Here is a 72,089-nt window from a genome sequence, read left to right on the forward strand (position 1 = left end):
TCCTGCACCAAAAAGCTTCCTTTTCCATTCTAAGACCAAAATATTACTTATCTTTAAGTTACAGGCTCTGCTTTCTCTCTGTCTTTATTTACTGATTTTGTGTAGGAAAGAAGTTGTTTTTCTCTATGTATGTATTTTTGAATTATAAACTATGTATTATTTATAAATACAAGGGCTGCTCCAAAGGAAATGCCTCCAATTTTACTTTGTTACTTTTATTTTATTAAGTTTATCTAATATCCACCATTTGGACTCTATAAATGTTCAACAACTGCCAATGAATGTCAGAGGATGCCATTTTCTCCACATGGAAGAGTTGGATTCCACACCTTTGCTTTATAGGCACTTCCATGTCAGGTGTCATTTTGTCAGACCTGCTACCATCTGTCTCACAGCAACAACATGTAACAGAACACTGGTGGGAAGGTTCAACTTCAACTGCCATACCGCCTACATCTACCTCTGAACTCATGGGCAAATAAAATAAGAGGCATTACTTTCAGAGCATCCCTCTTAAAACACACAGGTGGCTCAAGGCTTTAGGAAGTACCCAGAAAATAGAGAACTACATATGCATCCTAATTCTTCAGATTTGAACTCCAAACCTATCTTCATATTCAAATAATGCACTTAGTAATACACCTCCCTGCTTTCCTGTGCATGTCTTTCACCAGTACACACACTGACAGAAAATGTATCTTAATCATAAAAGAGATCAGTTCAGAAATTGATGTGGTTAAACAAATCTGTTTGTTTAAAATGACTAGAATTTGCCCAGCACTACTGAGGTAAATGAAATTTTGCCTTAGAATCTCCTGGGAACTATTCTGTAGACTGATTTTATTTTCTGTGTCAGTTAGTAATTGGGGGAAAATGAATAGCATTTGAGTTACATTTCAGAACAGACTGAAGATTTCAATGAGACTGGGATGAAATAATAAATAATGCTTTTTAGCACATCAGTCATGGCGGTAACTTAATTCAGAACATATTCATAAAAATAGGGTACCCCACAACCTCACAAGTATTGATCTCACAGTTTTGGAGAAATAGAAGTGTGAATTATATTTATTGTCCAAGGCAGGTAGATTATTTGAAATTTACTGCTAATATTCCAGGAGAAAGCTGTGATTGATAATTACATGCTGGTAGGGCTGACTTGAATAAAAGTTTAGTTATAAAACTATATGCAGTAAAATATCATGTAAATTAATTCTGAGCAGCCATACTAATAGCTGTTGTATCTGGATTGGAAAGGAGCTTCAAGAACAGTGAAAAGCAGATAGCCTTGGCTATACACAGGCTGCTCCAAACGTAACACCTCCGATTTTATTGTATTGGCCCATGACATCAGAGGCCGATGTTGAATGGTGGGTAGTAGAGACTGAGCCTTCCTGCCAATATTCTGTTACGTTTTGTTGCTGTGAGACAGATGGCAGCAGAGGGGCAGTCTGACACAATGACAGATGACATGTAAGTGCATATGAAGCAAACATGAATCACTGGATTCCTCCATGTGGAAAAAATTACACCCCCCAACACTTGCTGAACATTTATAGAGATCAAACAGTGGATGTGAGCTGCTACATGAGGTGACTGCTACATGAAAGACGCCACAGTTTGGATGGCGATGCACATTTTTAAGAGTGCAACATGCAGGCTCTTGTTTATTACTGGCAAAAATGCATAGGTAATGGTAGTGACTATATTGAAAAACAGTGTTTTTGTAGAAAAGAATTTGATGTATCAAATAGTGTTATTTTTCTTTTATTTGTTGTCATTTTCAGATAAATAAATAGGAGGCATTACTTTCAGAGTAACCTACATAGAACACATTAAAGCACAACCAGCAACATTTAATTTTAAAGGGTGAGTGCTTTCTTTCTCTTTTGGTTACCCTTTGGCATTCTTAAATAATGTGCTTAACTCCCCACATGCCTCTTTCACTGCTGAAGACTTTTTCTCTTGATGCAGACTGGAAATTGCAAGGCTCTTTGAGTAGTTATGTGAGTCTATTTCACAAGTCTAAAACCATTTTCAATAATCCACACTATAAAGAAATCTTATTTTTACCAGTTTAGAAAGATGTATGTTTCTATGTTCTGAAATTTTATGCAAGAAACAGACTTTACTAGGCGTTGTGTCTAGTTACAGGAATTCAGTTATAATCCAGAATTAAACCCTGTCTTACCTGTGGAGGTCTGCTTCTCTGTCTTATCTCCTCTCTCCTTTATCAGAACATGTTTACCAATGCAATTTCAGAATGGTAATAGACAAGCACAGTTCAGATGTTGTGGGCTTTTACACCACTTTGATAGTGTTGTCAGTCGTTCCACAAGATGTAATACAATGAGAGCAATTGTGATAATTGTGTTTGTGTTATACTATGTCTGATTCAATAAAAAGAGAATAAAGAACATGATATGCTGTAATTATTGTTTTTGCTACTTACAGAAATCCTAGTGGCCTCGTGTTTTGAGGCTTAAACTAGTTCCTAATTGAGATATGGATAAAAGTCCAACTTGAGGGAAGCACATATTTAGCAAAGAATGAGAGCTTTTAAATAATGTGGCATGGGGTACAAAAGGAGGCAAAATATTGTAGTAGATAGATGAGACATCTTCTATAGAACAGTAATTCCTGTTTCAGTTGAAAGTGCTTGAAGAGCTGCAAAGGTCATTTTTACAGATTGTTACTTTTATGAATGGATAGCTCAGATGAGTAAAGAATATAAATGTGAATCAAATAAAGAATATACATGTGTATCAAAGATGAAGGATCAGACCTTAATTAAAAAATGCACAGAATTAACTGAAGCTGGGAAGGAATTCATTAGTTTGGAGTTAAAATCCACACATAGCAAGAAAACTGTAAGATTTAAAGGTGATAAAGGAAGCGTATTTTTTCCAGTTGGAATTAAAAAAGCAATCTAAACAGGTGTTACATATATGTAAATTGTCTAAGGCATTTACACTAATTCCATAAAACTCAGCTTGTGTTGAATCACTTTCTGGTTATTTCTTTGCTTGTTTTTGCTAACCTCATTAGCTAGACACTTGAGAAAATTTGTACTCAATAATTAAGTGCTCAGTAAATTGCTCAGTCCCTGTGATGTTTTATGGCCCAAAACCATAGTTGAAAAGGAAATAGGATTTTGATGTTCTTGAACAAATCCAAGTATGCTCATGAATTCTTTAATAATATTGTTAGCAATTCATAGAACTTGCTGGAACCAAAGTTTTCAGTCAGGTGCACACAGATGTTAGACTTACTCTCTATACTTCATAACTCAGAAGGGACCAAGCCTTAGTATTCAGCACTAAGAAATCTCCAACACGAGTAACTTCATCCCTGCTGGCAGCCACAGAAAGCTGATTTCAGAATCCAAATGGATAAGAATGTGAATGTTAGAATTTGCAAGACCTGACTCTTGACCTGAATAAATAAACGAGTTCATTTGCTATTTATTTCTACAGAAACCAGCACAGCCCTAGGTAAAGTTTCTTCTTTGGATACTTCTTAGGTTTCTTCTCTCCATTAAATTAACACAATAAAAGAAAACAAAATTATTTGAAATTAAATAGTGCAAAGGAGACTTTATTGCACAAAAAAAAAAAAAAAAAAAAAAGAATAGGTACTGAAACTATTGTACATGCAAGAATTATTTTATTTAAAGTTCCATATTTTTGTCACATTTTACATTTGAATAACATTGCTTAAATCAAACACTACCTCAAGCACTAAAACCACTGTATCCTTATGCATGTTCATAGAGGACTACATTTTATTCTGTAAAACATTTCCTCAAAACAAAAATCAATGACCACTCGGGCCACCGTATATACATGAAATACTATACCTGTATGGGAGCACATTTTTACTTTAGGGATCAATGCATTTAGAAATAAATTCATTGATATCTTTTCTAGGATCTGATAAAATTTTATATAATTTTATTCCTAAAACTTGAATACTGTATCACGTTGTCTTTCTGTGCTGTATTCATGTTTCTAGTTTTTGTCATACAGAAGGAGTTGGCCTCAGTGATCTTTGTGGCTCTCTTCCAACACACGGTGAGAATACTCTAGCAGAATAAATTCATATAGCTGTTTTTCACTGTTGTTCCTTCAGTAATAATTGCTCTTCATCAGTCCCACGTTTTGCATTTTTTCTGTACCATTGGGTTCATTCATTAGCGTACACTGTCTCCATTTTGCTAGTTAGTTCTTCGGTGCAGAGCTTAGTGGACATTTTGTCTGCACACGTATTGGTACCTCAACCTCTTTCGTGTTGTTATTTCAGCCTCAAGTTCTTTTTTCCTTTTCTCCTATGGCTCTTTCCTTCGTGTTCTGCATATACATCTGTCAAAAAATAGCTACAGATATCCTAGCCTTTCCTTCTGAATAGCTTATTCACTTCTGATAAATCATTTATCTACTTAAATGCATTTTTATCCATTTAAGTAGAAAACATCAAAATAAATAATCCTTAGTTGAGTTTATTCCACCCTGCATTATCAAAGATGCAACAAGAGTTTGATTCTGTTGTGAAGGGAAATTCTTTAGTTCTATTGTTCCATCCTTCCACTCTCATTTCTTATTCTCATATATATTATGTTACATACAGATAGAAATTGCGTGTTTACTTCAGATAAAGATCATCGTCTCAGCACAAATATTTTGTATTTATAAATCATACTCATAATTAAATTACAATACCAATTAGATTGTATCAGCTTGCAAAGACAAAAAAGTATATTTTCCCTACATTTGTCTAATATAATTATAAATAAGTTGTTAAATATGTATTTTTAAATACTTTTTTACACATTAAATAGTTAAATAATATTTTCAAGGCATCATATTCAATACTTGAAAGTAGCATCCACTGTTTTCAGTCTAGAGAATATACAATACAGAAATACAAAAAAATGTTACTCACACTTTAAGCCACATAAAAAGAATTAGAAAATGTTATATTAACAGATTATAGATCTATAGAAGAGAAATACTTTCTGTTAATGGTGTGACTAATGTGCACGGAGGTAATTACTGAAATAAATCAATAGAAAGGGGTGATCATATAAAGTTGTAGTCAATATAAATGGTAAAAAATGTTGTTCAGGATAAAACTTTGTTTAGGATTATTAGCATGATCCTAAGAACTGAAGAAAAAAAGAAAAGTAACTTAAGAAAATGAAAGGTATAATTACAAGATCATCTGTGTGGAGTTGGTGATATAATAGCTTTTTATCTGAGAAATAAATGCGAAGCAATGTAACAAATGAAGACACCTATTGCAGCATTTCGGAGAACACAGCTGGAATGTTAGCTTCTAACTCCAAGAATCTGATTCAGAATTTACAAGTGTTTTCCAAGCACTGCTTCATCTCATAGAATTATTTCCCTTTTGGGATCATGAAATTCTAATTAAAATTTTTCTCCCAGCACATAGTCCAAAATACATCAGGAATGCAATTTTAAGAGATAATTTCCTTTTTAATTAGGTGTGTTTTGAGTCACACGCAAATGAACATGCTCTTTCTATCTGCCCAGTGTTTATTAGTAGTGACTGCCAGTAGCGTGGCCCTTGGAGAATCCCTCTCAATCAGTAGAACAAGACCTGTCCTTTCTCCCTTGCAATGTTAAAAGTACTACATGTACTCTCTGTCATCCCTAGTGACTATGAGAGAAGAAATACATGGAAATAAAAGGCAAATGAGGGGCTTTAGAACTTAAAAACAAGAGCAATCTATTTGATTAAGGACTGCTGCACACGGCAGTTCTTTGCAAACACTTCTGTGGAGTTATGCTGTGTTTCTCCACTCTGAGCTGCAACATCCTAATTATTCTGTGCATTCCATGCTTTAAAAACTTTCTGTCCATTCTATTATCCCCATTCATTTAATTCACTTTTATAACCAAACTACATTCCTGCTGTGAAATTTTGGTACCACATAACCTACATGATGTACTTGTAATGGGCAGTATTTGTTTCTTTGAGATCCTTGCTTCCAATTTGTTTAAATTTTGTTGAAGCATAGTCCCAAAATCTCTTGTGAAATCTGCCTAAAGTAACTCACCAAATCTAGAAGTTTATGCTATACCTATGCCAGTAGGGTATAGCCTATTCAGTCCATCTGGTAACAGTGAGGATTCATTTTTTTTTCCTTAACATCAAACTTAAAAGAGGACACTTCATGCTGTAGAAGTTTAGCAGGTCACTGTACTAAAAAATAATTGCTTTGACACACAAATCATGAATGACGATTTATGTATACTATGACACCTGGTTTTCCTCATATGTGTTCTATTTTTATCAGAAAATATTTCTGCTAATCACATATAAATTATGTAATTACTCATGAAAAGCATTTTTTCCTTTTCATCCACCAGCAAAAATCAATTTTTCCCATCTTGAATAAATGCTAATCCATTTTTACATTTTGAAAACAAAATATCCTCATTATTTATGAGGTTGGCCATCTTCTTATCTTTAATTGCTTGATGGATTTTTTTAAAAACCCAAGGTATATAGCTTGAAAGTACCCAACTTAATTTCAATTAATGAAAAGCAGTACTTTTCTTCATTTTACAGAGCAGGTGATTTTGTAAATAACTGTTTACTCGGGAAACTTAAATATTATATGGTTTATCTCTTCTGGTAAAAAGTATACACCTTTGTATTTTAATAGAATTTCAGAAGATATTCATGTCTCTATTATGACCTCTGAATGTAGTTGTAATAAATATTTTCATGGTTTTTATTATGTATAACAGATACTCAATTACAGTGCTTTGTTCTTAGAATGAAAGTCAAGCAGTAGTTTACTTTCAGGTTTCATATTACAAGGGATTGAATTCCATAATTAGAACTTCTTTTAACATCTTTCACAGATAATTTAATTTGTACATTGCTCATTATTTTAGGATAGTACATGACAGTCCCATAATTATTCAGCTTGTGGTGAATGCATGTAGTTGATGACTGAAACACAGTGTTTAAAAAGAGATCAATTCTGATATCAAAATATCAGAGAATTAGAGATTTTCTTGTTCTGAAACCAGAAACACAAAAAGAAAGGAAATATAATAGCAATAATGACATATATACCAGAAACGCAAATAAAGGAAACATAATAGCAGTGATGGCATGAAGACATATTCAGTAATGTTTTTATTCTGTTATGATATTATGTTCTCCCTGTTTGTCCCTGTTTGACCATCACAACTTCCACTCTGCTGCTGTTTCATCGCACACTGCTCATTAAAATGTCACTACACTATGAGTCTTCTGGTGTTGAAGGTATAGTGAGGGCTCTCTGAATGTTCTCAGCTCAGCCATCCTCCTCTACTGAATTCTTCTCCATTCCTCTTTTCAATACCTCGTGTGCTTCTTCTTCTCCATGCTGTTATTTCTCTTGAGATGTTACAGAGTGGCATCCATTCCAAGAGTAGCAAACTTTAACCCAGGGTTTGGAATAAAAACAAGATCCGCCTGTATATCAAAGAAGAAGGGAAGGAGAGAGTTAGAGCATAAGTTGAAGAGTGTAGTTCCAAGGCAGGGATAATTGGATCACTTCCAAAATGTAATAAGAGGGAAAGAGAAAGCACACAATAATGGAAGAATAAGGGAGTTAAAAGAAAAATTAATAGACAAAAGGATAATTTTAAACTGTATTCACTGAAAGTACAAAGATTCTCAACTCAGCAAACATAAATGAAAATCTGAGTCCACCATTACTTTAATTAGTTAACAAATTTGCTTTTGTTGTCATTTTTTTATAATAACTTTGTATGTTTATATAGTTAGCTTGTACAGACTTTACATGTAGATTTTCCAGTTATGCTGTGAGTATTGTTCATTTCAAATGTCTGTGGCAATAGAGAAAATTAATGTTGTTGGCAGTACCTAAGTATAAAACTGGCAACTTTGACAAAGGCAATTACAGGATAAATTAGATGACCTTGTATTTAAAATATTTTTTGATTGGCAGATCAAGAAAAAAGCTTATTTTAATATTATTTTTTGTTTGTTCATTTTCTTTCTGAAGTATATTCAGTTTCTTACATACAGACTAATTTTAAAGTAGAAAAGACCACTTTATGTGCTGTATTGCTATGTTTGTTAGAGTAAATAAATTAGATTAAAAATGAAGTCTGGGGAAAGTGCTGCTGCATTGTAAGTCACTTGAGCATCACTAACTTGCCTTTCAAAATGGCTTGGTAACATAACAAGAAGTCTGTACTGTTTGTTTAAATAATAAGTAGAATTAATGGGAAGAATCTTGTTCTGGGCTATAATCCTTTTCTCACTTTTCTGTAGAATATACTGAATCATTATGGATCAGGCTCTGGGCAACCTGATTTGAGCTTTGGCGTCCCTGTTCATTTCAGAGGAGTTGGACTAAACGACCTTTAAAGGTCCCTTCCAATTCTAAGGATTCTGTGATACATTTGCTACTGTTCTAGGCAGTAAGCTTACATCTCGTTGTATATGCAAAAGTATGGAAAAGAAACCACTTAAGTCAGCATATCTGTAAGCAGAAATTAACTTACTTCTGTTCTGAATAAAGTGGAACTGAAGTCCTGCTGAGATTATTTATAAAGTCTGTGATACACTTCAGTAGATTTGGCTTTAAATCTAGTGCTCTAGTGAAATAGGTAAAATCCTCTCTGATTTTATTTCAGTGTAATTACACTCATTTAAATGCTCCTGGACATCCCAGTTTCCTGTACCCGGTCATTTTGTTTGAATCTTCAGATAATATTTTTTTAATCTCTTTCCTGATATACTTAATTGCAGACATTGTTTTTTCAGCACCATAAATCCTGGAGCCAGACTCGTTACTAGCAGACAGGTCACTCTTACGTATGCTGTATTTTTCCTCTGGTAGAGAATCCAAGGATTTTCACCTCTTCCAAAAGAGAAAGAAGTGAACATCTTCCTCTTGGCATTTTTTTTTAATTTTTATTTTTTGCCTTACAAATGTTCCTGCCAAGCTCTGTAATTCATACAATAAATTCAGGAGTGCCCTTTTGCTGTTTGGTACCAAGACATTTCCATCAACTCACACACCAGATAATTTCTTCAGTACTTCAATCTAGGTCAACAAAATGTATTTTTTGTCCAAGTGGATGGTGTTAGATTTGTAGTCACTAGACTGAGAGGTTATTCGTCTGTCCTCTTATGAATGACTGATTATGGCTGATGAATTCAGATAGTCAGCCACTAATTAAAAAAACTTCAGTTCTTTCCACAACCCTATGACTGAACCCCACAACTGAATTCTGAAATACTGAAGGTTTTGCATCCGTCCTGCCTCACAAGAAACTTAGCATCATAGGTATACAACATTCTTACATTTCCTTGCCCAGTATGATAAAGTTGATAGCTAAAAAAAGGCAAATGATGTAAGTTCAGGCCAGCTACAGTAGCAGCCAGCACTGCTTTTTCCAGCTACTAAGTCTGAATTTAAAAATCTAGTTATGTTCTTTCTGCCATCTGCTTAAAATGAGTAATATCTTTTCTCACATTGTTTTCCAAGAAGTTAGTCAGATTACTTCGCTCCTTTACCTGCTCCTTCTGGAATTACTTCATAGGACCATAATTCCCCAAAACTCTGGTATTATTCCAGTATCACTTCCCTGTGTGTCTATAAAGCATGCTGGCTTCTACTGCTCTCTCTTATCCTTAATCAATGCTTAGCTATAGATTTGTTTTACTTTTTTGATCTTCCTCATAAATCAGTTCCTTCAGAGCTCTTTATCACTTTGCTTCTGTTTCATCTGTTTTCATCAATATTCTCTAAATCCTTGATGTTTAGGAACATGTCCTCCCCTGAGTGGTAGAAAGATATATGGCCTTTTTATTTATTTCTCATGACGCATCTTCAAAACAGCTTTGTTACCTTTTAATTTATTTGATTTTTTTCTTCAAATCTTAACATAAAAAAGTATTGTAACTAAAAACCTGCTAAATATATTTTCTTAGTTTTCTGGTAACCATGAAAATTCTAGTAGCTTGTATTCTCTTCATCATGGAACATAGCCTTGTTCTTTGTTTTTCAAAATAAACACTGTGTTTCTTGGCTGGTCAAAACATGCTAAAAGCAATAGAGGAGGATGTTTCCAGAGCAAGTAGTTTTATACTGATGAAAAAGTGAGACAGAAGTGTTGACTATGCATGACCATTTTAACTTGAGTGTTGGACGAGCTCTATTTCACAACATAGAAGCACTAACCAAATATCTAATAGCAGCTCACAAAAATCAACCACAAATGAACAGAAAAAGAAAATGACCTTTTTCCATTTAGGTTTTGAGGAGTAGCTGGTTTTTGTTTGTTGGTTTGTTGGTTGGTTGGTTTTTGTTTCTTTCTTTTTTTTTTTTTTTATTATTTTCTTGTCATTTTATAAGATGAAATCCAAGAATTAAAAATATGTATTAAAAGTTGAAATGAAAAAGATTCCAGCTGACGGTGTCATCCTTAGATCAAGGAATTTCAAATTTTAGATCAAGGAAACTCTTCGATTTCTTTCAGACCTTCCAGGCTCCTATATAAGTCTTCTCCATGATCAGATATGATGGCTCTGAATAGAAATCAGAACAGCTGGTTTCCATTTTGTTCAAAACACCATTCCTCCTAATCTGTATCTACTGGCCAGAACAATGGTTTTCTAAGTCTGCTTGTACTTAGTTATTTTTTTATTTATGGAAGCTACTATACTGGATAGTCTGAAACTGTTCCTGCTGCATCTTTGAACAGATTACAGCAAGAGCACTGGATAACTTCAGACAAGTGAATGCAGCAAAGCTGAAAATCATGCAGTGTTTCACCAAACGAGACAAAAATAATGTTATGGGTTAAACTGTTGTGAATTCTTCTTCCATACCTAACGTTTTTACAATAATTTCATACCAATTTGAAGTGATATCCAAATATTCCACCCCCTTCTGTTTTATGCTGTTTGCTGCTATCTACTTGACACTATTACCTTGGATTCCTTGCCACAAGCTCCAAAAATCAGTGTTATCTGTGCAGATTCTCCTAAGGGAATCAGAGACCTGCCCACAGTTGGTCAAGAGTTCATCAACAGCACATTTTCGGGCTTTTAAAGTTTGAAATTGCAACCTTTATCGTGGCCTTTTTTTACGCATTCAGCTTCATTACTTTTCAGCAGAAATGGAAAAAAATACATCAAGTATCATTTATGTCCAAAAGCATTTATTTTCTTCTGCTTGGTGCTCTATTTTTTTCCTTCTTGTTTCCCTGCTGCTTCATGCTTTATAGCACATCACACACAATAATTGTCGTATGCCTTGCACCTGATTATGCTCAAATTTCCTGGAACATTTGCTGGAAATTTTCCAGTATTACAAAGACAACAAATAATCTTCATAAAATAGAACAGATGGCAGGCACCTTTGACTTTTTTATGAGATTGCTTCTTTAGAAATCTGCAGGTCCAAATGCTAAGAAAAAAATAGAGCTTTGCTCACTGAATCCAGTATCTGCTGCTTGTTTCACACTGAGTTAAAAATTATGGTAAATATATCATGTTTTTATGACCCAGAAGCTTACGTTTATATCTGCAATTGCCTATGTGTTTTTATTTTCCCACTTAGTTTAATAAGAAAATTGCAGACTCAAAGTAATCTCAAAATGGTGACAGTGAGAAAATCCCATCCTGCTGGTATATGATCACAAGTAATAAACTCAGATTCAGTTAGCATCCATCAGACTGCTAGGATGAGCAATGAGAACTGAGCAAGTCTTTCTTACCAGAGAATGTCTCAGTTCTTGCAAGACTAGATAGACCAATAGTACAGCTTAGAGAGTAATGGGAGAGAGAAACAGTTCATAGGATCTAGCTTCCATAGACACTTCTGTAATCTTTTTCTTTATACTTCAGAATGCAGCAAATTGCTCCATACAGGTTCTCATCCACAAAAATTAGCATAACTGAGTAATAACATAAAAAAATTTCCTCCAAAATTTTTCTTTGTTTTTAAATTATTAAGTTCAAACACTGATCTGTAGACTGAATTATAAATTCAGACAAGTCCCTTCTTTAACCTGCAACATGAATATATATAGCCATAAAATAAACAACTTCCCACTACGAGGACTTGATCATAGGCACAAAAAAGTATGAAATAGTATCATGACATCAAGCCAAGGTATTCTGAGAATTAAATAGGAACAGTTAATCAATGTGATCCACAATACAAACATTTTTTGGGGGAAATGGTGCAACATTCAAATTTAGTCCAGAGAATTCCTTTCTTGATTTGAATCACACTTTGTACAAACCTTATCCTACGTAAATCAGTTCTTCACTCACCAATAAAAAATAAATAAATAAAATAAAATAAAATAAAATAAAATAAAATAAAATATTGAATAATTTCACTTGAGTTGAAAAGACAAAGCACTGTGTGTCTGAATCAAGGCTGTCTGTCAGTCCTCAGTCTAGCCTTGTGTGAATGTTAAATCTTTAATTATATGATTATACACTACTTTTTCCAGAGGACATCAGACACAATCAGCACAAAATTTGGAAAGTGCTCAGTGAATGAGGAAAGAAAAGAATCAACTGTCAAAAAGGCATTATTATCCTGAAGGAAAGCTAAAGATTTTTTTGGTCATTAGTACAAAACTGATACGAGAGAAATTGATTTTCTCATGAGAGAAGTGAAGTGGATGAATACTTATGAGTAGCCTTAAGGTACCTAAATAAAGATAAGTATTTGAAATGGAATTCACTTTGATTGGAAGTGTTCTGTTTTCCTAAACATTTTTTATTATTATTTTTCAGTTCTTAAATTCCAGCCAGAAAAGATCAAGCTGTGCAATTTCTATTAATTTCTATAGTAGTTGCTTAACTAAATTTGTCTGTACAACCACAAATTTTGTTTCTTACTGTATTTGATAATAAAGATTATCATGCAGTGTTTGAAAAAATAATGGTAAAACAACCTAGTTATATACACAAATTATAAACTGAGTAATTGTAGGTGTATTTAATTGCTAGGCAGCAGAGCAGCTGGAGAAACAAAACTGCTGTTAATCTTAGTACTAGGCAATAGTAGGAGAAATATATCATGTATGTATAGGTAGTTCCAAAGTATGGAGCATAGCTAGATCATTGGACATAGGAAAACACAGTGCTCCCATTTAGCCTTAAAATGAAATACATTTCTTTGATTACGAGTTAGCATTTTATGAAGAGAATTCACCATCTGGAATAATCCATGGATCACCTAAGAACAGCATACAGAAGGCAGGATCTGAAAAAGACTGCTATCTAACTAAGTACTCAGATTTTTAGAAGAAATCTTAAATAAACCAAATGTAATCAATGTCAACTCCCATGAATCTTGATAATGTTTTCTGAAGAAAAAAAAAAATGATGTGAAACAATGGCTTAGAAGTCCAATTCTAATCTCTTATAGCCATATCATGTATGATAGGGATAGAAAATATCTGATATATTGAGGTAAAAAATCCTTTTTTTTCGGTTCTGTGACTGTTTATAAGATTTCAATCAATTGACTTGGATTTTTCTGTATTGGGAGTTTGATTTATGATGATTTTGAGACCAGATCTGGATAGCTTTTTCCAAGAATGGAAATAGAAGAGCTGGGAATGTGCACTTGCAGCCTAGAATACCAGCCATATCTTGGGCAGCATCAGGGAAAGCGTGACCAGCAGGTTGAGGGAGGTGATTCTGCCCCTCTACTCTGCTCTCATGAGACTCCCCCCTGGAGTACTGCTTCCAGTTCTAGGGTTGCCAACACAAAAAGCACATGGAGTTGTTGGGCAGGTCCAGAGGAGGGCCATGAAGATGATCAGAGGGCTGGAGTACCTCCCCTGTGAGGACAGGTCAAGAGAGGTGGGGCTGTTCAGCCTGGAGAAGGCTCCAATGAGACCATATAGCGGCCTTCCAGTACCTGAAGGGATTCTACAGGAAAGCTGGGAAGGGACTTTTTATAAGGGCAGGTAGACGCAAGATGAGGGGAAATGGCTTTAAACAGGAAGCGGGTAGATTTAGGCTAGGTGTTACAATGAAATTCTCTACTGTGAAAGTGGTGAGACACTGTAACAGGTTGCCCAGAGAGGTTGTGGATGCCCCCTTCGTGGAAGCATTCAAGGCCAGGTTGGATGGGACTTTGAGCAACCTGGTCTTGTAGGGAGGAATTAACAGTGTGGAATTCATGTGGTAGATTTACTCCAAATGTTTAAAAAACTGGGTGCATAAATCTCATTGGGTTGTCTGTACTTTGGACTCCATTAGAGGGAACTAAGGAAACATTCTCACTTTGCATTAGTCTATTACTTATGTCCAGTTGTAGAGCTATTTCAGGCATTGAAAAGAAAAAAAACAAACAAAAAAAAACCCTGAAACAGCTGGGTAATATTTGCATTATGCAATTTATAAGCACTAATTTTGGGGGGAAAAGAATATTCTAATTTCATTCTATGATTTCTTATGAACATCTTAAGTTTCAGGTTTTCTGCATTGCTCCCTAGCCTGTTTTCCTTTTATTTTGCCTGCAAAACTTTTTCTCTATTTTACTCATTCTGTGTTTTTCTTTCAAAACCAGTTACATAGCATGCTTAGCTTCAGTTTTTTTTTTTTGAAAAAATAAGCATGAGATTGAACTACAAGTAGTTGAGGGTGGTTAGGCACTGGAATAGGTTGCCCCTGTTTGGAAGTGTTGGATGGGGCTTTGAGCAACTTGATGTGAGAAGTGCCACAGCCCATGGCAGGACAGTTGGCATTAGATATGCATATTATGGTGCTAATAAGACTAAAGTAGCTTTTGTCTTTTGTTTTACTTTTTCTACCTTACTTCTGCAGAAATGTTATGTGATAATTTTGGTTTATGAAAGTAATTAAACTTGAACAGTATGACTGCAAAGAGATCCAAAACAGCATTTCATGAAACTTCCAAACATAATCCAAAGATTATTTATATGCAGGTTAGTAATGTATCATGAACACTGTCACGTTTTAATCTGTCAGGAGATGATCTAAGAGGTAAGGTGATTTTTTTATTATTTGTTTCATAATTTCATTTGTAACTTAAAATCTTAAATGTGAAGTGTTTTATTTATTCTCTCTTACTACTCCTCTTTCCTTTTCCTATTCTTCTCGTCTAGACCATAATGAAAATTCGTCCCCAAAAGGTTACAGAAGTCATTTTTTTTTATTATGGATAAGTTCCCTCACCCATTTCGTTCACAGATTTCACTATGAATTTTTATATGTGGCCTACACAAAGTATTTTGACAGTTTTAATAGTGGTGGAATACTCTAATTCCTTTGTAATACAAAGGAAAAAAATATACGTTTTGTCAATGCAACTGTTTTATCTGGTTAAGCATTACAGACTGCACTAGCTTCATCATTCTTTTGGTATCATAAATACCATGTGTGAAAAACACTAATAAAAGCACAGATATCTGGTGGTTGGCACTACACATTTGCAATATTAAGAGCATTCCACTTCAGAGAAAAGTTTCATACAAGTGGATTTAAGCATTTTAGGATTCTCTGCAAGAAATGTCTTCTGCATATAAAATCTCTGCTACATCAATTAATCTGAGGTGGATAAGAGAGAAACACAGCAAGACGTCACTTATCTTACTGGGTCTAACACTGGCAACTCACTTGTGTCTTATTTTATTTTTTTAAGGAATAGTAAGAGGAAACAGTGAGCAAGCAAAAGCTATGAGGTAAATAGTTCATCCTTAAACATAAAGATGAAAATTCTCAGAACAGCACAGATCAGGCTTGCAGTGTATAGCACCTGCAGAAACATAGCAAAAATATAATCTTGCTATATATCCCTCAAACAACAGTTCTCAAATTACAATGATTTTAATTCTAAATTCTAACAAACTCACTGTTCGTGCAGAATGCTTTTTTCTCCATGAAAAGCCTTGGGTAGTTTCCAACCTGCTAGTAAATAGCCTGATCATGCATTCCTTATTCAAACAAATCTGTAGCTGATCTTTTTAATTTATTTACCTCATCATAGCTGCAGTTTCTTCAAAGGATTCAGGATACAAGGCTTATATTCTTATAAACCTTGACATGGGAATTGATCGTGAATTCTTTGTTCAAGAAGAACTTCCAGAATGAAGCCACATATATATATTTTTTTCCACCAAATCACAGAATGCTTTAGGCTGGAAGGGACTTCTAAAGGTCATCTGGTCCGATCCCTCTTCTTGACCATCAAATCATAATGATTCATTGCCTTTTTTTCTAGAAGCTGTAATATGACTAAGGAAATGTCTAAGTAAAAACAGTCATATTTAGCTTACTTATCTGAACTGAAAATTTAAAAATTTTACACTGAAAAATAAGGAGGGTATGTTGTTATAATTCTATATTAAATGTCTGTTTTTCTTTTCAGAAACTTTTGTTATTTATCTGAAGTCCATTGGATATTCAGCTCATTCATATCATTTTTTGTTCCACTGTATATTTAATAAAACATAATACATGCATATAATTGTGTTATAATTATGTAACTTATATAATCAATATATAGTATTTTAATAACTATATTATATATTTTAATATATAATATAGAAAGCAAATGGATTTTCCACATAGCATCTATTTAAGCTGATGTTTATTTTATATACAGAAAGGTGCCAAAAATTTTAGTACTGATAAGCACATGTGAAAAATATGCAACTTTACCTTTGTCAAACTGAAAATCTGACACTGGACTCCAAACTTTTCCTTAACAATATTCCAGACCAATATTCTATGAATATATAGGAAATATGATTGTAGTCTTGAAACTATTCATGTGCTTCACACTACACATGTGAGTCACAGCTCAGTAGAATTGCCAACAGGCATTTAATTAAATATTTCTTACGTTTTCTTTAGAAGACTTAGTACATTAGTAAACAGTAAAAGCTTTTCAGCATTTTGAATTGTGAAGATTCACAAACTGATTCTGGTCTTTCACATATAAAATGTTTGTCTTACAAACCCCATTACAGTTTATTTTGTGTCTTGAAGTAGGTAAAAGGAGAACGTGTTGTTAAACCTTTTAATAGTCATAATTAATGAAATAAAATCACATGAAAGAACAAAAGGAAAAATAAATTACAGACTAGGAGAAGTAGAAAAATTGAAAAGAAAATTTAGAAAGAAAATCGTAGATATGGTTAATTCTATTTCAGATAGAAGGGTGAAAGTTATTATTTGATATTTTAAAAGTAACAGAGAATAATCTGTTCTGGAAACAGGTCCTTCAGCTTTTCTGATGAGCAATGTGCTTTTGCTGTCTATCAGCCTCTTAAGGATGCTGAAAGATAAACTACCTGAATTTTGGGCAGCATATTTATGTAAAAAAAAATACTAGAAGTGCATTTCAGTCATATTTTTTTTAAGACATCATTTTATGAGTTAGCTGAATTTATAGGAAGCAAAAGTAGAAAGAATGTTATATAGAAAGTGAAATACATTTAGTTCTTAATAATACCAACTATATGGTTTAGCGTAATCTTTTGTAATAAAATATTTGTAAGTCTTGAACAGTTTTTTTAATTATATTCAGACCTATCACTGAAATTTACAGAAATGCTCACTGATATTTTTGTCCCTATACAAAAGACATACATAGCTTCATCTTGCAAAGATTTTTCCAAAAGAGAGGGGATTTTTCCAGAGAATCAGAAGCAGCCAACAAGCTTGTCATTTGGAGCCAAAACAACCATACCAGTTACTAGGATGTTTTATGAGAGACAAGCCTATACTAACCTAGATAGGTGTTCTTGAAAATCTTATCTCCACTAGTAAGCATTTAGGTGACTTCATATATCTGATATTGGTGCCATGCTCTTCCAAATAATTTGCGTGTGCTCATTGGTAAGTTCATAAGTAATTCTGATGACTTTAGTGTCAAAACTCAGAAGGTTCAAACGGAAGATGAAATAACCCAAAACAAATATTTCTAGGTCTAAATTCAGGGTAGCATCCAAGCTTCAAGGAAGGTTCCTTCTGCTCTGAAGGTGTCTTAAGGGAATGTAACCAGGATGGCACTGTGAATCCTCTATGCAGGGAGAATTCACTTCTTATCTTTGCAATTATCTCCAGCTCACATAATATATTTACCAAGTACCTAAAATAAAGCACATTGCCAGGAGACTTCCAGCACATTCTTTCCAGGTGTGTCTTGTAAACAGAGATTTCTGAGCTCACAAGATATGCAAGGTAAGCGCCTTTTTGGGTTTGGTCTTGCCCTTATTCCACTTACTCTGTGGTTGTTTGTTTGTTTGTTTGTTTTGTTTTTGTTTTGTTTTTCTGTCAAACTACAAAAGAGAAAAAAGAGAGAGTTACCCCAGCAACCTAAAATTATAGAATCACAGAATATCTCAAGTTGGAATGTCCTTCTTATATGATGGCACTCAGATTCACATCCAGTGCTGGAGGCGAGGCCACAGCAGTACAGAGCAGAACAGGACAATCGTTTTTCTTGCCCTTCTGGCAGTGCTGGGCCTGATGCATCCCAGGGTATATGTGACTAGGGCATACTGCAGACTCTGATTCAACTTGCCATCAGCTAGAATCTCCAGATTCTTTTTTGCAAGGCAGTTCTCCAGCCACTCATCCCACAGTCTGTACATATATCCAGTGTTGCCGTGTCCCAAGTAAAGAATCCGGCACTTGCTCTTGTTAAACTTTATGTATCTGTTTATAGTCCAGCCCTCTATTTGTCAAGACATCTCAGACATCTCTGCAAGTTCTTTCTACTCTTGAGGTAGTTAACAGATCCTACCAATTTAGTTTTATCTGTAAACTTACTTCAAGTCTCGTACCAAAATCATTTGTGAAAACATTAAAAAGAATTGGCTATAAAATGGAGTTCTGAGGAACTCTACTAGTGATTGGTCACCTGCTTGATATAATCCCACTTACTATCACCCTTTGAGCCTTGTCAGCCAACTGTTCATCCACTGAATTATGTATTTGTCTATCTAGTATCCTAAGATACTGTGAGAAATAGTATTGAAAGCTTTGCTGAAATCCAATAATATTACATCAGCTATCTTCTTCTGGTCAAATAGGCGGGTAACACTGTTGTAAGGGAAAATTAAATTCATTAAACTGGAATTCCTTCTCACAGACCCATATCAGCTGTGCCCACAGAAGGGCACAGTCTTTCTGTGTTTTTCAGTTAACTCCTAGAATAAATTTCTCCATAGTTTTGCCAGACACAGAAGTAAGACTTATAGGTTGGGATAAATCTGTTCAGGCTCCCAGCTAGACATCTTACTGTTTGTTGGCTTGAACACTTTTCTGAGTCCACGCACTCCAGCTGAGAGCTGTTGAACAGCCATGCTCTTTTCCCATTACAGGAAGCAAAGATCAGCCAACATGCAGTAGCCAGTTCAGGAGCTGGGCTTTGGGGGTCTATAGTCTAGTTTAAGAGAGATGACTAATGACCACCTGCCAGCTTGTAACAGAAACACAGCTGCAGATTCACCCTACTATAGAGTGGTTTGAATATAAAACTGTTTTATTTGCTCACAGGAGCTAAATGCTCTTGTAGGCTTCCAGGCATTCAAGAGAACGTGGACGTCTAACTTCATATTACAAACTCTTAGTTTTCAGTGCAAATGTTATACTGTTTTGAGTGTGTAGGATTTGGTCACTGCAGCAGCCTTCACTCTTTCTAGCTCTTAAAACAGGTAACTGAGCACTGTATTATCCTGTTCTCCTTTTTTTCCTTCCACTAGAAAATAAAAATACCCCCGTGAGTTGCATTAAAATCAACCTGCTACTGAAAGAAAAAGCATAATTGTACTGAGAAAAGCCAGAAAGAAGTGGCCACTTGGCTGCCTGCAGAAATGGACAGAAGATGTATATGAGTTCTGAGAAGAAGAAATTGCCATTAACTCCTGTACAGGATTTATTTCAAAAAGGATTTAAGATGATTTCACCTCAGAGATTAATGCTTAAAGTGAAGAAAAGTGAGAAGCTGCAGCATGGAAAGCTGATCTGTGAAATGTAATCTAGGATGGAAACTTTCCATTTGGGAAAGGATTGTAGTATGCTAGGGTAATTTTAGAGCTATTTTACATCTAGATAATGCATCTGTGATTTGATGGAGAAAACTGATGGAAAATGGCTAAGAAAATAATTTAGCTCAGGAGCAATGCAATTATTGAGAAGTAATTCATACAAGCAGCATCCCTGGGATTGGCAAAATGTGCCTTTTAACTTCTACCTATTGAGCATAAATACATTTTATAAAGCTGCCTCCTAACTTGTGCTCAAAGGGGACATACCCTGTAGAGAAAATTCCTTCATTCAAAGGGGCAAGGTTAGAACACTTTCATTGTGGTGCCCACTCTGCAGGAGAGAAAAAGGAAGATGAAGCATTGGCAGCTAGTAAAATATCCTCACAAATTCTTATATCTCAGAGTCAATATGAAAAGTTAGTTGTAGCCAATATATATATATATACAACAATTATAAAAATAATATTAAAAAAACAAAAACCTAAGCTAAGAAATAATGCATTTATATTTAAAGTATTTGGATTTTTTATGGGATTCAGCAAACAGTGAGTGAAGCGAAATTGGCATGGGAAAACTTGGATCATGCTGGGAAATTCCTGTTAAATAGCACAATTTCAGTGCACACAAGAAAAGGAATGAATTGATAAGTAGTGAATAGTTTAGTATGTGGGTACACAGGGATGCTCTGTGTTTCAATTACCCAGATGGCCGCCCCTTCCCACCTTCAGACTGAACTGCCATGAGGTAGTACTTGCAGACTACTCAGACAATTCAAACAGAAAGAGTGACATCTTAACAAAAGACAGTTTTCATTCCTTTCTTTTACTTTGCCTTTGTTGCCTTAATAAGGCCATCTCTTGCCATTTGTTCCTCCTAAGTGGTTTACATTCTATTTTCCTGCCACTGGTGTTAAAGCCATCATCTGTGTTTCATTATCTACTCTGCTGGGTTTTTAGCCACTCTTCAGCTTATAAAAAAACACAGCTGCTAAAATAATCAAGTCAGTTATTATGGCATTCCTGCCTCTATTTTGAAGCTCTACTTTCTTGTGCTGTTTCCTGCCAAATCAGGGTCAACTGTTACAGTTTTGACATGGCCCATCACTTTGGAACATGTCTATCTCTGTTCACTCTTCTGTTTATGGGAGCAAACATCTTACTTTTTCCTAGGTAGCCTCTTGTCAACGGTTTATAGGCCGATTCCACCCAGTTCTGTGATGAATGGGGTGGGGGGACCCACGGGCCCACACCCTGGGAAAGGGGAAGGGGGAAAGGGAGAAGGGAGTTGGGCCTAAAAATAAAACAGCAGTGATGATCTGAGGAGGAAAGATAATTTACTAAATAAGATATTGGAATGCAAAATAACACAATATAATACAATATAATTGGAATTGAAGGTAATAAATAAAATGAGAGTGTATGAAAACTGAAGGCCTTACACTAATGCTGAAGGCAAGACAGCTAGCGAGCACCCGCTGCTGGGTTGATCCGAAAGGGGAAAAAGCCTGTGCCTCTTGACATGTGAGCAGTTTTTACCTTTCCCTCTGAGCGGAAAATGGAAAAACGCAAAGCAACGCAAAGTCCTCTGTATGTAGATCTTCTCTTCTGAGACAGGTATACCTGGAACTATCGATGATCCACAGAATTGTAGAATTAACTCTTTCACTCCCAATGCACAGAGTGATGTTATGATATGGAATACCGATAACAAAAAAAACAAAGTCACTACGCCTCTTAATTCTACCATACATTTCTACAGTTGAGCTCTATACTGATCCTAGTGTCTTTCCATTAAGACCTAAGGATTACAGTGTTTGGAAAGAAGAACTCTGATCTAATAGGAATTCAAGAGCAAATTCAGATGGCTGATACAAATTTATTTTGAGCATTCTAAAGCAGTTTGGACATGCATACTTAAGCACATGATCTTATTTCTTCTATCTCTGTTTTTCTTCTTGTCTTTCTTCTTATCTTTTGCTGTCATTTGTTGTGCCTTGGCTAAGACAAGATATTCTTTCTGGCAAATTTTCATTGTACATGTGAATGCTCATAAAGCAAATACAAATTTCTGTTCTGATGGAGTATTGCTGGAACATACCAAGATATATGTTATTTCTATATTATTATAGAAAGTATAACTAGGTGGTATATCAGCTAGCCAAGACTATATGCCTCTGAGATTTTTTTGTAAAATGTTAAAAGATACGCTACAGCCATCCTCATCACTCACAACTCCAGTTATGAAGCAGTTTCTGTCCATCATGTAAGCAAGTCGCCACTCTTAACACATAAAAGTAAGGCAGATTTCATTGAAGTAGTGGAATTCACATTCAGGATATGCAAAATTATTTAAAATTTCTGGGAGGCCTAATATTTCTGTGCATAGTATTTGCACGACAATTTTTCTGGTGATATATAAAACTAGAGATTATAATGACGGTGCACTCATTACATCTCATTAGGAGATCAGAAGTACTTTTTGCAGTCTCAACCTTACTCTTACTCTACATGTGACTTATAGTATAGACACCACTTACATATATTTCAGTGTATCTCAGATAATGCCGTGCTCCTTAGCACTGCCTTATCTCTACATAGTAGCTAATGTTTTCTGAAGAAAGTTAAGTTTCTAAAACTACAAAAGAACATAGAATCAAAGAATCATCAAGGTTGGAAAAGACCACCAAGATCATCTAGTTCAACTGTCCACCTATCACCAGTATTTCCTGCTAAACCGTGTCCCTCAGTACAACATCTAAACATTTCTTGAACTCCTCCAAGGATGGTGATTCAACCACCTCACTGGGCAGTGAGTGAGTTCCAGTGCCTGACCTGTCTATCAAAGAAGTATTTCCTAACATTCAACCTTAATCTCCCCCTGGTGCAACTTGAGGCCATTCCTTCTAGTCCTGTTTCCAATTACATGGGAGAAGAGGCCTATCCCCACCCCACCACAATCTCCCTTCAGATAATAAGGTCACCCCAGAACTCCTCTTTTTCAGACTAAACAATCCTAAGTCCCGCAGCTGCTCCTCCATAAGGCTCGTGCTCCAGACCCCTTGTTACTTTCATTGCCCTTCTCTGGACACACTCCAGGGCCTCAATGTCTTTCTCATAGTGAGTGGCCCAGAACTGAACACAATACTCAAGGTGTGACCTCACCAAGGCTGAGTACAGAGAGATGAACACTTATGTTCTCTTACTGACTTCACCATTTCTGATTCAAGCCATCGCCCTTTTTGACCACCTGGGCTCACTACTGGATCATGCTCAGTTCAGCGTCAACAAGCACCCCCAGGTCTGTTTTCTGTACACAGAAAGTCCACAGGAAACTCCAGCCACTGCCCCAAGCCTGTAGCATTGCCTGGGGTCACTGTGCTCAGAGTGCAGGACCCAGCATTTAGTCTTGTTAAAAATCTAGTCTGAGAACACAGTTTCATGAATGCAGTTGAAGAAACTTACCTCTGCTTATTTCATTTCCAGTCTCTGAGAGCATCCAGCTTGCTGGGCCAGTCCACAAGCTCACTTTTGCAGGGAAGAAAAAAAAAAAAAAACAAACCCAGAAAAAATAACAACGAAAACACCTGGGCAAACACATATGTTAGGCAGTCTAACTTTGGCTGCATTCTACATGCATTATACCTGTGATATCTTTAAATAATGTTGTTTAAGCTAATGTTTAATGTTGTTTAAGTTAATGATTCCTAGACAAAATCAGACTGAGAGCTTGTGAGAATGCAGGTGATTGAATGCTGATGTGATATGAGGTGGAGCAAAAGTACATACTCTCCTTTGATTTCCCTGATGACGTAAACAGAGGCACTGTGAGAAAGAGTCTATTGGAGGAGAGTGGGTGGAAATGAATGCCCTTGGTAAGAACAGAATGTTGATAGGTTTTGTGTTGCTATCTATTCTCAATATTTTCTGTCAGAAATTGCCCAGGGTATTCATGGGAGCCCCTAACTGGGAAATTTCACTGTAGCATAATGTAGCTGAACAGGCTTATCCTTATCTGCATGTATTTAACAAATCCTCTAAGCCACAGGTTCTTTGACTGCTAGAAGGTAATGCTATGCATCACCATCATTACCAGTAGGAGTTATGCTCCAAAGCCTCCTGTGTGTTCTGTGCAGGAATAACTGCATCTTCAGCAGACCAAACAATTTTAATGCAAGCAACAAAGGCCACTTGAAATCCTTGCCTTACACAGCTGAGAACTGGAAGTACTCAAAATGCTTTGGCTTTGACCTCAGAGTTGCTGGGGAATTAGGCATAATCCAGAGAAAACCAGAGGCTAACCAAGAGCAACACTGAGGCATTCACTGATAAAGTCAGTGAAAGCAGATCTCTTAGTGTATATGAAACATATAAAATCAAACTTTTCTAACATTTTTAACCTTTACAAAACAAGAACTTATGCTTAAGTATGGAAAAATCTTTGCAATGACTGAAATATCTGGAAGACTCAAAATTTCTAGGAAATGAGAGAAAGGCTTTAAGTATGTAACATAAGATACCTTATGTTTTGTATATTTGTTTTTTTCCCTAAAGTCTAGAACAGAGAGCTGTGGCAAACATAGTGAAGTTGGATAGAACAGAAGGCAGAAAAGAGCTAAACATGTTGTGCCTTTTTGGTATTCTAACTGCATTGCCTCCTTCTGTTGCTTCAAATCACATCTGACACTTATTTAGTTAGATTAATCTGATAGATTTCAAATGTGTATTCAAGGCTTTAAATATAATTGACATGCATTAAAAATATAAACATACAAATCTGAAGTATCTACGTCTTGTCCTTCTAAGGACATTCCTAATTTTTTGATCTGCTAAGTCAGAAATAACATTGTTTCTTTGTATTCTTGGTTTACTCATCACATTTGGATTTTTAATTATTTATTACGTGGTTCAGATTTGGTAGTTTAACTTGCAAGGGTCAGTAGCTGTGGTGCAAATAGATATCATTAGATAATATGGCCATATATATGGTCCATAATATAAAATTGTACTTTTTTTCTCCTCTATATCATGTTTTTCTCAATTTAAGAATGTTCATGAAAAGCTTGATAGAAGAGTTTATGATTCTGTTCCAAAAATCAGTTTTTCTCTATTACTACAACTTTACGCATAATTTTACATGTTACTAATGTCACTTTAAATAACAAATTTTCTATTTTAACCAAAAAAGTAAACTGTCATACTTGTTTCCTGCCTTCTAAACTATTTTACTCATGTTTTCCTTTGCAATAAGATTTTCCTAACCTGTGCTTCTGGGTATTTTTTTTGTTTATCTGGTAGTTTTTTTCTCATTTTCTGTTTGCAGTGGCTTATTTCCTTGACAGAAGTTAAGTCCTGAGTTCATGTTGGCAGTTGACTGATAATGAGCTTCCCATAGCCTTTAACATACTAGCTAGTGACACTGTCCTTTAGATCCTGATTCTGAAAGAAGTTAGAGAAGACACATGTAGACAAGATGTGCATATTGTCTGCCCTACACTCCGCTTTTACCAGTTCAAATTACATAGTTCAGCTTAGTCTGTTAATGGGGTGTAGAACATTTCTGATTTAATCATGTTTCATACTTACTTACCATGACAATATATCTATGCAAAGTCCACAGAGCAGATTAAACAGAGACAGATGTGACAATGTACTTCCTCAACATGTCCATTTTACTGAATCCTTGCTCAAGCAATAGCCAGTGGCAATTGTGATGGCTGCATTTGGTTACACAATAACCAAGGGCTAAAAGAGCATGCGTGAACCAAACACAGCTGGTATGCAATATGAGTCAATCATCTTACACCATAAATAGCAAGGAGCCAAGAGCCAGTTGAACTCCCCTGCATGACAGTGGACTGCATGTGAGGATCTTCCCTTGAGTAGGGACGCCTCTCGAGATTACTTCTCAAGACTGAGTGATTCCTTACCCCTGACAGATTCTCAGTAAGTCACTAATAGCTTTGCAAACTTTGCTAAATTGCAATTTGGATTGATTGTGTATATAATCTGTTAAGCATAAACTGTTGATCAAGTCTAGAGAACTTGGATCCAGCTGTGCCCATGTTCCTCTGAGTAGGAGTTTAGAAAGCAAGTGTACTGACTCAAGGGGAGGGTTTCCTTGTCAGTTTTGTCTGACATTGTACTTTTCCATTGAATCTTGTTAAACAGCAGTCTTATTTATGATTCAGTGTCGTTTAATCGGTGTTATATCAATAAACATATTGCTGCTTTACTCTTGCAAGTGTATCTCTGCTCTGTGACAACAGGAAACTGTCCTAATCTCCTACTTTTGTTTATTATTAGATATTTTATCTTATAGCATTAGATTTTTCTCTGTGCTAAAGATTTTTTTTAATTAGATTTTTATGCACACTAAAGCATGAACTTGTGATTTATTTATTTATTTATTCTCTTTACTGGTCAAAAAGACCTTAGCCCTAGAATGAAAGAATCTCATTGGAGAATTACCATTTCTGGGTTCTTGTTCTTAGGAATTTATCCGAGAGTTTTTGATAATTGGACTTCTCTGCCTTTTGTATACCCTGTCAGGTCATAGTAAGCTTTTTTTAAAGTGATCAACCAATACTGACAGCCTTAAGGAAAACTTGGTTCTGCCCTTCAAAAATTTCTGAAATAGTTACGTTCATTATATAGGGTTCAGTAGTCTTCTTTATTCAAACACTTCCTTGGCAATACTGGCTGTGCTGTGGGGATTATCGTTTTGAACTGGACAAAGGTCGTCATCTCCTTTAAATATCTGATACAGCTATTAAGTTGAACTTCCTACCTGTTTGAATTACCAGCTAGAAGAGAGTGGTGTGTATCATTCCTGGAATTAAAAGGAATAGAGGTACTAGGTGGATGACTGTTACCCCTGTGACCATATCCTAAGATGAGTCCTGCAAGCCAATGTCTGCCCCTTTTCATAGGCAGGGCACATAGCAAATCCCAGGTTTGCTCATAGCTCAGCATATGTTCAAGGAAACGTGTTTTTAACCATAGTGCTGAAGGACAGCTTGGAGAACAGAAAAGTCTTATAAACACTTCGGGGAGAGGGAAAAAAAAAAAAGAAAGCCGACGTCATTCTATCTTAGCAAAGGCACATAAGAGATTTAGTATATATGATAGAGAAATGCTATGATTTTAACTACTCTCCTCTTCCATCTGAGGATCACATTAAAGAAAACTACAACAAGCCTATAGCTTAATATGAAATGTGTACAAAAGCACTTGGTCCACTACAAAAAATAAAAAAGAAGCCTCTGGTGAAAGAAGGATTACTTGCATAAGCTATGGGAGACCATCCACCGCTGTTTTTTACTTGGGAGTAAAAGGCATGAATTGCCTGTGATCTTGCAGTGATGCTACAAGCAAATCATACACCAGGTAGAAGAAGCAGTCTGTAAAGATTCTTGTTGTTTGATGCCCAACAAAATCCTAATAGAATAAACTGTCCATGAATGGATGCATGAAGAATGAACTGAATTTTGTCAGTTTCTGTGCACTCTGTGGCAGTACAAGCACAGCTTTCATTTTAAATACTCCAACTAACATAAATGCCACATTGGGGAAAGATTTTTCACTTCTGGCTTGAATCTCTCCTGATAATTCTCTTACCTGTATAGCTCTTGGAGCTGGAATTATTTTTTCTGAATAACCACATATCCTACCTTGCTATAAACAAGATTATCACCCCGTTTGCCTCGAGAAGCTTGTATTTCTTAGTCTTGATGAGGAAATGTGAGCCCCACCTGTTCTACAACACAAGAAAATAAAACCAGGAGCACTTGGTTTCTTGTGTGACTGCTGCTCAAAGACAGAATCATACGTTAGGCAGGCAGACAAATTCACACAAAATTTCACTGTGTTATTCCCACAGAATAAAAATGAATGATTTGAGGGAAGCTGAATCCTCCACAGAGCCTGATTCTAAATTATAAGCTCAAGAGAAACCTGATCTATCAATCAAAAAGAAAACAAAAAAAACCCCCTACCAGTCTCCCCCCAAAAAACTGTTTTGAAGAAATCAGGTGGTAAAATTACTTGTTGATTCAAAATGGCAGTACTTGTATGTCATGAATATTACTGTGTAATTTCTCCCAGCAGTGTATCAGCATAAGGTAGAGCGCATTTGGTACACCTTTGGGACATGCAGCCTTTTCCTTGAAACTGTTGCCTGAGAGGTTTGTGTAACATACTATCTATCTGAGGTAGACAAATTCAGCAGCTGTGTAGTCCAGATCAAGGGCCCATCAGCTTTGAAACTATTCCTGTATGTGCCTGCAAGCATACTTAGCTGCTGTGGCCAGAAGCAGGAAGTATTTTATTCTTTTATTCTTTTTTTTTTTTTTTAATTATTTATTTTATTTTTTGGTCTCCATTCTAAGCCTGCATTCCATATGCGGTGTATTGAGGGTTTGTGGGTTTTTTTCAGTTTCTGTTTGTTTGGTTGATGTTGTTAAATTATTAGATTGTGGTGCATGTATATTATCTAGAAGGTACCCTTTACTCTTTTTTTTTTTTTTTTTTTTTTTTTTTGTGAACTAGCAAGTGGAAACAACAAAACTAGACTCTTACATTATTGTTTTCTGTCTCTTCTGGAAGTAATTTAAGCATTAATTAGATTTAAGAGCCAACAGAAGGACTTTGTACTTGTTTCTTTTTTTTAGATGCAAGACTATATATGAAATTGAATGTTTTTGCACAATAAAAGCAGGTTACAATTTTAAATTTTGGTAATAGTAAAATAACACTACTCATTCACCATATATAATTTATCTATCTGAAGATATAAACATAAATTAATTAAACCTCACAACCTCTCAGCAAGTTGACTGTCATTATTTCAGTGTTAAAACAAATTATCCTTCTCCACAGTTAAATACTGTGGTTAAGATCACACAGGAAATCTGTTGAAGATGTGTAAATGGAATCAATTTCTGCTGATTCTGAATTTGGTACTTTAGCCACAGAACAGTTGTTTCCTGCAAAATCTCTCTCACTCATGATGCATCTCATGCATAGTCTAAATTAGAAGCATCATTAAAAAGGGAGGTTAATTACCTGCTCTGCTTCAAAAACTATTTGCTGTTTTTAAAATTGAATATATTCAAATAATTTTCTCATGCAATTATAGAGTGGAGAAATCTATACACAAATCTGAAAATAATCATGATGTTTTCATGGTACTAACAGTAGAAAATACATACAGCAACTTTCTTAAGGCAAAGAATTGAAAATATGTGGGCTTAATTGAAGTCAGTTTTCAAACATAAGAATGCACTAAAAAATTATCATTTACATCCTCCTCATTCTTTATTTATTCTGCATGATGCTTTTAGTAAGCCTGTTATGAAAATTAAAAGCACTCTCTGAAGCACCAGAAACTGCATTTTTTTTTTTTTTAGAAAAATGGGAGACTATTTTAAAAAACCAACAAACAACCATATAAGTGTTAATCAGTGAATTGTACCCAGGAGCTGTGGGTATTCCCCTAGCATATTAACTGACTGATGTAAAATATTTGATCTATAAGCATTTCAGGTACTGGGCAGGGAGATCACTGACCAGTTACCATCAAAGGCAAAACAGGCTCAGTATAAGGAAATTAATGCTAACCAATGATAGATTGGAGCAGTGAGAACTAAAAGCACCTGCCATCTGCGCCCACTGTCTCTACACAGTACCCATAGGCTGCAGGGGTAAAGCCCACACCTCTCCACTTTTCTGTGGGCCTCTCCTGGGCTGCAGGGAGTTGCTGTTGCCTGCCCAGAACTCCTCCTGCACTGACCTTGGTTCCTGCAGGGCCGTTCTCTCACATTTCTCACTCTTCTCTCTCAGCTGTTGCTATGTAGTAGTTTAGTTTTTCTTAAATCTGTTCTCCCAGAGCGCACCCAGTGTCACTCATGGCTCAGCTCTGGCAGCAGCAGGTTGTATTGGAGCAGATGGAGCTGCTTCTGCTCTGATGTGTTGTGGCTCTTCTGATAGGAGGCACCTCTGATAGGATTTTCAAATCCCAGTGCTCTCTCCCTTTGTTGCCTGCATATTTAGACCCCATTGACAATTTTGGCTGAGCTTCCTAAGTCAGCATGGGCAGAGAGGAAGGATAGCTACATGACAAGTATCTAAAAGCATTTACTTGCAATTCCACAGCATAAATTTGTTTGGTTTGAAGATCCAAAGCAGAGATTTACGCATTCTCCTGCTCCTCAAATGAATCTGCTTTGTTCTGGAATGCATCATAGATGGAAGATATTTGCCTTCACAACCACAAGGTCTTGGTCAGATTCAGGTTCTGCTGTAGTAGTCAAGTATTTAAGTTTCACTCTAGGACACAGAGATCTTCATTTCTGAATGCCACAAAACATCTTAGTTGTCAGGTATCTTGTCTATGAGATAGGAAACCAAATCAAGTACTGACAGGATTAGGATTTGATTCTTGTTCTTCCAACCCAGAAAGGACTGACCTAACTCCCAAAGAAGATTAATGAAAACACATCCCACGTTCTCAGGGAAGTAAGCATCTATCCTGCAGCACAATTATCTTATGATGAGCTGAATGACTTACTGAGGTCTCTCTCTCTCTCCTTTAAGTATATTATACTACCAACTTAGAACAGATAACTAACTTTTAAGATAGCAAAGTCACAATTAAAATGCCTTGGCTAGTTTTTTAAAATGTGATGTATTTCTAAAGCATATAGTCATAGAACACTTCTGCAAATAGGATCCTAATGCATTTCATTGAGCATACTTCTTTTAACTTGGAGCTTTCGTAGACAAACACTCCTCCTTAATGTCATTATGGCTAAGTGATAAAACAATACTATGAATTCACAAAGAGAGTGTTCTTACAGATTTGCAATGTACGATTTTGAATTTCCTATTCAGAGAAAGGGGTTACCCATAAACACAACTGTAATTCATAGCCAATAGCAAATACTTTTGAATTGGAAATGATGATTTGCAGAAATAATCTGGAAATCTTAGAGAAAAGAACTCAGGAAGGGTTAACTTCCACCCTGGGAGAGCACAGTCCATCACCACCAGCAATTTTATAACCTTTCTAATACAATGATTTGTTATTCTGTTTTAATAGACTGTGTACCTCAATAATAACATGCAGTAAGGGGGTGATATGGGACAGATCTCCATAAATGCATATTTTTTACCTAATGCATAACCGTATCACAGCCTACATTTTATTTATTTGTTATTTATTTATTTTTATGACGATGCCAGCTAAAAAGCACTTGAATTGTTTGCAAAAGTAATGAATAGATTGGCAGAGGCTACTGATAATATCTATTCCTATATCACAGAAAACAGAATGAAAGTTTGGGTCATATGCCTATGACAAATTTATCTTCACCTAGTATTACCTTTTTTATAGAATATTTTCTGATGCAATGATACAATATATAAAGGAAATGTGAAAGTAATAGCTGTACTGCATATCAGCTCTGAGTGTATTTACCTACTCCTTTCTACCTCTGATTGCCTCAATTCCATCTGTCCCTTTTTCATATTATCTTAGGACTATACACTTCTTTCAGGTATTCAGGTCATACAATAACAGAAGAAAAAATCTTGATGACCTTCAGAAAAAGTGCATGGCAGTCTTTCAGATGCCAGGTGCTGTGCAGTATGTGATCTCTTTATGTGAGCAAAGTCCTAATTTTATTGTACTTTTGCATAAATTAATAGAAAACTTAATAAACTATTATTTATAAGGACTATCACAATGAGCTGATAAGATTCTGCTGCATAACTGTTCTGTCTGTACATGATAAGAGAGCCAGCCCTGCTGTGGTCTGTCTTTAATATCATCAGCACAGCCTACCTTTCTGATACTGTGCTAAAGGTTGAGTAGGTCAGCTTAGCTAGATAATGTCTGTGATGATGTGCTCTCTTTGTCTTTGAAGTGAAGTGACTTACTTTGCGCTTTTTTGTAGGGCAGGAGCCCTCTATATCAGAAGATATGGACCTATTGGTCTATCAGCAGAGCAAGTCAGAGTTCTTTCTGCCATCACAAAAAAACTACTTCTTGCAGATGATGTGAAATTGATATTAAGAAGTAATTTGATAGATCATACCTTGGGATTCCTGGTTTGCAATTGCAAAACAGCCACAGCTCCCCAACAGAGGATTCAGTCTTTACAAGGGAATTAATCTTAGTTACATGGTAATTTCTGAACATTATTTCAGAACACTTTACAAAGAAGGCACATATCACAGAGTCACAGAATTGTAGGGGTTGGAAGGAACCTCTAGAGATCATCAAGTCCAACCCCCCTAGCCCAGGTTGCACAGGTAGGTGTCCAGGTGGGTCTTGAATGTCTCCAGAGAAGGAGACTCCACCACCTCTCTGTGCAGCTGTGCCAGTGCTCCGTCACTGCACTGTGAAGAAGTTCCCACATAGATTTGTGTGGAACTTCCTGTGCATCAGTTTGTGGCCATTTCCCCTCATCCTATCACCACACACTGCTGAGAAGAGTCCGGCCTCGTCCCTTTGCTTCCTGCTCCTTAGATATTTACAGACTGGCCCCTGAGGAACACCTCTAAGTACAAACCTCCAACTGGACTCTGCACCACCGATCACAACCCTATCTTTAACTTCATTTTACATTTGGGGAAACTAAATTAGGATGGAAATCTGAATTGACAGTGTCACCATCACCTGTCCCACCACTCAAACAAAGCAAATATAAATATAATCCAGTACTGAAACAGCAAATATCCTCCTAGTTTTTTCCTCTCATATCCAGTCTCTGCCAAAGTTATGATCATAGTTTCTCTTTGATGGTAGCCTAAAGAGTGTTTTTCTGTGTAAAGGGATTAAATGATATTTTAAATGTGTAAATTAATTTATACTGAGATAAAACTCTTCCTGTTAGTCTAGAGGGAGGATTTTATTTAAGTAAGATAAAACATTTTTCATTGCAAAATTAAATACCAGCCCATTCATTTTGACTTCCATAGTTATTTGGAAAAAAAAAAAAAAAAGAAAAAAAGGCTTGTTGGCAGTTTGGCCAGGCAAGAACTCTATCTAGCTACACCCTAGAGATACTGTTCCCTGTATCCCAGAAAGGATGGGACTTCAGTACTGACATTCATGGATCAGTTTGGGAGAAAAAAAGAATTACAAAAAAGTATGCAAAAAATACCCCCTAGCACATACTGTTTAGCATAACCCAGCAGCAAAGCAGCACAGGATTATTGAATCAATGAAAAACTTCTTTGAATTATAGCAGTCATTCTGTGACAGTAATACAGCAGTTCAAACCATACTCGTTGTACATCTCAGGTGAGCTCCAAAATGCAGAGAACATCACACAAATCACAGAAACACAGAACTGTAGGGGTTGGAAGAGACCTCTAGAGATCATCGAGTCGAACCCCCCTGCCAAAGCAGGCTCCCTACACCAGGTTGTACATATTTTTGTACTTCGGGTTGCTATACCAGTTCCTAAGAAGGCTTTGGAGACTAGTGTGTTTGGCATAATTTTGCTCCAGACAAAGAATAGTCTGCAGTCATGCTGTGCCATCAAAAGTAAAAATAAAAATAAAAATAAAAAAAGAAGGAAAAAAAAAAGCAAGTCTTCTGCCTTGAACAAACAAGAATTGAGTTCTGTAAACTGAATTAGACACATCAAACACTGAAATTCAGGAACTGTTTTCTCACAGTCTCATGATAGGATTTAATGTAATCACTACTGTGTTTTGGGGGTACACCAAGTTGCTTTTCCAAGCTTTGCTCTACAGCTGCAATTCCTAGACGTGTATTTCCTTGGGAAAATGGAAGTACTGGTTCTTGTGCATTCACAGTGCTGTGGTACCCAGGAACCTAAGGCAGGCAGACACAAGTTCAGGTTTCCAATGCTCCTGAATAAAAATGAAAACAAAACAAAACAACAACAACAAAAAAACCACACTGAGAACATTTCCTATAAATCTCTAATAAGCTTTTCTTCGTGGTCATTATGGTGTCCAGCAAGTGAGATGGATTGAACTCTGGCAATTCTCAGCCATATATAACATCTTCTGAGCACCTATTTAAGCCAGAGCATTTCAAAGGGTGATGTGTACTTTCCTGGCATATTTAGATGTTCAGATCAACTTCCAACAGTGTAGCTGGATGTCGAACCAGCTGGGAATATTTAGATATGTTGCTCTGCTGCTTGATTGTCATAATGCCACTTCTGTCATCAGAGACATTTTGATTGGAAATCTGCAGTATGAGTCACAGAGGACAATGTTGATGTAATTAGGGCACTGAAATGACAGTGACGGAGTGTTAGTAGAGCTGTGGGAATGACATTCAAATACTGCGTTTTATACTTTGTTTACAATGAACATATACCTTCACTCTTAAGACACACAGTAGCAAGCATCTAATACATTATTACAGAGAAAGTGGGAACTACTCTGGGGGGAGTGACAACAGCTTTCGAAGAAGCAGTATGCTGATGACTGAGGATCAGGAAAACCCAAATTGGCTGGATATCATTTTGTACTTAAAAAAGAAAAAAAAAAAAAACTACTTCTACTACCTATTCTCAACCCTCCATTTGGAATCACTCTGCTTAGGAGGCTTTTCCGTTAACATCTAAAGACAGAGCCCAAAATAAAACCCTCCCTTGCTTTGCTGTATCTATGTGATTTTCTCATCTGCAGCTAAAGCAAGAGTGACTTCAGTCTCCTATGTCCAATTGGGTATTAATTTTCATTATCATTTGTCTATTATGTTGCTTTATATGGCATTAAGGCATGATTGGTTTGGAGTATATAGACCTTGATGCCTTAATGGTCATATCTGGACTGTGGCCAAATACCAGGGAAACTCTAAGAACAGTAATTCCCAACTGGTAAGGAAAAACATGTTAAAAGTGAGGCATGGTATGCAGCTTCACTAAACAGGAGTACAGAACCCTTGCTGCCTGGATGTTGAACCAGTGCAGGGCTGTGAAACTGGCATATGGAGGAACATGGGAAATAGTGACTTGGTTGCTCAGAGTGGCATCAGTTGGTGTCAGCACTGTCACCTGCAACCAAAAGCTTCCAGAAGGCCTGAGAAGCAGAGCAGGGAAAGAAGTGGGGCTAGAAGCAGACAGAGAGGAACACAGAAAAATATGAGGCCACTCATTCCAAACAAGGCATTTGCATAGTAACTGTCACAAAGCCTGCAATTATAGATCCAGGAAATGTATGCAAAACACTACTGTTATAAGCAAATACATGAGATTTTAATTCATGCTGATTAATCGGACAGAGGTTTCACCTGAAAGCATCAGTGACTGGGGTTCTGCAGACATTTTTTGATTTGGAGTATCTGCTGCTGAGGGAACAAGGAATAACTCTGGTAATGAGTAATAAGCAGAGTGAAGCTGGTATGAAATGCATGTAAGATTAAGTAAGAAGTCTGCAGGAAGTGTCAGGGAAGTGATACATGCTGTACCATGTCTCCCTGAAAGTCACAGTAGCTCTCCTAATTAGGCACGCACTTGTAGGTGTGGAATTAATTCTGGACAGAAAATAACACAGAAAGCCCATGGTTCTTCATGTCTGTATATAATATAAAATGTCCTTAGCAAACAAATGTTCTATCAACGGTCTCTATTATGCAATCTTTCCTGTGGGCAAGCCTGAAGGTCCTGACCAGAGTCCTAAAACTTCCAGTTCCTTATCTAGGAAGTAAGATAATCATGTTTTCCCTCTCTCAGGAATGCTTTTCTCCTGATCTTTTCAGAGGCCTTTATTCCAGCACTTTCCATTTATGTAACAATTATAGTTCATAAGTTCATAAGGTTGGAAAGGACCTATAAGATCATCTAGTCCAACCATCCTCCTATCACTATCTCTACCCAACTACTAAATTAAATCCTTTAGCACCTCATCTAAACGCTTCTTGAACAGCGCTAGGGATGGTGCCTCAACCACCTCCCTAGGCAGGCCATTCCAGTGCCTGAACACTCTTTCAGAAAAGAAATGCTTCCTCAGGTCTAATCTAAATCTTCCCAGGATTAATTAACATATTCTATGAATTGAACATATTAACAGTTCAATTAACATATTCTATGAAGAACACTCAAAATTCTGTTGATCAGCCTTAAATACACTGAAAATGCATAAACATCAAAAGCTAAGTGAAGAAGAAAGACAAAGAAGTGACATAGGCAGTACTATTTGGATAATTCAGTTAGTTGTTAGGATGTTGCTGGAGCTGTCAGATTCCCATAACTGATGTTAATTCTGAGATATGGAAAGGGTGTGAGTTTGGATTAAATATTGAAACAGAGTCAAACGATGAAAAAAACAGCAATTAAAAAATGAAGGAGAAGAGAGAGAAGCAGTTAAGAGAGGGAGCTGAGATTGTTCTCTGTAGGAATCATGATGTTTGAGGCTGAGACCATGGAGCTATTACTGTATTCCACACTGTTTGTGGAGGTGACTAATATAGGACCAGTGAGAATACTGAAATTTTCATCAGCTATCTCAGAGATATCGCAGATTTGGAATCTACAAGTTCAAGCTCTTTGAGGTGGATTCTTCAAAGTACCCCTACATAAAAAATGTAGGGACAACTGGGAAGCAAGGTACTCCTCTGGGTGTCTGCAGCCTCAGCTACAGTTGCTGGACTGCCTCCTGATGGAAGCTAGATCTCCCTCAGGCTGTGTCTGCAACAAGGTGAGATGCACTTTTTCTGCCCTTGTGTTTCTTTAGAAGGTGTTCCAGTTGTACAGATCAGGAGGTAATGCTGTTGTCATGTCTCATCCTGGCATCATGCAACAATGTGTACCTGTTCTTCAGATTTCACAAAGGATGAGATATCCTCCAGTGATTAAAGATACTGTGTACTGATAGCTAGAACAATTTCTTGTCTTTTATGATACTGAAAAAGTTCTCACTTTTATCAGGGCAAAATTGAAATTTTTCAAACCACTCCCTGATAAGCATTGCTGAAGTTAAAGAATCAAGGGTCTTTCCCGAAAATTTGTTCACAATCTGCTGAAAAATAACCTTGAGAGTGTGTTAACAAAATTGATGTTCTCAGGAAAAGATTTTCTTTCTACACACTGATAATGCTCAAAAAAAACCTCATGATTTATTAAATATTTTGTGATCAAGTATCCTTGAACCGTCAAAGAAAAAAAGCATAGTTTATACCCCGGTGCATTGAAATCCAAAAACATTTCAGAAGTAATGCATGGAGAGAAAGTAAGAAACAATGAGAATTTAATTCACCTTGTCCAATGAAAACAAGAAAGTCATTTTATGAGTAGGAAGTCTATTTTTCATGTTTACAGTTAACTGTCCACTAAATCTGTTTGTCCTACACTAACAGAGAACAACAGCTTATATAGTGCAGGAATTTGTAAAAGAAATAAAACTCTTCCTTCTGTATTTTAAGCAATAGTAACAGTGGAAACATTTCTATTGTTTTTTGGTTTTGTAAATCAAGATATTCCAAACCTAAATCCCGTGCTACATTTGCCTCAACACTATCTCTTTTATGTAATTTCCTTTATATATTGCAGTTAAATAAAGCAGTAATGTAAAATCCCAGTGGAAAAATAAATCTAGGTAGAGCAATCAGACTATCAATGCTTCAGCTCTGTAGAACTCCGTCTTGCTTCCTTGCACAAAATGACAATTTAAAGTATCTTTCCAGAAGTCTCCTGGGAGATTATCATATTTTATTCTCTGTTCAAAAAAGTAAAAATAAAAAAAAAAAAAAAAAGAAAGAAAAAATCTTTGAGAACCTATTAGAACTTCCTGGTGAAGTACTTACAGTTAGTTCAGCATAATAGGGGAGTTTCAGAGTGGCTGAAATGTAATTTATTTCATTTTACTTTTATCAGCAAGTAAAGGTCATCTATCCGAAACCAGTTTTTCCAGATGCACACATTTCATTTGTTATCATCTTAAATAACACAGAAGCACAATCAAATTCCAATATTTGTCAATCATACATGAGTTCTGTTAAGAGATCTTTTACTTTCTGTTTAAATACATACACATTGGGCATTGAATGAATGGGTGCTTGGCATTCAGAAAAGTAGCTTAAAGCAGGAAGACTTCCTCTAAGCTGTATGGACTTTTCTAAATGTTTCGCAAGTACTTATTTCCTTGAAAATCCGTTTTAAAGATATATTATTTGGAATCTGGAAAAAAGTCTTTTCCACTTGGATATACCTCTGAAAATAAAAAGTAACTCAATTTTTAAAAGCACTTCTCTGATGTCTAAATATACTTCTCCTGTTGTATTGAGTATTAGTAACAGATGTCATTGAAAGCTCACCAGGAGCTACAAAGCTACAGTCATAGACAGAGCTCACAGATATGTGAGGTATGCTACTCTATCTCTAGGCATATAGATGTGCAAGGTTATTTCTGATTCTTTGGCAAATGTGCCAGGTCTTGGCACATTTTACTGCTAAGATGGGAAAAAAAATAAAAAGAAAAAATCAACCGTGGTTAATTATTCTTGTGACTTCGTTGCTGTGCTTGTGTGCGTAAAATCTTCTCAGGAGCCATGCTGCAATTTTGAAATGCATAGGGTTCCCTATCTGTCTCTCATTACTAGCTGGTTCACTTCTTCAGATTTAGTTGTTCAAAAGGGAAGTAATCAGCAGCTTTGTTTCAAAATTACCCCAGAATTTTGTGAGTGTATTCAGAAGCAAAACAATGAAAATATACCCTTCAACATGAATCCTATCTGCTCTCAGCTACAGGGCTCGCAAAACGGCCAGAGCTCCCACCACAGCCTCAAATAGCTCTCAAACTTGGTAAAGAGTCTTCCTTTTTACAACGGGCTGTGTATGTCTTCCTGCCAGCTGCTACCAGCAACAGTATCTGCCGCTCCTTCACCATTCAAGAAATAAAATAATGAATTCACTTTAAATGCATGCTCAAAAGGATTGACATAAGGTAGCAGTGACTAAGAAAAAATACTTTTTACCTCTGGTTTCTTATGAATGTTTCTAGCTTCTAATAATTTGAAACTAGTATTTTTTGTTCTAGTTGTTCTAGTTTAAAGGAAGCAAAATTAATTCACTGAGTATATTACATACGGTGTATTTATTTACTACATAGCACAGATTAGCTGCCACCTGTTGATTATCCTGAACACCAAAGTAGGAGTTGGAAAATCTCCTCTTATCTTGATAAATTTTCCTACAATGTCTTCCTTGTTCTGTCTTAGACATACTAGTAAATCAGTCCACAGGAGTTCTGCAAAAGAAATCCTCTCTTTTGCTAACATCCCATGATAGGAGCTTGTCAGTAAGAGACTGAAGCTGCACAAAAGCTGGGCTCTCCTAAAGGTACACTTTCCTAGCCAGGCACCTAGACTGGGGAGTGTTAAGGAAGTAAAGCAGCTGTGTGCACTCAGGTCATCCTTCTCTTGTTCTCATATAGAACAAAAGAACCACTATGAGCACAGAATAGTTGATTCAAACATATCCTGCTTACACTTTAACCTTCCCTTTTTGCATTGCAGAGCACAGTTCCGTAACAATAAGAAACAAAGCCAGATGCTAAGGTGTCAGGCATGACATAAGAACCTGAACAGAACAACTCATAAAATGAACAGAAGATCCGCTAGGGAAAAAAAAAAGAGAGAGAGAGAAAAAAAAAAACCTTTGCTGAACATTTACAGAGCTTATTCTAAAATGTCCTTAGAAAAAGTTTTCATTCACTTTATTTAAAAAATCTCAGACCTTCATATTAGCAGCTATAGTCAGTCCACTAGAAATAGCTGGTTGTAAACAGTTGTCGTATTTATCATATTTGTGATCCAAAACCTGGAAGAGCAGTAAACCTGAAAGATAATCACCAGTAATTAAAATGAAGCTGATAGTCACTGCTGACATGAAAAATGCAAAAATGGGCAGAGAATGAATGAAAAATAAAATTGATTTTAAGAATTCTGTATCTTTAAGGCTTTCTATTCACATTAGCTACCCGTTAGATACACACTTGTTTGCCTATTAGGAACGATTCTTGAGTAAATCCACCCTGCTGGCATGTCTTGGACACATATACTGGCATTCTTGTACGAGCAACTGCCTTATCATCCTTGCTGTATTTTTTCCAAACTCATAAAGGAAACTTCAGATCTTGAGATACATGAAAGAAGTCTCATGCTGTAAACGATCTTCAGGATTGCAGGATTCAGCCTGCTGCTGCTGCTGCTCCTTCTAAGGGAACTATTTGAGAACAGTGCTCTCTTTCATGTCCTCCTTGATAAAATGGTCAAGGCGTAAAAAAGAGAAAGATTTTATTTCTTATACACAATAACCCCATCTTCATTTTTCCTCTCCTCTTTCTACCTATCCCCTCCCTGCTTGGTGCCTCACTGAATTCAGTGCTTGACTTCTCCCCCTGATAGGTGTCCATGTGGCAGTAGTAGTCACTCCATTGCCATCCACACCTGCTCAGTATCATACTGCAAAGCAGCAACTTATCTCATTAGATCCTCTGTTTCTGCCTACATCCACCAGTTTGGGCAATGATTTCATCAACAGACATGCATGCATATATACTTACTTATACACAGATGTAAAGACATGGACACATAGGCTATAAAGAAGAATTTATATTCTTTATAGACAATCTAATAAATGTGAATCTAATAAATATGCTACAAATACCATACGAATGGTGAATATATGTGGGTATATTTATAATGCATTGCAGTTATGAAAACAGAGATATGCGTTGAATACACAATTTAATTATTTTAGGTTACAGACAATGTGTGTCTGTATAGGGAAGTGTTGATTATTTATAATTTGCTCCAGAGTTTAGGTTCCCCAAGCATAACTTATAAGGGCCTTGCTGTCTCTTGAGTTGCTGTAGGTTTTTTTATTTCTAAATTGACTACATTCACAAAATAATAGCTTTTGTTCTTTTGTTCTCACTTCTCACATGTTGCTGCATTCAACTGAAAGAACAAAACCCTACCCATTCTGAAATTAATAGAAGGCTTGCCATTGTTCCTGCGAGCAAGATTTCATCTCTGATACCTCTTGTTTCAAGAAATGCAACTTCGCTGAAAGATTTTCTACTCTAGTTCTGAAAAGAGTTCTGTATTTTTTATTGTACAGATCAAAAGGTTGTTGACTTAAACCTGATTATACCTTTCATTTTCCTCTACTAACATACTACAGTCAAGGAGATCAGAGCATTTTCAGAGCTCTGAAACAATGATATATGCCAGTGGTATCTGATCTGAATTAATGTGCTATGACTAGTTTCATGTGACATTTGTTTGAAGGAAAATATTCTATCCCACAGATGCAACTGTTTTGATGTAAATTAAAATCATCATTGTCACATATACAAACTTTATGGTATTATGTTAATCACTTTGTCTTACTTGGACTTCATTTTCACCCCTCCTCTACTCCCACTAAAGCATTTGCAGTAATAGTCTTCTAACTGTGGTGTGATTAGAATGTTTATTAGAATGTCTAGTGTTAATAAAAGCCCTAAAGAATATTTAAGGTATTTCAGAAGTATTGCTGTTTCCAAAGCAGCACTGTTTTTGATTTTAATCTGTAGATTTTGAAGTATTTTTTGAAGGAGAAGTATCACATTTCATACTACAGTGTAAAAGATGAGATAGAAAGCAATTAAGTCTTAGGTAAACCCAAATTTAATTTCACTTAACTGAACTAAAGTTAAAGTGATGGATGAGCCAGGAAGTTCTCCTTGTCCTCTGTCCTATGTGAGATGCTTGTTAGGGCATCAACAGGCTCTAATTGCCATGCCAAAACTGTACCATCCTTCATCCTATTCGCATGCTGGACACTAATACCAATATTTCTTAATACCATTTTTATTGCTTTTGATTTCACTCTCATGTGAAAGATTACAATATAAGAATCCTATTTACTTCCATTTAATTTGTCTGGGAGGGAGACTTCATGGTAATTTAATCTTTGTTTTGTCTGATGTCTAGCCTGTATCTGACCTCACAGACCAAAGCCTGCACTGCACTCAAAGCCATCATTAGCATGGCTGGCTGTTAAGTGTCAGCCTGGGGATAGGATCTCAAAAGCTTCCTTAGTACGTCTGGGATGCTCACTTACTGAAAGAATTTACCTAGGCCTCTGAGTATGGTGACACACAGGACAAGCAATGGAAGAGGCTGCCCAGAACAGGACTAGGATGTGCCTTCCTCCATCCCTCACCAAGGCACATCTGGTGCTCTTCAGAAATGGGTTCTCCTCCTTGGGTTTTACAGCTTGGAGTCTTCTCTTCAGACAGATAACACCTCTCCTGTATGAAGAAATTAGGGCGTTAAACCTTTTAAACCTAGCCAGAGGAGAATGGTAAAAATAATTTAGAATGTTCAGGATACAGTCTTTTTTTTTTGTGATCTTTCCAATAGAGGAGCTTCAACCACCTCTGCCACCCCCCTACAGTATTCCCCATTATAAAACTGCAACTGCACAGGGAAGGAGGCAGACTCCACGCTCTACTGCTGCAGATGCGCCCTGGGCATAAATCATTAGGGAGTCAATAGGCAAGAGACAGAAAGAGGTCAAGGGAAAAGAGTAGTGTTTGGATTAGCAGCTAGGGCACCAATAGGGAGGAAAGGATTCTTTCCACCTAATCGTAAAGCTTTTCACACATTTTAAAATCAACTGCCACTGCAGTTGAGGAGCTAGGAAATTTTTAAGGCAAGAGAAATATCTAGGTCTAAATCATTTCAGACTCAAGTAGGATTTGTATCTCTCATCCAAGACTGTAGCTTCAAATGCTTCATAAAGGGATTTCACCCTATGCCTGTTCCTTTAGAAACAGAGAAGCAAATACAGCTGCTACCACTGCATTTGAAATGCAGTCTGCAGCCACGAAGTCCTTCTCAGGGCTGAGAGCTAGGAAAATAGCTGTTTTATCGATGTGACTGTCCCCATCCCTATGAAGCATGAGCCCCTCCTGGGCATGTGCTGGCACCAGGCTGCTGACAGTACAGGAGGCTGAAAGGCAGAGAGCCAGGGGGACTTCAAGCATGACTAGCATTAAGAAACAAATGAACAGAGGCTTTCAGGGTTGCATTTTCAAAGTCAGACACCAGTGTATCCCCTGAGCCCTATTAGAAATGCCTGTTTCTGTTCTGGGGCTCCTTAGGACTGGGAGTAGACTAACCAAGCATGGGGTTAGGTTCTTCTTATAATCCTTGTCATGAAATTAGTCTTACCCTTGCTTTGCTGTGCTAACTACAGGGAGCCGCAGATTGTTTGTAAAGGCAACTGCTTGCCATCATTTTTCTTTACATCAGCATCTTTAAATAAGAAGGATAAGATAATTAAGCAGAGCGCTGCTGTCCTCATACCTAGCTCCTTTTTTTTTTCCTTTTTCCATTTTTTTTCCATTACTTCTTTCTTTCTTTCTCCTTGTATATCCTCCAAGAAATCCCAGTTAACTGTCTTTAAAAAGCTGCTTTCTGAGCAAGACAACTATATAAAGGCTTCCACACGTATCAGAAACAAATGAGACCTTTTTCTTTCCCCTGCTTAAGTGCTGCTTTCTAATATGTACAGCAGGGTTGTAGCAGAGAAAAAGTATGGGCTACAAACTTTAAGATGGTAAAAAGATTGCCTAGCAAATTCTATTTTCAAGATACAGTAAATAATTTTATATTAACTCACTACTGTAGTGGTAAAAAGAATATGAATTCATTATGGAATTTTTGGCTCTATTAACAATAGAATAATGTATGACAGTAAAATTCAGTAACTGAGCACCAGAATGGACTGCTTTAACTTATACTGCAGATACTTGTTTTTTCAACAGGAATAAAAGGAAGAAAATAAGCAAGGAAATAGCAAGTTCCATTGCAAGTTTCTTGAGTCTTTCCAAATTAAGCATGAGCTCTGTGCTATCAATCTGTTTTGTATAATTTACTGTCAACATCCAGTGCAGAATATTCTTCCTTCCTATACTCCTAGCTTGAGAGTTGCTCTCAGAGCCATCTGTCCATCTGTTCACCTGGACAGTAAGTAGTAACAAGTAAACATCATCTTAGAACATGTAGGTGTTTGTAACTGCTGTGGGATTTTTTCCAGAGTGTAATTCCTTCCATTCATTCCTCTTACGTATTTGCCATTTCTTGACTGAAGAATTACTTTTTTCTTTCCTATATAAAATGTCTTTTCAGTGACTTTTTGTTAAGCTTTGTATTTCTCAGCTTGTTAGACTAGTAGTTCCAGCTCGCCGCTCTTCCTTTTGTTGTACACACAAAGACACACTCCAAGAAATTAACCACTGGTTTCTCTCAACTGAGATCTTGTTTACAAGAGAAATATGCAGTTTGAGAGGTTTGGTCTTGCTAATTTTGCTGGTTATGCAATATATACTGTATCAATCATTTTTCCAATATATACTATCTAAAATAATTCTATTTAAAATGTTTTCATTCTTACTGTTTAGAGTTCTACTGTTTAGATTTTGGAGGATTATATTTTTATTTCTGTTTATGTGTGTGTACATTTACGTATGATCTTAAACTTATAAACTTCTTATGAGCAACTTTTAATTTAATTTGTGGGTCTTCCTCTTTCTTTCTCTGTCAGAGTAGGAAGTCATTTGGATTCATCTCTTAAAATTTCCTTTTTTAATTTTTTAAATTGCCAAACCTGGCTAGTATTCATAGCAACTTAGTAACTTGTTTGCTGCAAACTATTTTATTTAAGAGTTCTGTTTTTACGATTACCTTCTATCTCACATCTACCAGGGTCCTACTTTAAAATATTTAATACTTCACCAATACAAGTCACCTTGAAAACATAATTGTTGGTGTGCAAGGGGGCAGTGATTGTTGCTATTCCTCTGGTTTTCCAATTGTCCATCAATTTTGTGCTAAGATAATTGCACTTATGAGTTCTCACTTAGCTGAAGTGTATTTTTCTCAGATGGAAAATAAGCAGTGATTGTTTTTGGCACAGTACCTGAAGATATTAAGGATTTGTATTTTATATACACAGACCTTTACATGAAGCTTTGAGTAATGCATTGTCTTTTCAGAAAACAAGTGCATTGTGGTGCTCTTTTCAAGTTGCAGAACTTGGATAAGGACTCTAGGCCATTGTGAGTCTTGTTGACCAACACTTACTTATTTCTTTATTCAGAATAGCCAAGAAATTCACTTTAGTTGGATATATTTCTAAAAGAATAGCTGTCCTTTCACCCTTTGAAGGGCAAAAAGAAGTCTTACTTGCAAAGCATATGAAGATATTAAAAAAGAAAAAAAAATCTTAGAAATCCACAGCTCTCTTCTCCATTTTCCTTTTGACTATCCAAGTAGATGCTATTCTCCCTTTCAGGTGTTTACAATGGATGTGAGCACTTCAGTTTCTCCCTTTACTCTGTAGGTGTCTTTCTGGCAAGTAGCACCCATAGCAGTTTAGGCTTTGTAAATTAAATCAAGACCATTGACTTGCATCCTAAGAAAACGGTGACATCAGTACAGATCCTGAACCCAGAGATATAGTGAGTTTCTCAAGAAAAGGTGCTCAGCAGACAGAGAACTGAATTGTTAAGAAGAAACCAACTTATGAGGATTTCATGTGATGTTTTAGAGGCTTCTCAAGCTTTCTTTCTAGACAACAGAATTGTCTCAAGAGTTATGCTGCCACTGGCAGAATCCTCCAAATCTATGCAGTTGTATCTACAAAAAGAGCAGCATTAAATCCCAATTAAAATATTCAAGCTTGCCTATGCAGAAAGATTCAACAACGTGAGTGCAGCCTCTAATTGTATCTACACGAACAGCTGGTGCTTAGAGCTCCAAAAGCCTCTCTTTGCCGCATAAGTAATGCCCCCTAATAAGTGTTCACTATTTTAAGCAGGCATCTTTCACTCTTTACTGACTCTGCTTTGTTTGCTTCGCCAATAAAAATATGTATAATTTTTCCATTATACTAGGGAACTGTATACTAGGAAATCAGCTAGATGTAACTGTGATGCTAGGATGTGGAGTTTAGCATACGTGCACAGCATAACCTAGGATTCTTCTTTTGCTGCTTTATGCCCCATTTCTGTTGGGCTTAACTGATACCATTTTCATAGCTACAGGGAGTAAACTAGGGCTTCCTGGTGGGCTGGTAGCCATCACGAATGCAAAGCTTGTTCAGATGTGTTCTCTGGGTGCAGTTCTACAAGCCAGCCACAAAGCTTCTGAACAGCTCTTTCCTCAGTTCTGACATAGTCGGAGAGAACAGCAGTTTGCTGTTCCCAAAGAACATTGAAAGAAACCACCTTACCTACTTCAGGAGCTGCTTTTCTTTGTACAGCTTCATTTGATGCAGAGCATTTTCACTGCTTTTGAAAGAAGACTGGATTGTGATGTATAGATAGGATGAGTTTTATCTTCAGGAAGATAAGGTGCTTTCCTCAATAGGTAGATAAAGCTGGTGGAGAACATCCTTTTCTGTGACCAGCACGGTATGGAAAGCCACCAACTTCAGGGAATGGTATTAGTTGTAAATTAGCTTTGATGTGGGCATGTCACTGTGGACCTGTCTCTGCATGTTATCAAGTCTGTCAATGCTGCTAAAGTTTAGTAAAGCTTTCCATGAACAAATCTTCCAGTTGTGCCAGCAAGGGAACCAACTGTAGTCTTATATTCCAAGTCAGACCTTAGGGTTCATGAGAAGAAAGTGATATATCTACAGTGTGAAGTGAGGTTCTGATACTAATGATGTATTTGGCTGGAAAATATCTCTTGCAGATAGGATATTCAGGTAATTCTTTTTTATTATTATTTATTTTCATTTTTAATATGAGGCAGTAGGGGATTGAAGGAGAGTTACACTCATACAAACAGCAGTGCTACAGCCATTCCCCTGTTAAAAGACCCTGCATGGCTGGCTGATGCTTTTTGCTGTACAGCCACATTGCAGAAAGGAGCCTCTGAACTGGTGCCTCACCAGCTGTGGAGTGACAGCCTGTGAGCATTGCTGGGAGGAGGAGAGGATGGATGGCAATCGGGAAGGCTGGAGGCTGCAGAGCCATTGCATCACACTGTGCACTGAGCAGCAACTTGGAAAATGGAGCTGAGGGTTGGCTATTTCTCACCAAGGCCAAAGGGGATCACAGAATCATAGAATCACAGAACTGTAGGGGTTAGAAGGGACCAGTAGAGGTTATCAAGTCCAGCCCCCTGCCAAAGCAGCTCCCTATCCCAGGTTGCACAGGTAGGCGTCCAGGCGGGTCCTGAATGTCTCCAGAGGAGACTCCACCACCTCTCTGTGCAGCTGTGCCAGTGCTCCCTCACTGCACTGTGAAGTTCCCATGCACATTTGTGCGGAACTTCCTATGCTTCAGTTTGTGGCCATTCCCCCTCATCCTATTGCCACACACTGCTGAGAAGAGTCCAGCCTCATCCTTTTGCCTCCAGCACCTTAGATATTCACAGACATGGATCAGATCCCCTCTGAGTCTTCTTTTTTCAAGGCTGAATAGACTCAGGTCTTCCTCATAGAGAGGTGTTCCAGGCCCTTCATCGTCTTTGTAGCCTTCTGCTAGACTCTTCTGAAGAGATACGTGTCTTTCTTGTACCAGGGGTGAGACAAAAAGATTCAGAGATTTGCAAAATAGCAGCAGTACACCAGCCAGCATCTGACAAGAAGCTTTATGTTTTGCCTTTAAAAGTGGGGATTAATTTTCTGTTCTCCATGCAGTTTTTCAGTTCCTTTTACTTTTTCAGTGTGACAAGTATCGCTCTTCCACAGACTGCAAGAAAAGCTTCAAGATGGAAGATTTTTTACTCAGTTTATTCAGCAATTTTCTGCAGTTGTAGGTTACCAAGTTGTGTTATCATTAGTACATTTTACAACAATCCGTGTTTAATATCATCACTGAGCTGGAAGGAATAAAGGGCGGTCATCTAGCCCAGCCACAGAACCTGAGGGCAGAGTCCAATCTCACTGCTGAATGATGCACGTCTAACCTGTTCTTGGCATTCTCCAGTGACAGCTTCAGCACCATCCCTAAACTAGTCTGTCAAGTTCTTAGATCATTTTTTTTAAGCTGCTCATAACAAAAAACGCCCCTGTTGAATAGAACCATTCTACATTGTTCTCAAAGTGTAAACACACAGAACTGGAATCTGAGGAACTGAACAAGTAACTTCAAAAGAAAGGAAGTGGAGAGGGGAGGAGAAAGAATGCTGCAGACAATAGAATGAAAATACTCAACCTGAGATTAGCAGTTCATTCAGCGCAGTCAAAAAGCCTTTAACTGTATGCAGCTCAGTTGAGTCTTTTCATATTAGGCTGCTTTAAGAAATCTGCAGGACATGCATGGAAAGGCATGGTAGCACGCCAGGTTTAGGTAGTAAGGAAAATATCTACCATTTCAGTTGTGAAAAAGGAGGTATAACTGGGAGCAGAATGAGTTAATTCCATCAAAAAGAAGCATTCTTCAGTCTCAGAGAACTGAAGCAAAAGCAGCTTGGGGCACTTGGAGATATGAAATTACACTCATACTATCCCAAGGCATTAAGTTTCATTTTATACTGCAGGTGAAAAATTCCAGCTACCTGGAAGTGAGGTCTGCGAAGACACTGCTCTTTGCATAAATGTAGATATGCTGTGGCTGGGACTGGTACAACATGCCAAAGGACAGGTACAGCAATTTCAAAGGAGTGTTGTTTCCAACAACAGTTGTTTCCATGTGATTCTCGTCAGTTCCCACTACATTCAAATGTCCTTTTAATATTTCCAGAGTATCTCCATATATACTATCTGCTGCTAGAAGGGCCTATGTCACCTCTGTTTGCCTCAGCGTCCTTCTGCTTCTCACTTTTGATAAATCTCCTGTGCCACAGATGCTCAGTCTGATCCCAAGAGTGATCCTCCAAGGACATCTTGTGATTTTAAAGTATTTCTTCTCGAGCTCTCCCGAGACAGGGTGCTGATAAAAATTAGCCCTGAACATTTCAGAATTCTGAGTAAGGCAAGAGAAGTAACAAGTGATCTTTGCTCATAATTCAGTGTCCGTAATTTCAGAAATAACACTGTCCCTTTATTCCAGCTTAATTTTAAAATATTGTCCTTAGAGTCTCTTTGCACTCTTGGAAACAATTCATTCCCACACATCTTCAAATCCTCCAGAAAGCCATTTCAGATCATTTAGGAGATTTGCAGTGGCTGCCTGTGCTGACAGTCAGTGGTTTTTTCATGGACACAGAGGCCAGCTTTTTTGGATCGAAACATCATAGGACTGACCTTGCTGCTAATCCTTTGGAATATCTCAGTGCTAGGAAAGCAATGACAGTTATACCTCTTCAAGTAGTCACGTATTTTGGGCTACTGGCAAAACTTTGAGGATATACCAGTGAAGGTGATGTAAAGATATGCCAGGAAAACAGTCATTGATATAACTGACCAGAAATGTTAACTTTTTTCTCCCTCCTATAGTTAGCATAATCTGAAAAAAAATAAAATAAACAATATCTACCCCCTCCTGGAAAAATTAAATCCTCACTGCAAAATAGACATGATAAAATAGGCCCTATAGAATTGCATTTTATATTTTTGTGAACATTATGCATTCATACAACAGATGTATGTTGCAAGCCTTGCCTGGTGCACTTAGGGTTAATGCTGTTTGTACCCTGCCACTATCTCTGTGGTTGTGTTGCTACTACATGGAGTTGCTTGGTGATGGAATGCCAAAGTTTGCACTTAAAAGGAAGCCTTGCTAAGTTTTGTACTGAGGAAAATTGTCTTGCACTAATTAAGTACTACTATATTTTCAAATAGGAAAAAAAGCACCTAGAAGATCCTTGCTATGCCACAGCACACAGAAATGTAGTTTATAATGAAACTATCAAAGATACCGAATTCTTCCAGTTGGCAATAATCTCAGTAAACACATTTCTTTGACAAGTTTTCTTTTTAGAGGCTGCCGTGACAGAAATTGATGGGGGAGGGGATCTGCAAAAAGGAAGTGTGTGCTTCTGTGGTAGAAAGAAAGCCATGAAGAGGAAGGGTGAGCTAAGGTTACTTGGCTGGATGTGTTGCAATGAATGTCTCTGTAGCGTCTGTCACCTTTATAGTGAGAGAGAAACATAGCAAGAGATCAGCAGCTACCTTGGGCACAAAAGGGAAGACAAAAATGTTCAATATGGATACGCATTTTGAAGAACACTGTGAAAAAAAATCTTCCACAAATTTTAGTGGGCATATGAAGCAAAGAACCAACCTATATATCCTAGCATTACAGACAAGCTACTTCTCAAGAAAATACAATTTGTTGACAGGTGTTTGCCACATGCGTTCACTGTGCTGCTGCCTGTGTTTAGGACTAAGAGTCCCAAAAGCCATGAAGGCAGTCTGCTTGACAGAGGACAAAAGTTATTGCTTCTGAGGTTAGTACTTCATTCTGAAAAATGACTGCTATTCCCTGTGTACATCATAATAGTCATTGCTGGAATCACCACAAAATCTTGTCAGCTCCTTTGTGTATAGGCAAATAGTATTTCTAGAGGTATTCTCTCTTCTGCTTCCTTGCAAGCCTCTCATTCCATGTTTTAATGTTTCTTGCTTTCACAGCAGTTTTCCACTATCCCATTAGCAGCAACTTCAAAGTGAAGCATGCCAGCAACATGTATGTACCTCCTAATGGATGTATGAGTCTGCATAATGAGTAGTTAGTTTTCTGAACCCAAAATTAAAACAGTAAACTGTTCAGAAAACTAAAGCAGTAGTATCCTGGCTGTATGCTACTGTTTCAGTGAAAGATAAAACCTAAGAACCATGATCCCAGATCAGTAGGGGGCACTTGAGTACAGAGGGCACCAATGCAATGAGAGAATACATGTAGAAAAGACAGAATAAGTAAACTTACTTGTTTAGTTGTGCGAGGTGCTAATATTGGCCTTCTGGGTACAGAAGCAAGTGTTTATTCTCACACTGACACTACAGTGCAAAGGTTTCCTACACAAATACCACACTTTTCTGATTTCCCAGCAATTTCAGTCTCCAGAAAAGGATCGGTTTCTGTGAATAGACACCTTCCTCAACCTATTCTTGAACTCAACTCACACTGCCTCTTAAGTGAATAGATATACCTATTCTGAGTGTTAGTTTCAATAGAAGAGAACAGTCACATGAAGATTGGTTCAGCCCCTTGTTTTTAACTCAAGTTTTATCTCTTTGAGCTGTCCAACCCAAATCCCTTATTCCTTAGAAAACATGCTCCAGCCTTTATCATAGAAAAGCAGGAAAGTAGACTTCTGTTCTCACGGGCCAGGTCCTAAACTTCCCTGTGGATGTATTTCCAGCAAAAATCAACATAAACTGAAGGAAAGCCTATGTGATTTATCTACAGAACCACAAATAGAACATGAACTTATGAGACTAAATGGACATGGACGCAGCAATTCTTCCCCTCTATTCCTTTCAAAATCACTTTGCTAAAAGCATAGAGGACTTGCTCAACACTGTCCAAAAGAAGGGTATTGAGACGTTGGCATACTCAACACACCCAGATATTTTAAATGATTGTACTGGGTGCTGATGTCCAATTGATGGCAGGTGGCTGCTGGGCTCCTCTGTGCAGAAAGGCCAAGGATGTCCCATTGCCAGACAGCTGGTTCCAGTCGGCTCCCACTGCCCCACTACAAGGCATGGCTGGGTCCAGTAGTGGAGATGGCATATGCTGGAACAAGCAAAAAGTGGGAGGAGGAAGGAGGGACACAGGGAGCTGTTATGGACTTAACACAACCCCCTCCTGCACTGCTTAGAGGGGAGGCAGAAGAATTGGGAATGAAGGAGTGAAGATGAGCCTGGGAGAAGGCACCAAGGGGAAGAAGTGTTTTAATTTTTGTATGTTCCTTACTATTCATTCTATTTTAATTGGCAATAAATTACATTCATTTTCCCTAAAGTGAGTTTGCCCATGACAGTGACTGGTAAGTGATCTCCCTGCTTTTATCTCAGTGAGTCTTTCCATCTTAATTCCTGCCTCCCCCAGCCCTGTCCTACTGAGGAGAGAGAGTGGGAGAGCAGCTGAGGGCCAGGGGCAAATGACAGCCAAGGCTAACTCACCACAATATGTAAAAACAGAATTAAGACTATCTGACTTTCCAAAGTAAGGAGGAAAGTGTGGCAAATTATTTTTTAACTCAAGATACAGTGTTAGTGTAGAACTCAGTATGACATTCCCTATTTGTCCCCTTCCTCAACAATGAATGTGAAAATGCTTTTTGTTGTACTGGGCTGCTACACTCACACATCAGCTTTTACACTCACAAAGCAGTACATGTATGTTGCATTAATGGACTTCTGAATCACATTCTATTGTGTCTTTGTGCTGAATGTGTTTATCTCACAAGTTATGTGAGATGAGCTGACTTAAAAGAAATTCTGCTTTCTGTCACTGATTTCTTTTTCTTATTGTATATATTTTATAACTATTTTAGGAGTGGAACTTTTAAAATAATTTTTTTTTGTGGTGTTAACTAGCGAAGATAACAAAAATCGAAAGTGATAAGAAATATGTAGAAAAAGAAAGCCAGACAAATTTTATAGTAATTGAAATGCACTGCACAATTATCTTTTTATAGTAGGCCAATAAATACAGTACACTTCTGTTTGGTAACTGACATCTATTCATTTTTCATTTTTAAGTCACAGCACTTTTCACATGGTTAACTGTTTTATTTTTAGAACACTTGTGTTCTAGGGCTACATTCAGGAGTAGAAGTTAGCCATAAGCAATCCCTAACTCTGCCAGGTTTCACAGGAAGCAGATGGAAGAAAAGTGCTGGAAAGAGATTTATCAGTTCTCTCAGGAAAAAAAATGAGAGAGAGGACAAAGGAACATATATGAACTTTTCACTCTTTTTTTCCCTATAGAAAAAGAAAAGGTGCTTCACAAAGCAGTGTACCTGTACTTTTCTTAAATATTAACACAGGACTGTGGCATATAGACATAATTAAAAGTTTTAAGGATATTTTATTGTTCATTTTTTCTTTATATGGGGACTACATATGGCTTACTATGGGAACAGGGGAGCTGAGAACCTGTATTACTGCTTTCTTTCCCTATCTGTTTTAGGACTCCTAGGGAAAAAAAATAAAAGACTACATCTCCATGTACTCATCAGTCACAAGCTAGTTTTTTTATATCCTTATTGATCCAAGAAATAATGTTCCAGTACCATCTTTTTTAATTCCTCTATATGCACTCGAATATGTGTGGACCAAAACTGCAGCATATTAGCCCTTACCCATATACAAGGAAAGAGTCAAAGGGTAATTCTGTGCATCTCAAACTCTTGGCTTAAGTTCTAAGCAAAAACACTTAAGATATGTGTATATATATTTCAAGTACGACAAAGATTAAAACTCTACTTTAAATTTGTCTCAGTTAGCTTCTAATGTGAAGAAGATAATATGAGTATGGCATTATCCAAAACTTTGCAATGAATGTTGTGCAAGAACTCATAGATTTATTGAATAATAGATTCACAGAATCATAGAATGATATGGGTTTGAAGGAACCTTTAAAAATCATCTTGTTCCAAGCCCTCTGCTGTGGACAGGGACAATTGTTGATCAAAGCCCTATTCAGCATGACTATGAGCACATGCAGGGATAGGGCATCCCTTACATACAGGGGTAGGACATCCCTTTTACTTAAAAGTTTCTGAAGTTATAGATCAGTAATATTGAAGTTTGTCCATTTTGATGTCTGATGTCTGATTGCTTTAAGAGGAAATTATATATATGTAATCGAAAAACCTGATGTTATTTTCTCTCTTTGTCTTCCTCTCTTTTTCCTCAGAACAAATTATGACATCAACATCTAAAGGAATTTTCCGGCCATTTTTGATTGTCTTCATTGTCCTTGGTTGTTTCATGGCATTTATACTAATTTATATTAAACCAACAAGCAGCTGGATCTCTAGTCCTGTGGAATCAGCCAGCTCAGTTTTGAAAATGAAGAGCTTCTTTTCTTCCAAAACTGATTATTTTAATGAAACTATTATTTTGGTTTGGCTTTGGCCATTTGGTCAGACATTCGATCTAACGTCTTGCCAAACGATGTTCAACATCCACGGGTGCCATCTGACTATTGACCGCTCACTATATAACAAGTCCCATGCAGTTCTCATTCATCACAGAGACATTAACTGGGATCTGACTAATTTACCTCAGCAAGCCAGGCCACCATTCCAGAAATGGATTTGGATGAACTTGGAATCTCCAACTCATACTCCACAAAAGAGTGGCATTGAACACCTCTTTAACCTAACCCTGACTTACCGACGTGATTCAGATATTCAGGTGCCGTATGGCTCCATGATGGTCGGTACAGGGTCCTTTACATATGAAGTGCCAAGTAAAGAAAACTTGGTTTGTTGGGTTGTAAGTAACTGGAACCCTGAGCATGCTCGAGTCAAGTATTACAATGAGCTTAGCAAATACATTGAAATCCATACCTACGGGCAAGCCTTTGGAGACTACGTCAATGATAAAAACTTAATTCCAACTATCTCCAGTTGCAAATTCTACCTTTCATTTGAAAATTCAATCCACAAAGATTACATTACTGAGAAACTTTACAATGCTCTTCTGGCTGGATCAGTACCAGTTGTACTGGGCCCTTCTAGAGAAAACTACGAGAATTACATTCCAGCAGACTCTTTTATCCATGTGGAAGATTTTCTATCCCCAAGAGAGCTGGCAGAATATCTTCTGATGCTTGACAAAAATAACAAGATGTACCTTGGTTACTTCAACTGGAAGAAGGATTTCTCAGTGCATCTTCCTAAATTCTGGGAATCACATGCATGTCTTGCTTGTGATCATGTGAAAAGACACCAGGAATACAAGTCAATTGGAAATTTAGAAAAATGGTTTTGGAATTAATTTGTGTGTGTGTTTGTGCGCGCGCGCGTGTGTGTGTGTGTTTACACATTTTTTTTTAAGAAGCTGGATGGATCTTTAGTCTAAGTGGAGAGTAAAAGAATAAGGAAAAAAAGAAGGAATGATGAACCTTACAGAACCTTACATCAAGGTTTATCAGCCATCCTCTCTTGGCTATCCTATTTATATTTCATAAGTGATTTTAAAAATTATGAGCAGCAGTCATCAATACTCAGTTTTAAATTAAAATGTACATATTAATTATGTGCGCTGAAGAATATATGATTCTTTCCTATAATTTTTAAGCCAGATTTTACACATTTTATGTGCAGTATATCTCAGTCTTACACAAAGTTGACATTTTAAACAATTTTTTCTTTAAAAAAAAACAAAAAAAACCAATATTTTATTCAGTTTAATCTGTTTGCAAACTGCAAACACGACTTCTAAATGCCATAGAGAATTTTAACAGCATAATTTGTTCTGCTGGTCTGAAATGTATATAACATTTAATTAAGAAAACTAAAATAAAAAGAAACGGTACAGTTCAATATCTAGAATTATTTCTTTGTGATAAATGACACCCTTTTTAAGGGTCCAGAATACAGAAATAGTTGTTTTTTGTGGGTTTTTTTTTTTTTTTAAGAATTACAGTAGCAGACATTCTTTGTTTATAAACAAACAAACAAATAAATAAATAAATTAGTCTCTCAAAAAACAACTCCTGTTTAGCAATACGTCAGTTCTTACCATCTGAAGAATAGAGAAATGAGATATTGAGAAAATGAACAATCTTAGTGATAAAAGCCCTGATTCATCCAACATTTGAGTGCATTTATATGTAGCGTATCCTTAAATTTCCTTGTGTCTCAAGTACAGTTTACATGAACCAGGGCTTTAATTGGTATTATACTGAAACAGAAGTAAACAGATTTCAGTTTAGGTATTTGATTGCATCAGCCTCATGCACTGAATAGAGATGGTAGTAGTGATTGTTTAGAAATAGCTTGTTGAGAAATTTCTCTCATAATATTTTTTAATAATTGTGGTGTTTCTCTCCACTTCTGTAAAGATCTGTTGAACTTTAATGGTGATGGATGACTTGCTGAGTGGCAAGTTTCTTTTCTGAAAGAAATATGCTGAAAATCAGTAAATAAGTTACCATGCTGAAGTATTTAACCATTCAACTCATTAAGCTAATGAGTTTTGGTTTTTGAAAATATTTTATGTGACAGGTACAAACAAAAGCAATCTCAAGAACAGTAGATGCTTTCAAAGGGAAGTTCTCAAGTATTAAATTTGCTCTGATAGCAAATATAAAAATGTGATGATTGTCATGATTGTTTAAAATACATCTGTTCTTAATGTCTGTTATTTGATCTTATTACTATTTTTTTTCAGCTGCTAAGACTTAAATACTGGATTGCTATGTATTGTCTTATGTATAACGTTTGCTTAATGACATGGACATACAGATATATTTTGGTAGCAACTGAAAGCCAATCAGCTCGTTTTTTTCATGCCAAAATATTACAGATTGCTCTTTCTAGTAAGTTGCAGTCAGCCCCAGAATCATATGTCTACTTTTTTGATATCTTTAAAACCATGCTAGATATGTGCATTTTTTTCTTAAACTACAGAATGTGTTGTAAAAAAAATTGAAGAAAATGTTAAAAGTTACAAACTCACTGGTAAACACCACGCAGTAATCAAGCACATTATTTCAATAGTTATCAAGTGAACATTGACTTTAAACTTTTAAGACTATCCAAAATGAAATGAGGTGTAAAAATGTTGAAGGATAAAGGTGCAGTTTCATTTACTGTGAACAAATATATGTTGTGCTACTAAAGTAAGGCCTGGTAAAAGAAACTATTAAAAAAATATATCAAAAGAGGAAAAGATTCTAAAAGTTTAGTGAAAAACTTCAGGTTATGTGATATAGAAGACCTTATTCAAGAAACATAATTTACCAGATATAGAAGATTAAACCTGAAGACAATAAATCTGATGAAGGGATTAAGGGATAAGCAATGATAAAATTTAGCAAAAAATAATGTGATTTGTGAAACTCTTCTTTTACCTCAGGCTGGTATAGAAACATTGAAGGCTGTAAGACAAATATAGTTAAACTTCAAAACTCAGAAACTCTTCTGGAAATGTTATAGAGAAACTTGTGTTCCTCCCTGTGGCTTCAAAAGCTGTTTTCTGATCCAGGTATTTATTTATTTTGTTTATTGCTGTCTTTAAAAGCTTGTTTACAAGATACGCGAGCCTTCTAGATTCACCAGCATTCCAGTAGGATACAAGATGATCTTACCTTACAAGTTAATGCAATAGAAGGAAACCCAGTCTTCTGAAAACTAAGTGCTGACATATATGTAATGTGAATGGCATTTCTATCATTTTGAAGGCAAGTGGCTATTGGCTACATGAACAAAACCTTTCTATTTCTTCACACCTTTTGTTTTCAGGACAGTTGTGAAGTTCTAAGCTGCTGCAAATGGCATTGCTGTGGCTGGATAACGATCTCCTTGATGATGGAATTCAGAATATTTTTTTTGCATTGACCTCACTAGAAGTACATTCACCCTTTTGTGAACTTCCACAGTCCCTTACTTCATTTCCCACACCAGAAGGCAGGAGTTGTGTTGGGTGCTACAAGGCCTTAGTCAGATGAGACCAATTCCCTAGCGTCAAGATTCAGTATATCAGCTCTTACATTAAAAGTAAGCACAATAATGAAATGACAAAAAATGTTACTTGTTACTATGAAAATCTATTGGCGTGATTTAACCTAGCAGATAATCACCACACAGCTGTTCACACATTTCCCTCTAAGGGAGATGGGAGAGTGAATCAGAAAACAGGAAAAATACATGGGTTGAGATGAAGACAGTTTAACATGACGGAAAAGGAAGAAAAAATTATAATGACAATAAAAACATACAAAACTAGTGATGTACAACACAATTACTGCTTGCCAACCAGCATCCAAGCAGTCCCTAAGCTCAGTGTCACTCTCAGCCAACTCCCCCAGTTTTATTGTTCATCACAGTGTCATATGATATGGAATATCCACTTGGACAGTTTGGGTCAGCTGTCCTAATTCTGTCCCACCCTTCCTTCTTGTGACCCCTGCCTACTCGCAGGGCACCACAAGGAGTTGAAAAATCCTTGACTTAATTTTAAGAACTGCTTCTCATCAACTAAAGGATCGGTGTGTTATCAACACTATTCTCATCCTAAATCAACAACTCAGCATCACACCAGGTAGAAGGAAGAAAATTAACTCCATCCCATCTGAAATCATGACAATTTCCACCCCTTATTCTACGCCATCTATATCATCTTTCCAAACAGAATTTCCAAATCCAAGTAATCACCAACACTTTTCTTCTCTTTGTGTATATACACACTTACTATTCCCTCAGTCTTAGGGCCTCTAAAATGTCTCTTGAGTTTGTGTAGACTATGCCTCAGGGTTCCATCTGTCATAACAGTCCTTCATGGCAGAAGAGGTGGTGCACAGTGTTGGATTGTTGCATGCTGAAGCCAATTCTGTCCCCATCAGAATTCATTCTTCATTAGTCAGGGTGATTCTTACTGTACTACCACTAATATGCCGTTAGCAACCATAGTAGTGATGAGATATAAAATGATGCAGTATTGTACAACAATTAAAATTATACAATTCAAACCACTGTCTACTCTCACCCACTATCAAATTCCCTTGATGTACACATTGGACTTCCTCATCTTTCTGTGTCACCCAGCAAATGCAACCAGGTTCTTGAGCAAAAGTAATCGCATAGTTGGGTTTGCCTTTGCCTGAGGCAGGAATAACTCAGACTGTCTTGTCCAATATGTTCTTTCATGTGCACTACAAAGACTTTGTCTCCTTCTGCAGCATGATTGGGCAGAGCCAGCTTAATTGTCAAATACCCTAGTTGTGACTAACTTTGTGGCTTTTGCTAAATGTGCATCCCAATGTTTGCATGGCCAGTACCCGTTGCTCTCAGTGTAGTCTTTAGAAGTCCATTGTAGCATTCAGTTTTACCAGAGGATGCTTCATGATTGCAGATGTGATATACTCACTCACTGCCATGCTCCTTGGCTCAGGTATTCACAGTTATTTTGAAAATTAGTCCCATTATCTGATTTGATTCTTTCTGGGGTGCCATGTTGCCACAGAACTTACTTTTCAGGGCTCAGGATAGTGTTTTTGGCATTGGCATAATATGTTTCCAGCCATCTGGTGGTTGCTTCCACCAATGAAAGCACACAGTACTTGTTGTGGCAGATATGTAGGAGTGTGACATAATCAACCTGCCATCCCTCCCCGTTTTTACTTATTAGCCATTTTTCTCCATACCAAAGAGACTTTATCCGCATGGCTTTCCTAATTACAGCACATTTCACATTCATGGATAACCTGTGCAATAGTGTCCATGGTCAAGTCCACTCCTCGATCCCGAGCCCACCTATTTTTCCTTGATGGCCTGAAGTGTCATGGGCCCACTGAGCTAGAAATAGTTCACCCTTGTGTTGCCAGTCCAGATACACCTGAGTCACTTCAATTCTAGTGCTCCAATGCACATACTGGTTGTTTTGATTTTCTTCAGTGGCAGTACTCTTGAGTACAAGAGCATTTACATGACATACTTTTACAGCTATGTTCTCTACCTGGGCAGCAATACCCTCCCACAATACAGTGGCCCAGATGGGTTTGCTTCTATGCTGCCAGTTGTTCAGCTTCCTTTATCATAACCACCCCCATAACGTATTTCCCACCATCCGTAAGTCAGCATAGACATCGAGCACTGGCCAGTTCTCTCATTCAGAAATATGTAAAGCCAGTTGGATGGCCTTCTCTTCTGCACATTGTCTCAGTTCACATTCTCTTTCAGTAGTTTCTGTCCTACTTGTCATGTAGAACTCCATACAGCAATCTTGCACCTCTGATGCTTTTTCATGATACAAGAGGACTCATCAGTGATCAAGTCATATTGCTTCTCACTTTTTGATAGTTTATTATACAGGGGAACCTCTTTAGCATTCATCACATCTTCCTCTGGTGATATTCTGAAATATCAGCAAGGGAGTAAATGCAGGAAGTAAGGAACAAAATAACACAACTATAAGAACAAGCCAACATTGTGACCAGCAACAACCAAAATCCTATAATGCTCATAATAATTTTGACTCAGTATAACCTGTTCAGATCTATCATTTCCTTAACTATTTGAACCACATGTTGAATGCCACAAAGACTGTTGTTTAACCTGCCCAGCAGCTAGCTACTACACAACCATTTACTTACTCACCTTGCACTGGGATGGGGAAGAGAATCAGAAAAAAAGATAAAACTCATGGGTTGAAGTCAAGACAGTTTAACAGGATTGAAAAGGAAGAAAAAAATAAAAGAGAATATACAAAACAAGTAATGCACAATGCAATTACCACTCACTGGCTGAGTGACAGTCAGTCTAGTCTTAGCTAGTCCGTACGCAGTGCCCACCCCCAGACAACTTCCCCATGACAATGTTCATATGGTATGGGATATCCCTTTGGCCAGTTTCATTCAGCTGTCCTGGTTACATCTTCTCCTAGCTCCTTGTGCACCCCCAGCCCCCTCTCTGGCAGAGCAGCATGAGAAGTTGAAATGTCCTTGATTCAATGTAAGAAATGCTCAGCAACAAAGAAGACATTATTTTCATCCTAAATCCAAACCACAGTACCGTACTATTAGAAAGAGAATTATCTCTGTCCCTGCTGAAACCGGGGCAGATGTGTACACTGGAAAGTTTTGAAATCTAAGCTAAGCATTAAGCCTGTAAGTAATGTTGACCTCTGTAAGCACTAGATCCAGACACCATGGCTAATCTTGTGCCGAGTTCTAAGGTACGTGAAAGTCTTTTGCTGGAAATGGTAACAGAGTTGTTCATAGAAACTCCACACAAGCTAGTATATGTTGCCTTCAGGATGCATTGCTCAAATTATTTCAAAGATTAATAAAAGAGGAGATAAATCTACTTTATATTGAAATGACAATGAATCACAATCAAATCCTAAACAATAGACAAGGCTCTAATGCTACAGTGACATTTCTGAAGCATGTTGACTGTATATAAGCGACCTAGCCATTTTATGAAGATTATAGGGGGATCTACAGCTATCATCAAGTGGTCCTGAACGTAAAGAGATAAGCTGACAGAAGTTGTAGCATCATGCACAGCCTAGGTGGTAAATGATGTGAGGCAATAAATGTAAGTCATACAGACTTCATGCATGCTAGAAGACAGTCTGCCTAGATATACATACCTAGCTCATGGAAGATTTATTCCAGTCTCTATAACATCAGACACTGTGAAGTCTGTGCTACTTCAGTGAGCAATCCTACCTGAATAATTAGTGTAATAGGTTCAAATTGTAAGTTGCTGTGAAGGAGAATGGGGAAAAACAGGTAATTAGGGAAGGGAAAATTACATTGAATCAGTTAAAATAGCCCACCTGGAGTACTGTGTACTGCCTCCAGTACAAGAACACTGAGCTGTTGGAGCAGGTCCAGAATATTATGGGCCATGAATATGATGATCAGAGGCTGGAGCACCTCCCCTACAGGGACAGGCTGAGAGAGCTGGGGCTTTTCAGCCTGGAGAAGAGAATGCTTCAGGGGGATGTTATAGTGTCCTGCAAGTACCTGAAGAGGGTCTACAGGAAAGCTGGGAAGGGATTCCTTTTTAGAAGGGCATGTAGCAACAGGATGAGGAAAAATGGTTATAAACTGGAAGAGGGTAGATGTAGACTAGATATTAGGAAAAAATTCTTTACTGTGAGAGTGGTGAGACCCTGGAACAGGTTGTCCAGTGAGGTTGTGGATGCCCCTTCCCTGGAGGCACACAAGGATGGGCTGGATGGGGCTTTGAGCAACGCAGTCTAGAGGGAGGTGTCCCAGTCTATAGCAGGGGAGTTGGAACTAGATCTTAAAGGGTCCATCTATTCTGTGAAAACAAGGTATTATTTGTGCCTTGGTACTGCTGGTAAAATAAGGTAATTGTGCAATTAAAGAGAAATGAAAGACGAGAAATTGAACCAATTCTTACTGTTCTCTCAACAATTTTATTTCAGTTAGTGTTCATTTGCCATCCCACAGTAATCCAGTGAAACAGTTATTTGTTTACTTGTTACAAATTACCTCATTAAAGACAGGGATTAATCATTACTCTTTCTTTTAGAATGCCTTCTTTTGGATGTTTTTAGGTGCTCTGTCCTACAAGGAGCGATGAACATAACTGTCCTTATCAGTGTGGAAAATAAGACCCCAAACAGATAAAATACTAACAGCAGATATGTTGCTATCCCGCAGAATGTGAACAAAAGGCAGATGAACTGGCAGCAGATCTTTCTAAAATAGACATTTTCTTTCATTTCACCAACATTCAATGACCACAGCAGCTCCTGCTGAATAGATCTCCCTTCCTTAGCAAATCCTGGTTGTCAGCTTCTTTGAATGCCTCTTGCTATCCAAGGTTGTGCACAGATGGTTCAAGAGAAAACCAGCAACATATTTGTCTTTTAGGAAGCATATCAAATAAAATGAAAGATGGGCAAAGAGAGCAGCAATATGGGAGGTTGCAAAGTTCATGCAGTCTGAGTGCTGTCTGTGAAACTGGCATTGCTAAGCATGGAAAACAGCTAGTTACTGGCTCTAACTACTCATTCATTTCTCATCCTGAACATTAAAAACATACCATGTAATTTTCTTCCATCTCTAATCAGGCAAGCATCAGTTAAATAATTAAAAACTGTTGCTGATTTTTCAAGAATGTCAGACTTGTTGGTTTTGTACTCTGTCATGTGAAAGATAACATTTGGAGTGGAAGAGTGAAGTCTGTTAGTAAGCTAGTCATATTTCCTGGCCAACATGAAGAATCTCATTCTTGTTATCTTTTCTTTTTTGATTTTGAAGTAAATTCTTCTGCTTTTATCCAACCATGGTTTTTGGACTTAGTTCAGGAAGAACCTTAAGCACATGCATGTGACCTGGGAGACTTAAGCACGTGCTTAAATTTAATAGCACCTTAAATGGCTTAATGCACTGGGGCTTTTAAAAGTATATTGTTATTAACTTTGGGAATTGTGCAAAAAAATCACAATAGCAGAGGCCAACTTCTATGCTCCTTATTGAACCCATATGTCTATCCCATGATTAGTTGAGATATTCCAAGCTGAAAACACTTTGGACTAATTTTTGCTTAGTGTTAATTCATTTGACTTAGCCCCCCTTTATTCTGCTTCAGGACATAGCATGTGCCACCATTGCCTCAAGTTATCCACTCAGCTCAGCACCCTTCCTTACAGTCTGCTTGCTGTGAGTGCTCTTAGATGTGAGATACAGAGCTGAGAGGAGTTGAGTCATGCTGAGATAGCATTTAGACAACAGTCCTAGGAAGAAAGCATAAAATCTGGTCACGTCTGCATCCAGTTAACTCAGACTGAGAGTGCCCTAGAGGGATTGGTCTAAGCCATACATGATTTTCCTCTTGGAGGAAAACATTTTGTTCAGTCTAGATGGGACTCTGTGTGAACAACTGTGTGTGCAAAATGGGAACAAGGGGTTCACAGTCTTGGTTGGAGAGACAGAGGGCATCAGTGTGTCTGTGCAGGCTGAGAGGGAAGCTTCTGACCTATTGAAATCTAACAGTGGAAGTTACTTAAATTTTCAAGTGCTTCCTTAGTGAAAACTAGTATGTTACAGAAAAGAGAATCTAGGTGAAGTACTTGTTTATCTGACGGTGGGCTTTCTCACTAATAGTGGCTAACAATTTCATTATGGTTTCAGGTTTTTTGTGTGGTTTCTTTTTTACTAACATAGACAATTTTTGTGTTAGACTTCAGTCAATATAAATCATGCAGAATACATGTTTCAGCTTTAACTTTCACTCCTTACTCAGGTAAATCTTCCACTGGAGTCAGCAGCTGATTTGGAAAATTCAATTATGGTAATACAGGATTGGGTGCAGACTAAAATGGCTGGAGTAAAAACAACCTTCCTATTCATAATGCTTCCCTTTTAATAGTCAAATAATTACTTCTAGTGCTATAGACTACCTTCAGAGAACCAGTGTAACAATCGCACTGGTTAGATATGATCATTAAATTTACAGAAGTGCCAATAAATTGATGTAATAAACCATGCAATAGTAATTTTAATTCATGGCACAAATACCATCGAGTCATACAGATAATAAAACCATAAACTCATGAGAAATAATTAGGCCTAGAGACTCATCCTGTGGTTTCCATACTGCAAAAAGTCACTTAATTACTCTATTGAAAAGGTAATTAATTGAGAATCTTTTATGTCATCATATTCTCTGCGCAATTAACTGAAACCAACAGTTTCTATGCAGGGAATAGTTCAGAGATTTGGTCATGTAGCAGAGAGCCTTTCACCTCCTGGTTAATAGCCTATATTATGAGTAGGTTGGTGCAGGCAGCTATTTGGAGACCTCTAGCAGATGATACCGTTATCTCAGTAGAGTTTCTCATTCCTACTTTCAGTCGAGGAGGCAAAGAACTGAAGTGAGACTCATTTGACATCTTTGTGCATTTCTCAGCACACAGACAGGATGGCCCAGGATGCTCTCAGTCCTGCAGCCAGTACCATGCCTGCTTCAGATTGCACAGAAGCTCCACTGTTGTCAAGAACACCGGCATTTTTTGAAGCATGGTGCCTGACTGGACAAACGAAGTATTCATACCTGGAAGAACTCTTCATTAACATTCCTCAGTAACTTAATAAGAAAATAATCTAATCATTGGAAATTGGCAGCAAAAGCAATTGTTGGTTAGTCTTTATATGAATTACTCCAGTAGAAAATAGGCTTTGAAGAAATCTTAACCCATTGACCTGATATCAATTTGGATAGGTAAATAGGGATATGCATGACATCAAAATTTGAAAAATATACCATAAATCAATGCTTACATACGTGAAATTGGGATAAATTTGCTATGCATAACTAACCATTTCAACAGCCACCAGATGAAAATGCTCCCATCATTTCTTTTCTTTATAACATGGTGTAAAAGGACAGTCTCATATACGCTGCTTGGCAAATAATTTAACCCACTACATTTTCTTTTGCTGTTTTCTCTTGTAATACGTATGTTAGACAATATTTAAAAGTATGGAAAGTTAATTCCCTTGGTGCAAGTTAATGTTTTAAAGATACAAAGGAGATACTGAAGACAATAAAGTGAGAAGATTTTCCATTTACACAAAATCCTAATGTGCCAAACTGTTTCCAGTGAATGAAAAAAGCAGTTAAATATAATGACTTTTTATTAGGATTTGCAAATCTTCTACTACCGCACTGTAATTTTGCACTATTTTGTAAGAAAATTAAAAAAAAGAAAAAAGAAAAAAAGAAAAAGAAAAAAAGGAACTGAAAAAAGAAACAGAGAAAAAAATCTAAAAATAGATGCCAAATGTATAGTTTGTAAAATATTATTTTTCTTATATAAGGTGTCATCACATAGTGAATCTAATTGTATTGTTGTAAACTGTGAAAAATGTGATGTACTGTTGTGACACACCCTACCAAGGGTCATTTCTAATACACAGATTAGTCACCTGGACTTGTTTATATATGATACATATTCATAAATCTGGTATCACTTTTATACTTATTTTTTGTAGACTATTTTTCCACATTTACAACACAACTGTTATTTTATATCAAACATTAATTTTGCTTCAAAATATGATTTAAATAGGTGAGTGGGTGTCTTAAATGTGCCAGAGGTTCAAAATTGTAATAAAGGTAATTCAGAAACTATTATCTGCCAAATTGTAATGCTGCTGAAATCTAAAATGTTTTATTGAAGAAGCAAGCACACTGTCAATAAACAGTAGTTTCTGGTCCAGAGCAATGATGATAATGTTACATTCGCTAGGATAAATGCCTGATAGTTAAGAGCTGCATTTCCATTCTGTCTTTCTGTACACTGGTGAAATGATACTGGGTGCCACAGTCAAATGTTTTATTATTCACTTTGATAATGTGGCATGAACTTGAACTCAAAATATACTGATGGGAATTAGGAGAAAACCCTTCAGTCTGCTTGTCCATTCCACTTTGAGTATGAGTCATCTTAACGTGGGATTGTTGACTGTTGTACTCAGGACTGTATCTCAGCAGAGATAGTAAGTTCTCTACATAGAAAAATGGGGCCACGTTTGTTCTCTGAGTACAAGATCAGGACCAAACTCCCTTTCTTGTATATTGGAGCTTATAGGTGGTATATATATGATATATATGATATATGTATATATATCCCCTATACATGTAGCATTGTATGGGATCTGATACGAATCCTTTCTTCATGTTTTCAACTAATGATGTACCTTGTACAGAAAACTTAATATTTTATGTTTAATATACTAGATATAATGCATAAATTCATGTATAAGAAATAATAACCATGGAGAAACTGGGTTTTAACAAAATTATGGAAACCATTCTTACCTTCAGGCGTATTTTAAGATGCCATGTTAAAAGGAAATCTTGTAAAAAGATGTATTTTTTATTTATTAGTGATTGTATATTTTGGCCCATTACACTTATAACAGAGATTCTACCAAACTATTTCTTTGTTCCCTTTGAATAATCTCATCACCCTGAAATGCATCTGAAAAATTATGCTTTTCAGTATATTTTTAATTTGATGTTGTTAGACTTTCTTCCGATCACCTATAACTATGCTCAGAATCTTAAACACAATTTAACAGCAGTCAGGAGATGCCTACTGTATGAAGCTACAGGTAACTGTAACCACTTCAAGGACCAACATCATTTCTGTGAAATTAATCTCTCTGAACTCTGACATGGTAGCAGCTCACTGACTCTTATCTATTGAGCACTGGAATTCTACCCAAAGCATAAACACTGAATTATGTAAATAATAGTGCTCTAAATAAGCCTAATAAATTACTGTAATCGGTATATTTAAAATAAAAGGAAATCTTCTAAATGTACTACAGTCTTTGATCATTATTTTGTAGGTCTAATATCATTCTTCTTGTAGTTCTCTTCAAGAGCTGTATCTACAGATTGTTGCTTGTCATACTTATGACTTCTGTTTCACAAACTGAATTTTGCTTTTTTTAAGCTGTTACACTAGAAATCCTTGCAAGTGCTAAGAGCCAGAGTGAATTCACATGAACTACTGCATGATTTTCCTGTGTGCAGCAAGCAACATAGCTGAATCGGTGTGGCACTACAGCTGAGGTTGCTTTGCTGTGTTTTTGCAGCATAGTTAAGCAGAACTCTTAGAGCAGCCATTTTGATTTGCACAAGATATTTGCTACTTGAATATGGGCTTTATTATGTCTGTTTAATCTTACAAAAAATATCTTTAAAAGTTTTTAAATGATGATCAGTAAAGTAATAATTTACATGTTCATATTTCATTGCTTCACTGTAGAAACAACCTATATTTGCAGAGCTTAATTGTATCTCAGCAGTAACAGGTGGTTAAGACAAGGGTGTCAGTTTTATTTTCAAGTATGTATGCAAATAATATTTTTTAAAATAGCTACCACAGAAATAGATGTCATAACTAATAAGGCTTTCCCAGTAGAACAGACCATTTGGTCCCACTGATCACAAAACAAGTCAGAACATGTTTGGCTACAGTGCAGCTTGTAGTTAAGGTCTTTAAAAATCCTTCTTCCTCCCATTATAGAGGTAACTTGCTTTCCTCCTGAACTAGTAAAGATTTGCTAATCTGGATACGTTCTTTAAAAAAATTATTTCACTTACATCATTTGCTCTAATCAAACTTATCATTATCTTGAACTTGTCCATGCCAAGTGCAGGGAAAACTAGTTTTTAATAGTACATAGGTAAGAAGTCTCCACCATATTTCATTTATTCCCTCCTAATTTCCCTTTCTTGCATTCAAATGCCACAGAGGCAAGTCAGACTAGATTAGCAAATAGAGCTTTCTATTTTTAAAACAGAACTTTATTTCCCTTTCACTTACAAACTCTCCCTGGATACACCAACTTATTGTGCATAAAGCCTTGTGTGTTTAGAAAGCCAGATCTCTATCCCCAAATGTCAGAAGCCACTGACTTAACGATCTGCCTCTGGAAGCACAGCCCTGAAGTGAAAGCTAAAAGAAATGGTCGTACGCAGGAAATGCAGTAGGGGATGTTCAGAAGTCAAATCATACAATCATAGAATCACAAAGGTTGGAAAAGACCAACTGTCCAACAGTCTACTTATCATCAATAGTTCTCTTTAAACCATATCTCTCAACACAATGTCTAAGGCTCAAGTGCCCACTTGAGCACTTCCGGGGTTGGTGACTCCACCTCCTCCCTGGGTAGCCCATTCCAGTGCCTCACCACTCTTTTGGAAAAGTATTATTTCCTAAAATCCAGCCTGAATTTCCCCTTGTGCAACTTAAAGCCATTCCCTCTTGTCCTGTCACTAGTTACACAACAGAAGAGGCCAACCTCCAGCTCACTACAACCTCCCTTCAGAGAGCAATGTCTCCCCTGAGCCTCCTCTTCTCCAGACTGAACAACCCCAGCTCCCTCAGCCGCTCATCATGAGTCCTGTGCTCCAGAACCCTCACCAGGATCTGTCTATCATCATAAGACTGTGGGCATCGCTTCCTCATGCAGTGAAACAAGCAATAACCCCCTGTTAGCTTTACACAGGCTGGTACTTCGGCACAAAACAGTGCACTGAATTGCACATGAAGCCATTATGAGTCTGAGAACAGGCTAGCACTTCTTGGTGAGGCTGATAAAGAGGGTAAAGACAAATAGTTACAGCACTTCTGTGTCCATTAGCTGGTTGCATTCTGACTGATGTTGCAAAATACCCCATGTCAATTCTCACATTCACTATATTGCAGATTCTTTCCAGATGCAGTATTGTCTCAATGGATATTTTAATTCCAATAAAGTCTTTGGATAGAATAACAAGTCTTTAGGCAGAATACCTGGCTGTAGCTTAATATATCTCAGAGCAGATGGCTGCATGTAGGTGTGTAGAGGTGCAAGGAATAAGTTTCCACTATGTGAGGAGTCACAAGTTAAAAAAAAGTAGTCTGAGTTGTCTGTGCTAAGTAGTCAGTGCACCTACTCTGTCTTCATCTTCAGTCCTACCTAAGATCACATTAAAAAGTACATTAACTAGCAGTTCAATATCAATTTTAATTGCAATTTATTTTGATGTACAATGAATCAGAAAACAGAAAGAAAACAAAATTGTTTGTGTTGAAAGCTGAAAAATTATTAGGTGTAATTTTTTCAGTAAAAAATGGTTCTTTGTGATGTTCTAATTGATACATTTATGAAAGATCAACATTATTCTCAAAGTTTTTGCCTTTACTCAAAAACTTAAAATAACATCAATATTTCAGTAGTAGCTATAATAATATTAAGATAAAATTGAGAAAATCCATATTTCAGTGTACTTTCCAAAAGGAGGCTATTTTTCTATAACAGGATTCTTGAATGAGGAAAATGTCATCAGATGCATTTTCTTCACTTGGCCACTTATCATCTGAATTCTGTCATGTGTGAAGAGCACACATTCAGTGGAAGGTGGTTAATCAAAATGGAAGAGTTGTTGCAAAACAAGTCAAAATAATTTCTGAATAGTCACAGCCTTCCTGATATACCATAATCATGTTATTCCTGCAATAGAAGCAATCATTTAAAAGATCGGCATCTGTCAGGAACATTCTTTCAAGTTACAGAGTTCACTCTGAACTCAATCTTGTTTTTCATCACCATCACAGTTTCTGGCATTTATTGACACTGTCTCCACCTTATGTCAGCTTGACTTCCTCAGCCAAATCATACCCTGTCCTTCTAAACTGAATATATATTTTCATATTCTGTTTATTTTGACAGAAGAAAAAAAAAACATTCATACCTTTGAATAATAGAAACTGTTTTCCTTTATTTTGTCTCAAATCTTGCTTTGTAAGGCCTTTTCTGGTGACAAGACTCTGACTGATAACTGCTGATTATCTAGATGGGTGCAGTGTCTCTGCTTATGGTTGGAAAGCTAAGCAGGAATAGGGGCAAATAGTCTTTTCTGGGGGCGACACGACTTGGAGAAGCTGACCACCACAAAAAGACAGCAATGGTCCTGCAAGGCAATGAAGGCGAGAATTCCTGGCGAACTCCCAAAGAAAACATCTTTGATGCAGAACTCCCAAAGAGAAAAAAAACCTTTGGCGGAGAATTCCCTGAGGGGGAAACCTCTTTGGAAGAACCCCTTGGCCTGCTTGCTATGATCTCCCATCCCCGGCCATGACCAGACAAGTTCCTGAGAACAACGGACCTACTACGAACCTCACTGGATCCACAGAGGTGATTATATCTCTCTTGCTTTCTGCCAAGACTCCTTTCTTTTTATCTCTTTTCTATCGCTCACCTTCCCTTCCCCATACCCCTAAGCAACTAGTATTTGTAATAAACTGGTTGGGCTAACATTTGACCCGTTGTGTCTTAATCTCATGCTGGGTATACGCATAATCAAAGAACCCCATCTCCTTCCATTATATTGGAGCATGACAATACCCAACCCCTGTACTCTTGAGCTACTGAGCCCTATACTCTTATACCACCATCCTCAATTGTTTAATTCACTGGTAAACACACTTAGATTAAATGTAAAAAAGGTACAAGGACTATCAGGAGCTCTTCAATTGGTTCTGCTTGTCAACCAAATACAGTGTAATGTATTCAATTACATGTAACAGTCCAGAATGGCGGTTTTAGCCTGGAAGCCTTTCATTCCAGTATTGCTCCAAGCTGCCATATGGTTGTACTGTACTAGACCCAGTCTTGAGCTCAAAACAAACCAATATCACAGGATAACCACGCAGTAAGCTGTTATACAAGATTCCATGATTAACATAAAAACAAACAAAAGCTATAGTTGGGTATGCCATAAAATCTACTACAGCGATATCCTCATCGTCCTGCAGCGTTATCACCTCTGTCTCAGAACAGTCCTTAAGTGTGTAAATCAGAGCTCTCCAGCTTACTGGACAAGCTGCAATCCTATTACACCACACTGACTCACAGAGCTCTCCAGCTCCCTGGACAACCTGCCCAGCAATAAAAATGTGTAGATGTATCTCCCATTGCTGCTGAGAACCAGACATCACTGCCTGAGAGCAGGACTGAGCCTGAAGACCACCCATCAGCCATACAAGATCTGGGTCAACAAGAGAGCATGTTCAAAAGTACTGTTTTCTTTGTCTCCGTCTTTTTTTTTCTGTCTTTCATGTTGGATGTCTGAAAAATTCTTTCATCTTCCATTTGTTTGATATTAAAAGGTATCCTCTTTCACTAGCTCTGAAAGCAGCGACACTTAATATTATCATTCAAAATCGCTCACAAAAAAAATTACAGAACCAAAACCTTAATCTTTCTAGTGATTTTACATGTCTCTGATGCATTACATTTTAGCTTGTGTTTGAGATGAATGCTTTTCACATATTATAAGATACACATATTGCAGAGCAAGATAAGAGTTCATTTACCTTTTTTATAAGGCTCAAATTTATATTTACAAATGAAAACGGTGCTCACAACACCTTTCTTATCAGAAAAAAATATGTAGGAATGTGCACCATAATGATAATAATTCTCACTTCTTCCAATCCTATTCAAACAGAGATAAAAGAGTTAAAATAGAACTGACCTTCAGCATTTTAAAAGCTGCTTTTTCTGTAATCACGCTAACTGTTGACCTAAAAGGCTATAATACTCCTTCCATACTTAAGAAAATAATCTAAGCAAATGTTTTCAAAATTAGGGCTTTTAATTTCCAGACAAACTGGTATGTCATGTAAAAAAATTGTGTTTTCAAACCCCTACATTAAAGAGAGGCAGTTGATGAATGGCATAGCCCATTTCAGGTACTCAGGGTGCCTGCACAGAACAAGTCAGTCACATACAGAATGAACAAGCTCAATCACTGTACAACGTGGCTGTACACCAGTGTAGCCATCCACCTGCACCTGTGCTAGCTCACCTCCAGCCAATGCACTTCTGCAAGGGGTCTGCTAGACCCATTATTTTT

The 72,089-nt window shown here is 37.0% G+C and overlaps 1 protein-coding gene across 2 annotated transcripts; it reads left to right on the plus strand.

The window, feature by feature from the left end:
• Positions 1-25,909: 25,909 nt before the first annotated feature.
• Positions 25,910-54,969, plus strand: FUT9 (fucosyltransferase 9). Of its 2 annotated transcripts, none has more exons than XM_065731044.1 (2): positions 25,910-26,002; positions 53,870-54,969. In XM_065731044.1, exon 2 carries the CDS (start codon positions 53,878-53,880, stop codon positions 54,955-54,957), a length of 1,080 nt encoding a protein of 359 aa, XP_065587116.1. In that variant the 5' UTR covers positions 25,910-26,002; positions 53,870-53,877; the 3' UTR covers positions 54,958-54,969. The 2 variants fall into 2 exon arrangements, with proteins under 2 accessions (XP_065587116.1, XP_065587118.1); XM_065731046.1 differs by lacking the exon at positions 25,910-26,002 and adding an exon at positions 51,264-51,331.
• Positions 54,970-72,089: the final 17,120 nt, after the last annotated feature.

The sequence above is a fragment of the Cyrtonyx montezumae genome, unplaced genomic scaffold, assembly GCF_038088225.1.
Source record: "Cyrtonyx montezumae isolate F1298 unplaced genomic scaffold, pur_monq_1.0 scaffold_13, whole genome shotgun sequence".
Lineage (NCBI taxonomy): Eukaryota > Metazoa > Chordata > Aves > Galliformes > Odontophoridae > Cyrtonyx > Cyrtonyx montezumae.

Coding starts and splice junctions, on each gene's coding strand:
- FUT9 (XM_065731044.1), top strand. CDS start 53,878: ATGACATCAACATCTAAAGGAATTTTCCGGCCATTTTTGATTGTCTTC.